This window comes from Amaranthus tricolor, chromosome 4, assembly GCF_026212465.1.
Source record: "Amaranthus tricolor cultivar Red isolate AtriRed21 chromosome 4, ASM2621246v1, whole genome shotgun sequence".
In the NCBI taxonomy this organism is placed as follows: domain Eukaryota; kingdom Viridiplantae; phylum Streptophyta; class Magnoliopsida; order Caryophyllales; family Amaranthaceae; genus Amaranthus; species Amaranthus tricolor.
The window spans coordinates 31,345,257-31,416,097 of record NC_080050.1 but is presented as its reverse complement, the minus strand read 5'-3'; the positions used below and the strand labels follow the sequence as shown (position 1 = coordinate 31,416,097).

General features: G+C 33.6%; 8 protein-coding genes across 16 annotated transcripts in view; 7 read left to right on the top strand and 1 right to left on the bottom strand.

Annotated features, from left to right (window-relative positions):
* LOC130810993 (probable inactive poly [ADP-ribose] polymerase SRO3) overlaps nt 1-8,463 on the top strand; it is a 12,575-nt gene extending 4,112 nt beyond the window's left edge. The window contains exons 5-9 of one of the 7 annotated variants that reach the window (XR_009041081.1): nt 5,248-5,296; nt 6,283-6,317; nt 7,687-7,779; nt 7,891-7,981; nt 8,085-8,463. Coding sequence is in view for 2 of the 7 variants with exons in the window: in XM_057677114.1 (XP_057533097.1) it covers nt 5,248-5,296; nt 6,132-6,135 (53 nt within the window). In the remaining 5 variants the exon portion in view is untranslated. Of the gene's footprint in view, nt 1-5,193; nt 5,226-5,247; nt 5,297-6,131; nt 6,151-6,282; nt 6,460-7,686; nt 7,780-7,890; nt 7,982-8,076 lie in introns of those variants that run through there. The other 6 variants (XR_009041082.1, XR_009041080.1, XR_009041084.1 and 3 more) reach the window with 6 other exon arrangements.
* Nucleotides 8,464-11,519: 3,056 nt separating this feature from the next.
* Nucleotides 11,520-16,334, top strand: LOC130810994 (S-adenosyl-L-methionine-dependent uroporphyrinogen III methyltransferase, chloroplastic). The gene is made up of 4 exons (XM_057677116.1): nt 11,520-12,437; nt 12,616-12,685; nt 14,815-15,092; nt 15,716-16,334. Exons 1-4 carry the CDS (start codon nt 11,787-11,789, stop codon nt 15,863-15,865), a joined length of 1,149 nt encoding a protein of 382 aa, XP_057533099.1. The 5' UTR covers nt 11,520-11,786; the 3' UTR covers nt 15,866-16,334.
* Nucleotides 16,335-21,401: 5,067 nt separating this feature from the next.
* On the top strand, nt 21,402-27,539 carry LOC130810515 (inositol-tetrakisphosphate 1-kinase 3-like). Its single transcript, XM_057676613.1, has 10 exons — nt 21,402-21,868; nt 24,421-24,502; nt 24,618-24,650; nt 25,131-25,251; nt 25,371-25,463; nt 25,867-25,986; nt 26,092-26,268; nt 26,355-26,410; nt 26,512-26,596; nt 27,015-27,539. The coding sequence occupies exons 1-10, from the start codon at nt 21,663-21,665 to the stop codon at nt 27,098-27,100; spliced, it is 1,059 nt and encodes a 352-aa protein (XP_057532596.1). The 5' UTR covers nt 21,402-21,662; the 3' UTR covers nt 27,101-27,539.
* Nucleotides 27,540-28,624: 1,085 nt separating this feature from the next.
* On the bottom strand, nt 28,625-29,334 carry LOC130810516 (50S ribosomal protein 6, chloroplastic). The gene has a single exon (XM_057676614.1). The coding sequence runs from the start codon at nt 29,175-29,177 to the stop codon at nt 28,857-28,859; it is 321 nt and encodes a 106-aa protein (XP_057532597.1). The 5' UTR covers nt 29,178-29,334; the 3' UTR covers nt 28,625-28,856.
* Nucleotides 29,335-37,694: 8,360 nt separating this feature from the next.
* On the top strand, nt 37,695-42,323 carry LOC130811104 (ergosterol biosynthetic protein 28). Its single transcript, XM_057677279.1, has 3 exons — nt 37,695-38,285; nt 40,005-40,211; nt 41,991-42,323. Exons 1-3 carry the CDS (start codon nt 38,171-38,173, stop codon nt 42,056-42,058), a joined length of 390 nt encoding a protein of 129 aa, XP_057533262.1. The 5' UTR covers nt 37,695-38,170; the 3' UTR covers nt 42,059-42,323.
* Nucleotides 42,324-46,225: 3,902 nt separating this feature from the next.
* Nucleotides 46,226-51,601, top strand: LOC130811154 (putative lipase ROG1). Its single transcript, XM_057677336.1, has 10 exons — nt 46,226-46,604; nt 48,553-48,620; nt 48,760-48,830; nt 49,342-49,611; nt 49,895-50,055; nt 50,167-50,222; nt 50,445-50,497; nt 50,585-50,705; nt 50,800-50,906; nt 51,114-51,601. Exons 1-10 carry the CDS (start codon nt 46,348-46,350, stop codon nt 51,183-51,185), a joined length of 1,236 nt encoding a protein of 411 aa, XP_057533319.1. The 5' UTR covers nt 46,226-46,347; the 3' UTR covers nt 51,186-51,601.
* A 5,028-nt stretch (nt 51,602-56,629) lies between these two features.
* On the top strand, nt 56,630-58,405 carry LOC130810471 (EPIDERMAL PATTERNING FACTOR-like protein 2). 2 transcript variants are annotated; one of them, XM_057676545.1, is made up of 3 exons: nt 56,650-56,953; nt 57,178-57,212; nt 57,639-58,372. In XM_057676545.1, the coding sequence occupies exons 1-3, from the start codon at nt 56,665-56,667 to the stop codon at nt 57,882-57,884; spliced, it is 570 nt and encodes a 189-aa protein (XP_057532528.1). In that variant the 5' UTR covers nt 56,650-56,664; the 3' UTR covers nt 57,885-58,372. The 2 variants fall into 2 exon arrangements, with proteins under 2 accessions (XP_057532529.1, XP_057532528.1); XM_057676546.1 differs by lacking the exon at nt 57,178-57,212 and having other exon boundaries at nt 56,630-56,953; nt 57,639-58,405.
* A 1,251-nt stretch (nt 58,406-59,656) lies between these two features.
* On the top strand, nt 59,657-66,959 carry LOC130810403 (endo-1,4-beta-xylanase 3-like). Of its 2 annotated transcripts, none has more exons than XM_057676445.1 (10): nt 59,657-60,092; nt 60,209-60,262; nt 61,423-61,775; nt 61,861-62,011; nt 62,734-63,098; nt 63,174-63,333; nt 63,414-63,763; nt 64,083-64,260; nt 64,643-65,179; nt 65,569-66,958. In XM_057676445.1, exons 1-10 carry the CDS (start codon nt 60,027-60,029, stop codon nt 66,673-66,675), a joined length of 3,321 nt encoding a protein of 1,106 aa, XP_057532428.1. In that variant the 5' UTR covers nt 59,657-60,026; the 3' UTR covers nt 66,676-66,958. The 2 variants fall into 2 exon arrangements, with proteins under 2 accessions (XP_057532428.1, XP_057532429.1); XM_057676446.1 differs by having other exon boundaries at nt 59,834-59,936; nt 65,569-66,959.
* Nucleotides 66,960-70,841: the final 3,882 nt, after the last annotated feature.

Sequence of the window (70,841 nt, the reverse complement as noted above, 5' to 3'; positions counted from 1 at the left end):
TTTTTTGTGGATTATTTCTGGAAAGTTCATTACTGATTTCATTATACTTTGATATAGTTGATTCTTTACAAACCTGGTATCAGAGCATCGTCGATCAAGGGACAGGTCGATGGCGCCATCAACGGTAACTCAGAGAATCGAACAACTGGAGCAGGGGATGACGGAAATGCATGCAATCGTGGCTGAGGAGATTGCAAATGCCCTAGCTACTTCTCGAGCTGAACAACAGCAACAGCTTTCTGAACATCTCCGGCGAGAACTGGCGGCTTTTTCACTACAGTTAGATGGGCGAGTAGCGCACAATCGCGATGACCAGGAGCGCTTCCAGCGAGAGGTGCGTGACACGTTGGGAGCCCTTCGTTCGCGTGTCGAAGGAGAGTCAGGGGAATTAGATGCTAGGGCACAAACAAGAGGTACGCCCATTCATAATCGTATTCTTGATGAAGGTGGAATGGGAGGGAACCAAGGCAACGGTGCTAACTGGCGGTTTAAGAGGCTGGACATGCCCGCCTTTAATGGAGAGAACCCAGATGGATGGATCCTCCGTGCTGAACGCTTCTTTAAGTTTTATCGGCTCTCAGAGGAGGACAGGCTGGAGACGGCGGTGGTGGCGCTGGAGGGTGACGCGCTATTTTGGTATCAATGGGAGCACAAGCGTCATCCTATGACCACTTGGGGCGAAATGAAGGGGTTAATCCTGAGGAAGTTCCGATCTACCTCCACCGGCACTCTCCATGAACAATGGTTGAGCAATCGTCAGGTAGGGGATGAACGAATATCGAAGAAGGTTCATTGAACTCTTGGCTCCTCTGGAAGGTGTTCCTGAAGAAATTGCAATGGGTCAGTTTATTAATGGCCTCAAGGAGGAGATACGGGCCGAAATCAGATTATTAGGCCCAATTACATTGGACCATGCAATGGATTTGGCGGCAAAAATAGAAGAGAAATTACGAATTGGGCCTTCCCGCAAACATTCAGCCCAATACCAAACTTCCCCTTTTTCAAAACACAACCCAAAAACCCTAAACACTTTTCCCTCATCTTCTTACTCCACTAGTCTACCCATTTCCACCCAGAACCAAATTACACCCCAAATTAAAACTTACACCTCCACAAATATACACCACAAACCTGGAGAAATAAGGAGATTGACGGAACGGGAGGTCCAACAGAAGAGAGAGAAGGGTTTATGCTTTAGATGCGACGATAAATGGATGGTTGGCCATAGATGTCGACGAAAAGAACTTAGTGTGTTGATTTCGCAGGATGATGAACACGGAGAGGAGTTAGAGTTAAATACAGAGATGCAAACCGAGGAGTTGGCGCATACAGAATTAGTGGAAGAAATACAACCCGAAATATCCTTTAACTCAGTGATGGGTTTCACGAGCCCTCGAACTTTGAAAATGCTGGGTCTTATTCTAGGCAAGGAAGTAGTAGTGATAATCGATCCGGGGGCTACGCACAATTTCATTTCAAGGGAAGTTGTTGAAACACTGGGGGTTCCACTTTCCCCAACAAAATCCTTTGGTGTGTCGTTGGGAACAGGGGAGTCAGTAAGGGGTACTGAACTGTGCAAAGGGGTGAGTCTGCAACTTCCAGGCATGACTATTATGGAGGATTTCCTCCCTCTTCCCTTGGGAAATTCTGATGTTATTTTAGGGATTCAATGGCTCGAGAAATTGGGAACCATAATGACTAATTGGAAAACCCAAACCTTAAAGTTTTAGCTGGGGAGTGAACATATAACACTTAAGGGGGATCCTTCACTGGGGAGAACAAAAATTTCATTGAAAGCCATGATACGAACCTTACAGAAAGAGGGTGGAGGGTACTTAGTGGAATTCAACCAGTTGTCAAGTGACCAACAGAAGAATGATGAGTTGGATATGGGGCAAATCCCCTCAGTACTACGTATGGTTCTGCAGGAGTTTAAACACGTATTCAACATGCCTTCGGGTTTACCTCCTAAGAGAACTCACGATCATGCCATAGTACTCAAAGAGGGTACCGATCCTATTAGCCGGAGACCTTATAGATATCCTCAAGGACAGAAAAATGAGATAGAGTCTTTAATTGCAGATATGTTGACAGCTGGTATAATTCAACCTTCCAGGAGCCCTTTTTCCAGTCCGGTCTTGTTGGTGAAGAAGAAGGATGGGTCGTGGCGTTATTGTGTGGATTATCGGGCACTCAACAAGGCGACTGTCCCAAATAAGTTTCCTATTCCGGTCATAGATGAATTATTGGATGAGTTGAGTGGGGCTGAGGTGTTTAGTAAACTAGACTAAAATCGGGATATCATCAGATACGAATGAGATGCGAAGATATTCACAAAACAGCTTTCCGTACACACGAGGGTCACTACGAATTCTTGGTGATGCCTTTTGGATTGACTAACGCTCCTGCCACATTCCAAGCAGTCATGAATGAGGTATTCCGACCTTGCTTGAGGAAGTTTGTTTTGGTCTTTTTCGATGACATCTTGATTTACAGCAAGTCTTGGGATGCCCATATACTGCATTTACAACAAGTATTAGAGTTACTTTCTAGTCATCAATTGTTCGCCAATTGGAAGAAATGTGAAATAGGGAAGAAGGAGGTGGCGTACCTGGGACATGTTATTTCACAAGCGGGAGTGGCGGTGGATCAATCAAAAGTATCGGCAGTGACCTCATGGCCTATTCCTGCAAACATTAGGGAACTCCGAGGATTCTTGGGTTTAACGGGCTATTATCGTAAATTTGTGAAGGGTTATGCATCCATAGCAGCACCCCTCACTGCCCAACTCAAGAAAGATCAATTCAAGTGGAGTGAGGAGGCCACCCAAGCCTTTATAGCGTTGAAGTGCGCTATGACCCAGGTGCCAGTATTGGCCATACCAGATTTTGATCAGTTGTTTGTCATTGAAGCAGACGCATCTGGATTTGGGCTAGGAGCGGTGCTTATGCAATTAGATCATCCCCTAGCCTTTTTCAGCAAAGTCTTAGGGCAACGAGCGCGGCAAAAATCAATATATGAGAAGGAGTTGATGGCAATCGTTCTGTCAGTAATGAAATGGCGCCAGTATCTTTTGGGAAAGAAGTTCATTATTCGCACAGATCAACAAAGTCTCAGGTTTCTCATGGCTCAGAAAGAAGTGGGAACGGAGTATCAAAGATGGATGAGTAAACTCTTGGGGTATGAATTTGAAATTCAGTATAAACCGGGGGCTCATAACAAGGTGGCTGATGCTTTGTCACGTAAGGAACAACCTGAGTTCGATTGCAACGCTCTCATCTCAGCTGGTGGGATCAAATGGGAAGAATTTCAACAGGAACTGCACACGAACCCATTTATTCAGGAATTGGTTCGTGCCATTCAACAAGGGGAAGCGGTGCCTAAAGGCTATAATATTGAGCATGGAAATCTTAAATACAAAGGGAGGTTGGTTATTCCTGGTAATTCGCAATTGGTCACTAAATTATTGGCGGAATATCATGACTCTGCCATTGGTGGTCATTCAGGGGATTTTAAAACTTATCAACGTTTGGCTAGAGAATGGTATTGGCCGGGAATGCAGCGTTGTGTCTCTAAGTATATATCCTCCTGCATTATTTGCCAGCAACAAACACTCAACCCTCAGCCCGGCAGGATTACTACAACCTCTACCCATCCCATCTCAGGTTTGGGAAGACCTATCGATGGATTTCATTGAGAAGCTGCCGAAATCACATGGTTACGATACGATATTAGTGGTAGTGGATCGCCTATCTAAATATGCTCATTTCATTCCTCTCAAGCATCCGTTTATGGCTCAAGGAGTAGCAGCAATGTTTATTCATGAGGTTGTCAGATTACATGGTTTTCCTTCCACTATTGTCTCTGATCGCGATAAAATCTTCATGAGTTACTTTTGGCAGGGGTTATTTCGCCTTCAAGGCACTCACTTGAAAAGAAGTACAGCGTACCACCCACAAACGGATGGTCAGAGCGAAGTGGTGAATAAGGGAGTTGAAACATATCTAAGGTGCTTCGTTGGAGATAAACCTAAGAGTCGGAGTAAATGGCTGGATTGGGCAGAATACTGGTATAACACTTCCCATCACAACTCAATATCTTGTACCCCTTTCAAAGCTCTATATGGGCGAGATCCTCCTGCATTGATCCGTTTTGAGAAGGGTAGTACTGCCAATTCATCTCTTGAAGAACAGCTGCAGGAACGGGATGCCATACTCGATGATTTGAAGGCTCATTTACTTCGGGCTCAGCAAATCATGAAAAAACAGGCTGATGCTAAAAGAAGGGATATAGAATTTGCAGTGGGGGATCGTGTGTTCCTGAAATTACAACCTTACCGCCAGAAATCGGTGGTTACCAGGCTACATGAAAAGCTGGTTGCTCGTTACTTTGGACCCTTTGAAGTATTGGAGAGAGTGGGGAAGGTGGCCTATAAGTTAGCCTTACCTCCAGAAGCCAAGATACACCCGGTTTTTCACATCTCACAGCTCAAGAAAGCCATTGGTTCTGCTCAGGTGAACCCTACTGTTCCTACTCAACTTACGGAGGATATGATCTTGGTGGCTGAATCAGAGGAGGTATTGGGGGGTTCGTAATGAATCTAATGGGGGAGTTGCAACTGCGGAGGTGTTGGTTAAATGGTCAGGTCTGCCAGATTTTGAGGCCACTTGGGAGGATTATGCTTCTCTGGATGCTCGCTTTCCTGATTTTCACCTTGAGGACAAGGTGGCTCTTTGTGGCGGAGGTGATGCAAGGACTCAACAGGGTCGGCCCAATAAACCACCGATCGTATTCACATACTCAAGGAAAAGGACAGCTAAGAATTAGTTAATTAATATTCTGAATATTTTATGATGTCATTATTTTTGTGAGTGATGTCATTAGTTTGTTATTTCTGTTGCTTAAATACTTGAGGCATGGATTATAATGGGTATCAGAAAGTTTGTTATTGAGTTTGTTTTTGGAGAGAGCCTCCTCTCGAAGTGGGGTATACTTTTGTTACTCTGATTTTCACAGCAATATACTCAATCAATTTTTTTGTGGATTATTTCTGGAAAGTTCATTACTGATTTCATTATACTCTGATATAGTTGATTCTTTACAGAATCTTGTTGACATATTTACATGGCACATGCATACTGTATGGAGTAAACTTTCGTAGATTTTTTATGGAATAAATTATCTTGGTTTCAGTCAAGGAAATGGCATAAACTAATACGTGGTTGGAATTATCTACTATTCTTTCAGCTTTTTATGAGCAACACTTCAACGTGTCAAATCCTGTGGCCTCTCTGTGGTAATGCTCTTGGACCTTCAATTAGTACCTTAAGTCTTTGGTCATTTGATGTGGGTCATATTGGTGTATTTAGACTTCACTGGAATATAGTTCATTGTGGTTTGTTTTGTTTATAGAAGCTCCTGAGGTTTTTTAATTCTGAAATATTGCAGTTTTTTTAGGTTGCTGAAGGCCGATCAATTTTAATTGCATAATCATTAAGTTTCCACTCAATAGTCTTGAACTTTTGGTTTACTATGGGTGGTGATCCCAGTGCATTTCTACTTAATTAACATTGCTTTTATTGGATTTTGTTTCTCCATTTGTTGTATTGACTTGTGAAGTGTGTGTTGTGTATTTTTGTGTTGGATATAGGAATAGTAGGTCTTCTGTGGAAGATATTAGCTATTTTCTTTATGGAGGATTGATTTTTTTTATTTTATTTTATTTTATTTTTTTTTTTGCGGATCTCTCTGTATAAGATCATGAGTTGTAGGCTGTAGGTCCTTGGAGGAAGGGATAAATTTTGCTGGCATTTGAGTTTTGTGATTTTTTCTGTTCTTGAATTCTCATTATTGTTGCCTTGCTGGGAGTAGGTTTGTTGGTTTTGATGAAACACATAGTATAGAGGCTTCTACATTTTATGTTGCAGTTAAAGCAGAATGTATGTACTATGTACCCAACAAAGTGAGTATATTTAACTTTATTCCCGCTTCCATGGATCTTCCTAGATTGGAATCTCTTTCTTTTACATCCATGACATAGAATCTCTTAGCTATGGCAGATTAGATTCCTTCACCGTCTTTGTTGTTTGTGTTCTATAAAAACTGAACTATTTTGATATATTATTGTATAGGTGATGAATTGATATTTATATCATAGTTATGCTGGCTGATTTCTCTATTGAGACTCGGGAAGTTATTCTAGTGATAACGGTTTTGAACTGATGATGATTATTCCGTGCTGAGCAATTCCTCTTAACAGATCTCTTTCCTTTTTTGATACAGGACTGGGTTAGTTGCATAGCATCAGCTTTGTAAAGGTAATTGCCTTGAAAGTTTGCTGGAGCTTCATTTAACAGAACTATTTCAGTTGTTGGTGCCAGGGTACTTCGATTTAAAAATGGTGGAGCTTGTGAAACTCTTCGCCAATCAAACATGTTTTGAATGACAGATGGACTCCTGGTGTGTTATTATTACATGTTGAATTACATGATGTATTGGTCATTCTTCCTTCCTTGGCAATTGGTACTTGGTCGCGTGTTGCTGATAAATTCATGGAAATTTGTTTTCATCTGTTCATCATAAAATATTGCCTTAATGATCTCATGTTTCTTGGGAACTAAGAAGAATCTGCTTAGGGTTTTTGGTGTTGGAGTTAATTGTTTTGCTTTATTAAGTGGCTTTGTGGTTGATGCTTGACCCTTTATAATCAACAACTTGTTTTGTTTTTAGTACTTTGACTGTAAATTTTGTTAGAAAATTTTGTTTCGTGTCAGTTCTTTGGGATTATTTTCATTCTCATTAAAAGGATTTGATTAGCATAGGAAGGTCTAGAAGGTTTATGTTTTCTGTTTAACATTATCATGAAAAGTTGGGGGATTGTGAATTATGATTGATTTGAGATCAGTGAAAAAATAGTTTTAAGGCGTGTGACTGAGAGCTTTGATGTAGAGGGACTGGGAAGGTATGCTCATCGTTAAAATTAAGATACCCCTTTTTTCTTCCCAATTTTGGCTATAAAAGAAAATTATTTGGTTCTACTGAATGGAGAGGAACTGCCATGCAAATGTCTAATATATTCGAGGGAAGTGTTGCTTAACTTGGAAGGAGATTAATTTGTTTCTCAAGTTTCTAATTTGAACTTTGAGAATCTTGAATAAGTTGGTTTCAAGTTGTATTATTTCTTTTTTCCCTTTTGGCTTTATAGATAAAATTATGCATGGTGGTGTAGGCTAATTATGCATGTAGCTGTTGTGTTTGCGCTGTGAGGTTGACCTGAGTGTTCCTTTCAGTATAATATGAAAGCAGTTTTACTTATATTTTCTGCATTTACTATAGCAATACATCTTTTCTATAAAAACTATTGTTCTGTGGGACTGGCCATTTACGAGGGTAGCAGCTTATTATTTTTTTGTTTTTTGCCTCACACTTATTCTTTGGTTAGGCTAGGCGGCCAGAATAGCATTGCAAGTGCAAGTTTTACACTATTTATAGATGGGTGTCAAATGTGGTTCATGGTTTTTTTGTGATAATTTTGTCCCTTTTAGATACAAAAACTTTCTTACTTGTGCAAGTATCTAGCTGATTTTTGATCTGTAACCTTTCTACTTGTTCAAGCGCAACAATGGCTATTATTTGTGGTGATTTTGGCATGATTTAGGCTCATTGTGATTAATGTTGTCTCTCTAGGCGTGTTCAGTGTAGCCAGCCTTAAGTATGGTCATGCAAGTGTTGATGATGGAACTTGGAAGCTGTGTGCTGGTGCTCGGATTCTGATTAATGGTTTGTTTTATTTTAAGCCAACTGATTAGGAGTTCTTAGTGCGAGTCGATGTGGACTCTTTGATTCTTGTTCCTTATTTTTTTGATGTAACCGTGGTTGTTTGATTGACAGATTGGGTACTCTAGTGGGCTTTGGTTTAAGGTTGATGCGTTCTGGATATTTTGCTACCTTGTTCATCTTGCTGTATCAGATCTGATTTCCGGTAACTTTAATCAGTTTCCTTTGCTGTATGTTGTGATTAGGGTTTTTTCCACTTTATAATCTACTTACAATTTTTTTTTTTTTGGAAATATGGAGACCTACAGATGTTTACTTTTTTTCAAGGCAGCAAAAAATATTGGCCAAGGCTACGGGAGACCAGAATTATTGAGTACATGTGAGATTGGGCTTGTCAGCACGTAGCAATCAATTAAGTGCTTTAATTTACTGTATCATCAAAATTGTATCAGTTTTGAGAAAACACACACACACACACAGATCTCCTGATGTGTTGTCTTTGTTTTTGGTAGTAGTGGTGGTTAAAAATGGCAAGAAAAGCTTCCATTTGCCTGAGCCAGAATCTTTGAACTGAAAACTTTGTTCTTCGGGGTGCATGTGTTTCTTTGCTGTTTATTTCCCACAACTGAGCTAGCCAATGTTTCATATAGATGCCTGAAGCAAACTCTTACTGCTGTTTCTTTTTCATGATTGTCTTTTGGGTTTTGACAGATAGCATTATTGTTTGTTTACTCTGATGTTGTCTAGCTGTCTGAGTTGAATTTCTGCTCATTTTGCTTTCTCATTCTGAAAATGCACAGTTAGTGAGGGAAGTTCACGAGTGATGACCTATTCGGTGCTAGGGTATGATATTTTTTGCTCAAATGACTGAAATGAAATGGAATCATCTTCAATTTAACATCCCTGTTTAACAGGCTCAATAGCAATTGTAGCATACTTGTGTTTTGTTTGAATTGGCTTTTGGGGAATCGATTATTTTTGCACACAGTTAAGGAATCCTGGTCAAATTCCATTACCCTAACGGTCCGTTTGGTTGATGGTAATGAAGTAATGGGAATGAAATGCTGTAATGGCAATAGTAATGAAGGAATGGATATGAGAATTGGTAATGAAGATTTTTTTGTTTGGTGTGCATGACTAAAGAATGGTAATGGAAGATAATATTCCATTGATTGCATTTGGTTGTTAGTAATAAAAAATGGTAATGACTCTTAGTTTCATTATTGTATATTTGTATCTAAAAGCATTATTGTATCTAAATTATTCTATCTAATGATTTTTTTTAATAATAATATTTTTTTGGATAATTACATAAATTACTTTTTTTTTCTTCATTATTTTTTTTCTTCAGCTCGAAACAACATTACTTTATTTTATTACCACAATAATACTTCATTACCATTACAGCCTAATACCAAAAAGGCTCTTTTTTCATTACCTTTTTTTTATTACCATCTATTACCATTGAAGGCATCCAAACAATACTTAATTTTATTACCATTACCGTCCTTTAATATCATGTACCAAACGGGCCGTAATTCCTCTAACTGGCTCCAACCTAGTGTTTTGGAGGTTGGATGTAACCTTACGCTTGTAAAAAAGAGGTTATTTAGGGAGCCTTTTTAAATTTTATGTGTCTAATATTTTCCATATTCGTCTTGCTTACCAAGTAAACTATTATCTTAACCAATTAATTGAAGGAGATTACTACTGTAGATCATATGCTCTTTGATTTTGTGATGGGGGGAGATATCCTAGGGATATTCTGTGATATATGGATTTAAAGGGTATGTTATTTGTTTTAATATTAGTTAGTTATAGAGCTTATTAGTATAAATAAGGTAGAGGGAACTGGGAAATGTATGAGGAAATTGTACTGGACTTATAGGATGAGTTTTATACTCATTCTTACTATTGTAATTTTGAATTACAACAATATACATCCTTTTACATACTCACTCAAATTCTTTACTGCATTGGTATTGTTTGTCTTCAACTAATATTCAAGAATGATGATGCATCCAGTCTATTACATATGCTCATGGAAGATTTGCCCGATATTGTACCACTCTCATTTGCTGTCACTATATCTGCATGTACCAGATGTCTTCTGATGTTATTCGCAAGATCTTTCTCTTTGTTTCTACATGCTAGACCTGTATATTATCTATTTTGCTTATTATTTTATGGAATTGTGTAAGAAGATTTAGAATGATTGTATTACCCTGAACTCGGTAATGACGTTTAATTTCTTGAATCGTTACTTTCGCTTACTATTTTTTCATATTATAAGGCGTTGATAACAGATTTAATAGTCAGGCCATGTTGCTGTGGCATGAAGGATATTTTTAATGCGTCGCATAATCTATGTTTTATCAACGATGATGTTTGTAATATTTAACTTCATCAGTGAAAAAGGCGAAGCAAACACTTGAAGTTTAGCTGTTAAACAACTCCTTTGGTTCTTGTGGATTTGCTGAGGTACTGATTTTCATGTTTATTGTCGTCATTTGATTTGAAGAAAATTGTGTTCTTTTCACGTTTTTCATATAACCTAATCCTATGCCTAATATCCTGTTGTGAAGCATATAGATTACAGACTTTACATGTTAATCGTTTGCATAGCCGAGCCTCCAAAGATGAAAATTCTGAAAATTGTTTGTTTTCCCGATTAATGGAGAAGGAGAAGGAGAAGGACGAGTGTACCAGATTTTCTAAAATCTAAATTTGAGATTGTTTGGCAATGGCTGGTGCCTACAATTGTGTTGTTTGATGTATTTTCAAAAGAACTAATACGGAACATTCCAAGGAGTAAAAGAAGGACATTGTATTGTTCGATTGGAGTTCTCGTCTTACTTTCATAAGTTTTGTAATCCCTCTTATTCTTCCTTTTAGGTTATTTCTCTTAAATCGATGAATTCTGTGTGAACATTGAAATGAACTGTAATGGTTGTTCCTACTTCCTAGTTAGTAGTTTAATTGGATACGAATTACGATCAAATTGTCATAATTAATTGCTAAGTATTTCAGAATGGAGTTAATATTAAACATAATAAAAAGAAATCATTGGAATTATATGTTATATTTAGCATTGTTAAATAAAAAAATATGACATTACGAAATTTTTAAGGCTTAAAATCTTGACTAATTATATCATTGCGATTAAAGCTTTAAGATTGTGCAACTCTAAGTTAGGCTTATCCTAAAATGTAAATAAATGGTTCTTTAATGCATAATATGGATTTAATTCGAATTTGTATATTCACAAATTATGTCCTAATTTAATATAGCCCGTTTAAAGTCAATTTGAATCCAAAATAATTAATTATTTTCTTATCGGACTTGCCTAGAACATGATAATCGATCAAAGTTAATTCAAACGTAATATAACCTAAATTAAAATCAACAAAAACTTATAAAGGTCTAGCTAATCAAACTTAATTCTAACCAAAAGTATGATAAACTTTGAAAGTTGGAATAAATAATTAATTTAATTTACATCTAATTTGAAATTGACATATGTTAAATGATCTAACAAAACTCAAACTCGATAAAAGTTAAACTCAATAAAGTCTTACCTAAAATTCAACTAGATATAATTGAATATACAACCCTATTCAATCCCAAAAAAATATAATTTATTATTACTATAATTTTTGTAAAAATACAATAAAATAAGTAAAATATTATATTATATAAAATAAAAATAAAGAAAAATGAGAAAGAATTGGTTTTGGACTTTACCACCTGAGCTTTATGAAGAAGGATGAACCTGCCTCTTTTATCGGCTAAAAGGTCACAGCCTCACTGGCTGCCTTCTTTGCTTGGCCTTCCATTTGTCCAAAAGTCTACTGCTTTGTCTGCCTGCAGTTTCGTTCCAGCTACATCAACCATTGAATCTTTGTCCTTTAATTCTTTCTTCTTAATTCATTACCCTTAATGTAAATTTTGTTGTTTGTTTACTTAGAACAGAGAAATCCTTCATTTTGTTGGAAAAACCTTCCATTTCAATGGCTTCTTTGCATAATCTTCAATCCCTATCATCTCAACATTCAACTTCCTTTATTACCCACCTACAAAAACCCAATCTTTTTCACAATTACAACAAATTTTCAATCAATTTCAAGTTTGTAGTATGTTCTAAATCATCACCCTTCACTGAAAAGCATTCAGTCGAAAGATACCAAAGGGAAAACTGGGTTTATCCTGTTACTTCCCATACACAATCCCCATCATCTGATGAAACCTTATCTCCATCATCCTCCTCTGAGAGTAAGCGAGAAAATGACATTGCTTTGCAGCTTCCAGAATTGAAGAAATTACTTGAAGTTTTGAAAGAAAAAAGGGAAAATCAATCAAAAGATTGTTGCTTTGAAACACTTGATGGAATTGGGAATGTGTTTTTGGTGGGTACTGGGCCTGGGGATCCTGATCTTTTGACTTTAAAAGCTTTGAAAATCATTCAATCTGCTGATCTTTTGTTGTATGACCGCCTTGTTTCCAATGATGTTTTGGATTTGGTGGGTCCCAATGCAAGGCTTCTGTATGTTGGTAAGACTGCTGGGTACCATAGTAGAACTCAGGAAGAAATACATGAGCTTTTGTTGAGTTTTGCTGAAGCTGGTGCTAATGTTGTTAGACTTAAAGGAGGAGATCCTCTTGTAAGTTTCTAATGCTAAAATTGCTTGATTTCCCTTTTTTTTATTACATTGTGTAGTTCATGTTTATAACATATTGCGGAGATACAACCATCTGCTTAAGCTTTTGGTTCTTTTGGTTGAGTTGGTTTCTCGAAGGTTCTTATGATTTTGGTTTTGACACTTGTGTGAATCTTGATAGATTTTCGGACGGGGTGGTGAAGAGATGGATTTCTTGCAGCAAAAAGGGATTCATGTCAAAGTTGTTCCAGGTATTATGTCTATGCTTGCCTAATGTGAATTTTTGGATGATGTAACTTCTAGTGGTGAAATACCTTTTACTTTTGAATGTGTTGTGAATTTGTGATCACTCTAGTTAAACTCAATGCATAGCATGTGTAAGTGAATGCAAAAAGAAAACACATAAACATTTTGGTTGTTTACCTTAACGGCCCGTTTGGTAATCAGTACTAACCAGTGGAAGTGGTATTAGAAAGTTAGTGTAATTTTAGTAAGAATTTCTCTTGAAAAATTTAATAGTCATGCTTATTCTCCTTCAATAATCTTACTCTCCAATCTCATTTTCCTCACAAAATTCATTCCAATGCATAGCATTTGAACATGTGGTATTAGGTGGTAATGGAAAATTGCAGAAAAAACTTTTTTGTGATCAAACTTTCATTACCGTGGGGATGCATATCACGAAAATTTACACTACAAATCATTTCCGTTACTACCAATTAGTACCATTAACCAAATGTGCGGTTAATGTTGAAAGGGATGTGGGAGATTGTTCATTTTGAATAGGTTGTGATTAAGTTTTTATCTGCAAGGGTTAGCATTTTGACATCTGAAAAACATTACTTATTATGTATGATTTTGTAATAGCTTTTACATGGTAATCAATTGTTACAAAGTTATTCAAAATAGACCCGATCTTAATTTAATCTGGTATTCCAAAATTGTTCATGCTTTGACCCGAGTTCAAATTGGCTATGTAGTTATGCAACAACCATTGTAAACACGAGATTTGAGGATGTTGTGATCACCTTGACCTGACATTTTCCTACTCGAACCCAAACGCACACCTCTACAACGTATACACAATGAACTATCCCCCACCATTCCTCAACACTACATACAATATTGGAACACAGAAACTTCTATAAATTAGCGACTCTATACTAAGGCTCCATTAGATATGGCAAATCTAAACTCACATGAACTTCTCTGATATCATTGGTTTCAATCTGAACTTATTTGAACTCATTAGACCATGGTTGAACTTATTGGACATTATATGAACATATTAGCTTTAAAATAAGCATATATGTAAAAGAATTTCACTTTATTGGTTCATTTGTGAACTTAACTTTCTTAATTTAGGTTATATAGAACAGACTTTCGATACATACCTTAGTACAACGCAAGTACCTGAGTCTAAGTATGATAGAATATGAAAATGCTTGTTAGTCTCTTGATATGTTTTCTGTAAGGTTTCTCCATTGATACCACCGGAAAAAGTCAGATGTCTGAAATAATCTATCAGTAATCTTTTGGCTTGACATGGAATCACCAATTTGAAGCATACTTTAATTGTTGAATAGCTTTTGTGTAAAATGAAGGCATGCACCATAGGCGTATGAGTCACAATAAGATATCGTCCTTTCTAGAGGATTTTGCGAAAAGCTTTTGTTCGCATCCACAAGAATCGGAATTTGGAACATCTTTATGCTTTGTAGTGTGAATGTATCTCATGTCATCAGTAGGAAACTCAATGTGTTTATCTTTTGATTCCCTCGACAATGAGAGATTATGATCTGTTCACTACCCTCATTCTACTATTAGCTAGTGGGATATGGTTAAAGAATTCATTTGTCTGGATGTTACGTAGCAGTTGATGATGTAATCAACTGCTACTCCTTCCTAAATTAGTTGGGGAATTAAGTTCGGATTATATCGTGTCAAAGTGTAAAATATTGATACATTAGTGTGGGTGCATCATAGTAGCATTGGATGGATTGTGGTAGGCTAATTTTTTAAGGTTTGAGAGCCTATAAAAGTGTCATGTGTGAGGAAATGTTGCCATGAGATGGGACGGAGTGAGTAAATTCATTTAGCCTTCTATTATCAGATGCTTTGATTTTTTGAGGATGAAGCAAATACAACCGCATTTTATTACCCCAATGCCATTAAGTGGCTTCCTAGACAGGTTGGATGTAGGCCCCGTTTGAACTGATAACAAAGAAGTTGTTTAGGATTTACACTTGATAGCAAACATCATCAACAATTTCACATAAATAAAAAGTGCACACGGTTTAATGAGCAATTTTAATATAGTTCGTTATCATCCAAAACCAAAGGACAATAAATTATAGTCTAACTTTTTCTTTCTTGTCAGGCATAACTGCTGCTTCAGGTATATCTGCAGAGCTTGGAATACCATTAACTCATCGAGGCATCGCTACCAGTGTTAGGTATCTCACAGGACACTCAAGGAATGGGGGAACAGATCCATTGTATGTCGCAGAAAATGCTGCGGATCCTGATTGTACCCTTGTCGTATATATGGGTTTGGCGACACTTCCTTCTCTTGCCCAGAAATTGATGCAACATGGCCTGCCGACCAATACTCCTGCTGTGGCTGTGGAAAGAGGGACAACTGCTCAACAGCGCACGGTAAAACTATCTGATCTTTGCTTGATTCAGTTTCATTAAACTTTTCTGCAGAGGGATTACACATTATGATAGAATGGAATTGGAGTAATAGACTGTTCGCTAAGCATGTCACTACTATGCAACTGAACTTTTTATCTTTTTGCATCAAAACATGAACTTTTCTAGGATGTCCTTAGATTCGATGTCGGTTCTAATTGTTAACATAGCCTACTGGTGAACGTGTGCTGTAAAAAATTGATGGGCATTTTATATGAACGCAAGCAATAGATGGAGATTACAACAGTTCTCGTCTATTGCTATGACTTTTGCATTTCCGTACGGAATATCACTTTTTTTTGGGTTACAGGGAAGGCTGAGGGGAAAGGGTAACGAGAATCAAACCCAGGTTCCTCCTAGGGAAAGCGATATGTGCTCTAACTAAGACAAGATTCGATTTTCTGCGTATCACATATGCTCTATTAATTTTTCGTGTCCCGAGATGTGATATGTCTTGTATCTTTTCTTTTTAAAAAATTAATCTTATCGTAAAATTGTAATATTACGAGAATTTAGGTTTGTGCAAATTCTTTGTAGGAGCTTGTGCATTTTAGATCTCGTTGTAACTGAAATTTTCGATTGAACAGGTATTTGCGAAGCTCGAGGATTTGGCTGATAAAATCAAATTTACCGGACTGGTATCCCCCACGCTGATCATCATTGGAAAGGTTGTTGCACTGTCGCCATTATGGGTGCATTCTTGTGAGGAATCGGTTGAGCTTGCCGAGACAAAGTAGAAACAATCAAACATTATTGTAGTGTTGAAATAGAGGATCAAGTACACTCCAGTTTTCGATTAGCCGGTGACGCCTTTGACGAAAAAATCAGATGCACCGTTAAGTGAATACTCGTCATTGATGCTGGTAGTTGCACGCTAGAAATGTTCAATAGACGGGTCAGGGACCGGCTGACAGCTAGTACCTCGACTTGAAGCTCGACGACTTTTGCTTGGCCTGATTCGAAAGCTAATCGATTGGCTGACATAGTACTTCTTGGTAGTTGATAGGCGTATGTGAATGCTCGAGAAAGTTATTGTGTTTTTATCGATTTTAATTTTATTTATTGAGAATATGGTGGGTTTGAAGAAAAAATCCATCAAAATCTAGCGACTGTAAGGTGACAATTCGGTGTTTGGTTTAATGAAAAATAATAAAATGTTTTTAATAAAAATGAAAATTTAATTGGCTTCTATCAATTTTTTTTTTTATCATTTTTAAAATTTGGAGTATGATAAATGGATGAAAATTTCTCCCTATTTATTATTATTTAATAAATTCCTTTTCCACTTTGGAGTGGTTCTCAAAAATTAATACTCCCTCCGAACTAATTTAGATGTCCCATTTGCTTGGGCACGGTTATTAAGGATGGTGTGGGGTCCATTAAAAAGGGTAAGTAGTAAAGGGTAATAAGTAGTGAAGGGTAGTTGGGTAAGTAAGGTATATGAGGGTATATTCGTAATTACTTGTGTGAACTAAGGATATTTAGGTCAAAAAAGATTGATAAAAATAGAAATTGGACAACTAAAAAGACTTTGTCAAATAAAGAAGTGGAACAACTAAGTTGGTTGAGAGGGAGTAACATTTAGTTTTTGATAAGTGGATAGCAACAACTTTATAATGAGTGATACATCATGATAAGCACAAGAAAGAAAAAGTAAGAACAAAAGGCAAAAGAAATTGGATTAAGATGATAATTAAACACTAATGCTTACTTATACATAAAACACTTTATAAATGTGTCACATTTCAACCATTTTTTATATTTAATGACACCTTAAACTAATTGCTTCCCTATATGTAAATTGTAATGTGTAATGACTAATGAGGCTTAACTCATGATTAACTATAAATTGCAACCCCTTTTTGCTTCTCATCACACAGCGTCACAATTCTTATAAATCTTCACTGCATTAATTACTTTTCTGTCTTAATTTGTGTAATCGTCCAAGTTTAATTACTCATCTCTTCTTTCTTTTCGTCTTATTTTGTCTTTTTGCCACATCCGTTTGTCTTATAGCCTAATATGTTCTGTAAAGAAGATTTTCGACCATAAGATGGAAGTTATAGAAATACGTATGCTAAGGTATATGTGTGGGCATATATTGATGGATCAAATTAGGAATCAAGAGTTTAGGGCAAACAAGGGATAGCCCCCTATATCTAGAAAATTGCGCGAAAATAGATTGATGTGGTTTGGTCATGTGCAGAGAAAGACTTTCGACGCCCCTGTGAGGAGGGTAGAAAACATTATAATAAAGGGTAAGAGGAATCGAGTAAGACCCGGGAGAACTTGGGGTGAACAAATAAAAGTTGACTTGCATGAGTTAAACCTCTCTACGGACCTGACTAGGAGTAGGAGCAGTTGGAGACGCCATATCCATGTCTTAGATTACTGATGTCCTCTTAGTTTACCTTTTAGTGTTCTTAACCTCTTGCTTTTATCGTTTCCTTTCTATTAGTTCTTTGTTTTCTTTTGTAGTGGTTCTACTTTTATTTTTTATATTATCTATCTCGTGTAATCACGTCTTTTTATTTTCTCGAGCCGGAAGACTCCTTTGGTCGCGCTCTCCTTTATGGGTACGAGTTACTGCCGTCTTTCCCTCCCTAGACCCTGACCTTAGTTTCTATGAGCGGGATATACTGGGTAGAATGATGATGATGTAATTTTTTTAATCTTTTGAGTTTGTATTATATAACTTAAAATTTTTATATATATTTAATTCAAATGGTACAAATTCAGAAAAACAAGTACTTTCACGTACTTATTGCTTCCTTTAAAATTGGTTATGCCCTCCATTGTTTTTCCCACTTTTGCCTTTGTGGTTTCAAGCAAAACAAATACAAATCTTTCATGTTGGTTGACTAAGAGAGGGCAAAGATTCCATTCCATAGTATTTGGCATCGGTAAGTGCTCTGTTGAGCGCCGTTGACTTATGAAGTAATCACAAAGTCAACGCATGAATCCTCAATAAAATACTCAATTAAAGACAAAGATGCTATCAAAGACTTAAGGTGCCTCCAATGAATTTATCCCAAAAACAAACTAACGGAAATATAAATACTCATGATAAATCTTGTAAATAAATATTCGAAAGATAATAATTTATCTAAATTATCCGTTAGTTAGTCTAATAATTAAGCGTTTTTCCTGTCATACATATAAAAAAGTTTGATTCTCACAATCAATAAAAATAATTTACTCTTATCTTCAATTTTAATACAAACCCTCGACTTCATCCCCCACGCACAAAAAAAACACTTCTTTAGTATATTGGTATTAATTTTTTAAAGTTCATCTTTAATTTATAAATATTCAATTAACTTATACTACAAATTATAAAAAATTTAAACGAAGTATAAAATTAGACATTAAGATGATTGTAATTAAATCTCACTTGACAATTTATTTTCTTATGCATTAATAACTATTTGAGGTCAAAGCTTTATTTATATAAAAAAATATAAAAAGTCAACAAAGTATAAATCTATTGAATATATATATATATAGATAGTGCAAAAATAAGTAAGATAGTATATGCCGATTTTATTTTAGTTGAATATATATATATATATATATATATATATATATATATATATATATATATATATATATATATATATATATATATATATATATATATATATATATATATATATATATATATCACTCTTATAAGTAAGGTTTTAAATTTGTTTCCCATCGCCTTTTTCATTTTCCTTCAGTTTACCCTCTAATAGAAACAGTTAGATGTTACTATGCAATTAAATATTTAAAGTCATAACACTTAAAACGCACAATAAATCCTAGCCAAGTCATTAAAGTTAACATTATTATTAAGCTAATGTACTCTCATGATATGATGCAACATATAAGAAATATCCAATGGAGAATAATTGATTATCATGATCTATTGTACGAAAATAGTAAATGATTCTCAAGAAAAGGATAAAGAGTTTTTTTTCCAAGAAAAAAAAAAAGTAAAGATACTTTAAATTGGCTAATGTTTTATTAATTCTAATTTATTATTTTAAGCTTTGAAAATAATATCATGAAACTAACCAAGTAAAGTCCTAACTATAAGCTATTACATCAAGTATTGTTAGCAATTTAAATAAAATAAAGATTATTCTTTTTTTAACAACGTTTTATTTATTTATGGTAATTATCCACGAGAAGTTTTCATATGTCACATAATTTATGGCTATTCTTGCCTTAAAAGATAAAAAGTAACACTCACTTCAATTGAGACAAAACTTAATTCTCTCATAAATTGATGTATCTTAATGAATACATTTTTTGTTTTTTTACTTACACTTAAACATCTTTTACGTAGTCTAATGTGTTTGTCGGATTGCTTATAATTAAAATTATACATAACTAAAAATTATAAAACTTTGATTAGCCCGTATTGTGTGAGACCGTCTCATGGATGGTGAGACAACCTCAAAAAAAAAGCTCATAAACTAAAAATGTCTGTTATTGGAGTATTTAATCCAAATATGAGGTATATCTTACGGTTAAACGGTCTCATACAAGAATTTATGAACTTTAATAGAATGAATTAAACAACATCTCACATAACTATATATCTTTTCTCATATATCTCACAATATGTAAAATGCTATAAAATAATAAAAAATACAAAACTTAATTTAGATGCAAGTAAAAATAAAAAGACAAAGTATTTACCTGTGTTCAATTATTATACTCAAATCATAATCTCATGACCCACCTTTTGTCGTCAACTTAATCAGCATTTTGTGAGCATCAAAAATCACGTTTCTAAAAAGAATCATATATAACAAATAAAGTATTTGTTTTAATTGGAGTAGAATTAATAAGTTTTATTGTTTTCAATTAAAATTCTTAATTTGTTTCTTATTCGTACATAATTTTCTCCTTTTTTCGATATACTCAATAATTAAAAAAATATCGTTTCCCCCTCACATATGATGGTCTTATATTTGATTTTACTTCCGTTTATCTTATAAAATTTGTCCACTTTTTTACAATTCATCCAACCAAAATTGCCCAATTGTATTTTTGGACATGAGACATATTTTTTTTAGTTCTCAACACATTTATTGTACTTTTTATCTTGTTTATATAATTTTTGCTCGCTAATCACAATATTTATTTTTATTTATTAGGGTACGGGTAATACACCACAAGGAAGGAAAAAAAAAAAAAAAAAAAAAAAGTCATTCAAGTGTCTTCACTTTGAAGGTCAACATAAAAGGATGGCCGGAGGCCACAAGCGCGTAAACGGTTAGAGCATGAAGTTAAAAGTATTTCCATTTCCATCCATTCAATATCAACTTATTAAATGCTTAATTTAAAAAAAATAATTTACTAAATGTTTTAATATTTGCATTAATGACCTTGAATAATTTATTTTTATCAAGAATCGAAATTTATCATAATTGAAGCACATATTACTTTTCTTTAAAAATAATTTATCATTATTCTCGTTGCTCTCCTCTTTAACGTTTCTCTTCTCTTAATATACAACTACATTAAAAAGAATTACCTTCATCAAAATTAACTTTTTCTTTATCTTTTATCCATTTTTTAATTCCATTTATCATTTAATCATTGAGGATCGATCATTAAAAAGTAAATTAGGTAGGATTATGCCTATAGTTAAATAATAAGGTCATAGTTTGCCCTCTTATTTCATCCATAAATTCATTTACTAATCACTATTGTATATATTAATCTATCTTATGCATATCTATCACCTTTTTTAATAATTATTTCATTTACTTTGGTAAATCAATAAAAAAAACTAATACTCTCTTTATTTATGAAATTTTTTATTAACTTCTAATTTCTTAATCTTAATAAACATGTAATAATAAATAATTACTTTAACAAATATTTTCATAACAACCTACATAAATAGCTAATTTATCGACCAATACTCTACGACAATGTAGTAGGCTAGTAGCCACTAACTACTAATATGTAGAGATCTACATTTGAGTTATCGAGTCAATTTTAAATCGATTTAAAATTAAATTTTACGTCCAAGTGATTTTTACATAATTATTAATATATATTAATAATGAGTCATTAAATTCGATTACAAAATTGAATAAATATTCTATCACCAAGTTTCTTTTGAACAATACCACTAGCATGTTATGTTAGGGTACGTGGGGAATTCAGAAGTCACAAGACTCACAACAATGGCCATTTAATTAAAATAAATGGTTGTTCTTACGGCTAATAAATCTTTTGTCTTTTTTTTTTAAAAAAAAAATTTGTTTTACTCAATAAATTTCTGGAACCCCCACCATCCCCTTTTACCTTCATCTATAAATAATCCCTTCATTTCTCTCACACTTCCTTCTTCATTGTCTCCCATCTCTGTTATCTCTCAATTCTCATCATCCAATTTTCTATATTCCCTGAAAAATCACGACGACCCACTTTTTAATTTTCAAATTTTCGTTAAAATCTCGTATATAATCATCATCTCATATAATACCTTGGATTAATTTTACATTTAAAGGGTTTAATTCAATTATAATGGTGGTAGAAGATATGAGGATCATGGAATTGTTGGAGGAAAACAGAGATTTAAAAATGGAGGAGGAAAAACAAGAAGATGAAGAGAAGAACAGAACGGCGTTGTTTAAAGTGTTTCCAGAACCTTCGAAACTCATTGTAGGATATGCTCTTACTTCCAAGAAGACAAAAAGCTTTTTACAACCCAAACTTCAGGGTCTCGCTAGGTATCTATAATTTCCGCTATTTTTTCCGTCATTAAAATTCAATTTATACGAATTATTCCCACCATTGTTATTAATTTCTTCATTTAATTTCTGGGTAATGTTCTTCTTCATTGATACTTGCAATATGCATGTCTTATGAAATCCAATATTGGTGGGTGATTGAGTTTTTTCCCCTCATTTGTTGTTCAACTGTTGATTACATTTACCAATTGAGAATGAGTGATCAGTATTATTCAAAACAGGGTTATTTTGAGTTGAAAAATACTGGAATTTAATCGGATATTTGCTGTGGTTTTTTCTGTATCCAGTTTTTTTGTGGGTTGTTCGTAGTTTTATTGTACCGCCTCAATCTAGATTTTACTATTTATCAAATAGAGTTGTACATTTACGGCTGATTTTGGTCAGTAATATTATATGGTGGTAATGAGAATAATTTATAGTGTAAAATTTTATTAAAAGTTTTATATCATTCTCAAAATTTTAATAAATTTTTTTTTTACAAATTTTCATTAGCACATAATATCAGTATCTCCTAATGATAATGCATTAGAATGAATTTTATGAAGAAAATGAGATGATTGACGTTGAACAAGTATGACCATCAAGATAATCAACATATTTTTAACCAAAATTATACTAGTTTTTTATTCCTATTATCATCCTTTATTACCGCCTACCAAACGGGCCATTAGGTGTTTGGGCGGGTTTCAGGTAGTCATGCTCGGTTTTAGTTAATTGGGTTAAATATGAACAGCTCTACAAAGATGCCAAATCCTTATTCCAAGAATATAGGGTTAGCTACATACCCAGATGGTGAAAATTATTGCTAAAAAAGATCATATTTTATGATTAAAAATCGATATTTTAGTTGTTACATGGATTAATTTTATGTGGGAAGTCATTTTTTAAGTTTTCTTCCTGCTACAGATCACAAATGAATATTCAGCCGACAAATTGCTAGTTTTGGTTTTTAAATTTATGATTTATGAAGTGGGCAATAAAATAATATTCATGGAATGCCCTGGATTGATTTTATTTTATTTGCTTTGAGTACTGAATTGAAGATTGTGAGAAGTATTCTGGATCCTCAAAGGATTCTGGAATCAATTTGTTCTCATCTTTTTTGCACAATCCTTGTGTTTTCTTGTTTATAATAATAAAATTGGATTACTTTCTTGATTGCTTTGAATTATGTTGGTCAGAAATAGAATTATTATGAATTTATTATGGACATAAGTTTGAGATTCTTCTGCTACAATATCATTTAAGAAAATTTATTTGTGTGGATTTTTGCTGGAATTTGAGTGAATGATAATGTTCTATTGAAGTGACATGCTCTTGTAAGATGATCAAAAAACAAATATATTGTTTTCTTTTGGATTGAAGGGATACATATTCGATTTGGCCAAAGATTCATAGTTATTTGTATCAAAATGACTCGTTAAATAATGTGCATTTCAGATGATATTTGCTAATCAGAAACATCGTCTTTGTTATACAAGGGCAAGATTGTGTAAATCTAACTCTAAACTTCCCATAGGTGGGAGCGATTTAATGGTCTTGGAATAAATAGTAATGAAATTTTATGATTGAAGGGATATATTTTGTTGTAGATAATTGATAAACAAATCACTTCTAAAGTAATTATTGAAGAGGTTTGGGGCCTCATTACCAACTATTTTGGAAGATATAACAATTTGTCTACATGGGTTCATGTACATAACACTTATTCATTGTCAATTTGTTATGGGGGTTTCAACTTTCAACCCTTTAGAATCCCTCCTTTATTCGTTCTTGTTCTTCGTACATGTCATTTCATTAGTCTACTCTCCCATGCCCTGATAATTTGGTTCTATTAATGTATGTAGGAATTCTTATGTATGCCTTTTCTTTTAGGAAGTATTTACAAGAATTATATCTATACTTATACACACCTGTAAATTTCTTTTGGGAAGTATTTAAATGATTAGTAGTTAATAATTGATTTAATTAGTATACCTTTACTTTCGTAAAATTGTCTACGTGTCTATGATGTGACCCTTCCAAGACTCTTCTTAAATATCAAGGAGGTAATCTAAGTAAATAACGGTAATTTGTAATATTGGCAAATCACCCTTGTGTGGAATAATTTAATATGGTGTGACTTTTAGGATTTTAATTTATTTTTTTTTTGTTTTGTTTACTTTATTGGTATTTATTTTGTCTTTTTGTTGTGATTTATAAATTTTGAATATCAAAGTAAGAGTGACATAAGTTTTGAATGGAGGGGCTGTGTTTACATTAATCTGTTCTTACATAGATTTAATATTTCCCCACTTGGATCACATGTTGCATGAGTTAGCTTCTGACCTTGTCAAAGTTTCCCATATTTTAATTTCAATCATCAAGCAATTTCCCAGTTTTCAGCTGAATTAATGCCAATTATACACCTAAACTACCATTAATGTTTATTATATTCTTCTAGTTTGTTTCTTGTTCGAATTGTGGCATGTGATCGCTGTTTCCCATGCCACGCCTAAAACGGTGAAGCTAATGTATGATTATGTTTACAGGCTGAAGGGTATAATATTTGTTGCTATTGATATTGACATGCCTTTATCAGAACAAGGTCCATTCGACATTGTATTGCACAAGGTAAACGAATTTCTCTCATGATTTGTTCTTTGTTTCTTGTGCACATGAATTTTATTGACGACATTTATAGCTGTTGTGATTTCCGTTGACGCATTGTAATGTAATTTTAATGCAGTTAACTGGAAAGGACTGGCAGCGGGTTCTTGAGGTTAGTGATGTTGTCTGATCCTATCATCACTTCAAATGTTTCATTTAGGTGGTCGATTCTATATTTTGGGGAAAAATTTGATGTTTCTGTGGTTCCTCGATCAATAAGACGTGTCCTCTTGCCTTATGACAAATGCATCATTTGTCTTTCGAAACTGTTAACTCATGCGATGTAATATACAGATTACAGAGCAACATTTTTGACTTAAAACATTGTGTATCAAGAAGTATGATTTGTACACTAATCTTACTTCGATTTGATGTTGTTTTTGCCGTTGTTTTTTCTGTTTATGATGGTTCTTTTTGGTATTGATAATCATGCTGTTCAACTTATAATTTTTGCGTTCAAATTTCTCTCCATAAAGTTTGTGTGCGTTTGATATTTCAGTTTCGAGATGGTTCTGTTATCATACGCCACTATTGGTTCTCTACCCTTTTGCTCGAGTTCTCTTCTTACCTTATATGTATAAAATATTTGCAGGATTACCGACAAACACATCCTGAAGTTACCGTGCTAGATCCACCAGATGCAATACAACATCTACACAATCGGCAATCAATGCTGCAGGTGGTTGCTGACTTGAACCTCTCTGGCACTTACGGTAAGTTACATGAATAAATCGTTTACTCTTGGTCTGCTCATTTTTCTTTTTGCTGATACTCTGGTAATCCCACTATTAACATGCCAGCTGCAATTGAAGTTTTGATGATAATTATGCAGGAAATGTTAATGTTCCCCAACAGTTGGTCATCAAAAAGGACTCGTCTTCCATTCCATTAAAAGTTGCCAAGGCAATGTTGAACCTTCCACTTGGTATGTTAGTCAATCTTGATCGATTTGCTACTCGATAATATTTATAATTTTATCTCTCTCTCGACAAAAAGACGACAATATATCAAATCCATTCCTTGTACTGTGAATGATAAATGAATTGGAAGCGTGACCAACATTATGGACTATTCATTTCTTCTTCCCTCACTAACTAATTCCATTCTACTCCTATTTCTTTACCTTAGTTCCCACTAAGTAGCTCATGTCTAAGTTTGGGAGGATCAGGTATATGCAAACTTACCCTCGTTATGATAAAGAGGTTGTTTTTGATCGAGTCTTGATTGCAAACAATATCTACGATTTTACGTAAAAAGCAATATAACTTGTTAGTGAATAAAAATTATCACTTGCTAATGAATAAAATTATTGGACATGCATTTTTCAGTAGCGAAGCCCCTAATTGCTGACGGGAGTGCAAAATCACACGAGTTATCACTTGCTTATGACCAGTATTCTCTTCAAAAACTGGAGCCCCCTCTCGTATTACAAGAGTTTGTAAATCATGGTAATTCTTATTGAATGGTCTTCACAACTCTTCATTTTTCTAATTCTGTTCATGATCAATATCTGAGTTCCAATACGACGGGTTGAATGTGCTTGATGCATTCAGGTGGCGTACTTTTCAAGGTTTTCATCGTAGGAGAAGCTATCAGAGTAGTGAGGCGATTCTCACTACCCAATGTTACTAAACGTCAACTGTCTAGAACCAGTGGTGTATACCGCTTTCCACGGGTATCTTGTGCTGTAGCATCTGCAGACGATGCAGATTTGGATCCGAATGTTGCTGGTAAACTCCCTAGTCCCAACTTAACTGCTTACTCACTATTCCCCTTTGCCCAAGTTTTTGTAATGGTTTGTTTTCTATTCGTGCAGAGCTACCTCCCCAACCCTTGCTGGAAAAACTTGCTAGAGAACTCAGACGTCGACTGGTAATTATTTCTCGTTTGATTTATGAAAAAATATTCATTTTGATTGTTTGCCTTAAGGTTCTGTAAGGACTTAATGTAGCATGATATTACATGTTTTTCAGGGTCTCCAGCTTTTCAATTTAGACATGATACGCGAATATGGGACACAGGATAACTTCTACGTTATCGATATAAACTACTTTCCTGGTGAGTTGACTCATCTTTACACTCTCAATTGCGAAAGTACATTCTCTACCTATTTTACTTGGACTCAAATACTGATGCCAAATACTGGTACGTGTCCAATTGTCGGATACGTCTAAATATTTAATTTTATGCCTAAAATGAAGTGTCTAAGTGTCATACCAATATCCGAGCATCAAGGATCAGATACGGGTGCGTGAAGCAAAATGGAGTCCGAGTAACATAGTTCCCTACTTACAAACGATAAAAGAAGTATTTTTGCTTCTGCATCTATCCGGAGCTAATAATTTAATATGCCCTACGAGGCTACGAGTAATATCTGAATTAAGATGAGAAGCAGGGATCGGAAGAGACTAGAAGAAATAAGTGAATGAGGACAATGCAAAGAAACTAAATCCTTTTCTATATATGGTTTGTGCAGGTTATGGCAAGATGCCAGAATATGAGCATATATTTACCGACTTCCTACTGAGCCTTTACAGAGGAAAAGGTACAAGAATCATTTAACAACTAGACAGTAAAGCTGTTGAAACTCGTACAACTATAGAAGCTTATCGAGTACCATAAGCACGTTTCAAAAGGCCTCCTGCGAAACGAGAAATCTGAAGATTAGCACATTGCGGTTTGCATTGCAAGCATTCGCTACAAGTGCTTGCATGCTTGGGGGGAACATATATAGCTGATCGACTAATATGCGAATGCGACCCTTCGATGTTGAAGGTGGTTAACCACTGACTGATGTTGCTGCTGACTGCAGCTGCTTGTAGTTAGACTGCAATGACTGCTAGTTGAACCCAAGTCTATATATGGTCAGTTGTATTAGTTACTAATTGTTCTTTTTACTAAACTAGCTAGTTTTCTGAGTTCTTTGACATGTACAGGAGATAAACTTGTATAAACTTTTGCTTCACCACCTGTGCTGGAATAAAATTAGGTGCAAATTTCCTTCTTTTTGTCCTTGAAATTACCAAATTAAGCGTATTAACACTTTGATTCCAAGAACAAGAGATTGTGTACAACCTACATGAAACATCCATTTCATTTCATTACTTCAATATTGTTTGAAAAGTCGGACGTGTCCTACCTATTTGTTAAAGAGTTTGTTTTCGATTGATCTTTGTTGTCCAATATTATATATAATATAATTTCATATAAATCATAAATACACATGAATTAATATTTTTTTTTAATTTATTATTCCATCCTTTTGAATTAGTAGTAAAGAAAAATGTGGTTTTTGTAAAGAAAAAGTGGAGAAGAGAAAGAGTAATTTGTATGAATGAAATTAAAAGACAGTAAAAATTAAAATATTTAGATAAGATTAAAGAAAGCGGTGGACTACTATCCAAACATAAAAAATGATGCAAATGATACAAAATAAGTGTGACAAACTAAAATAAGAATAGAGTTAATCATTATAATCAAAGATCAAAAAAAATAATGTATATCTACCATAGATTAAGATTATACTACATTCAGCTGTCAGTCAAGTATACTAATCTAAAACTAAGAAAATCAACTTTAATGATCATTTACACATTTTCTACTCCTCTAATGATATGTCTATTGTTACTTCATCCCTATAAAATTGTACTTATTTCAATTTCAATTTATAGCACTTGTTTTACAGACTTTCTTTTTATACAATTGTGTCACTCCCTTTATTTAATTTCATCAAAAAATTTTCTCTCCATTCTTTTCATCTAGTCATTCCTTCCCTCCAATTGCATTTTATCTTCATTTTTAACTATAATTAGTACAACTAAAAGAAAATAAAATTTATTAGGAACAATACTACAACAAAATCACAATGTCGCAATGCGTTAACCATGAATCCATGATAGTGGCAAAGGAGGGCAACAGACAAGGGATGAAGCTGAATTTAGAGTTTCTATTAATTCTATTCAATTAATCTAATCTAATGCTATTAATTCCTATCAATGCTAATTACCAATTCGAAAATGACGAAATGTTGATAAATTACTCAATTTGTGGAGTATATTACTAGCAAAATATAATGAAGAAATAATCTACTAATGAAAAGAGCATCAATATCACACCATTAAAACTTATACAAACTGCAACAAACACCAAAATACATAACAAAACACAATACAGCAATCACCAACATTCTAGAAAAAGTAGTGATGAAATCTCTGAAAATACAAAGACATCCATTTAGCAAAACAAAAACAAACATTACACAAAACATTTCATCAAACAATTAATACGCACACTCAAAAATCAACAATAAACACAAAAATTACTCAGTAGAAGGAGCACTAGAATCAGCAGTCGAAGAAGAATCAGCTTCATCAGAGCCGGCAGATACGAAAGTCCAATCCGGAGGAAGGGGAGGAAGTGGAGGATACACAGTAGGACGACGTCGTATATCCCATGGCTGCGTCTTCTTCGGTCTTGACTTCATATGGTGAGCTGTTGCTTTCTTCTGTGGCCTTGATGAACATTCTATCACTACACCGCCGCTTGATGGTTGCAATTTCACCGATTTTCCACCACCTCCATTGATTCCGACTGGTGGAGCCAAAGCAATTCTCGTCCCAAATATGGCGGACACAGACATTCTCGATGCTTATCTTTTTTCCGCAGATTTTTGTGAGTTTTTTAGGAGCTGTTTCTTCTATCTATCCGATTCCTATTGTATCCTGTGTGATTCTCGTTATGGGAGAATTGCCTTATCCGGATCCTTTCTATATTGGAATGGGCCGAGTAGTTCGAGTTTGGCAAATTGTATATGTATGTAAATTGTATATGCGCAAGTTTTTTTTTTGAAATTGTAAAATGTTAAGTGAATTGGGCATGGTGAGCTATCAGACAGTTTCTTAGGAGATTAGCGGTTAAATAAATTAAACAAATAAGATGGAGAATTCTGATCCAATAGATTCTTTAGTGTTAGTATCATAACATATCCATTGTTCTCGGTGTTTATGGACCAGCCAACTTAACACCGACACATTGCTTTAGACTTGACATTATAGTGTGGTGGTCATAAGATGGTCATTAGATGATACAATTTCGAGGTATGTGCGGGAAACGATTCTATATGGTATTCATTGAGTGAGTCAAACACCGTTAGATCGAGGTATGATTACTGCCCTAGTTGAGCAATAGAGACCAGAGACGCATACATTTTATTTATCGATAGGTAAAACGACCATTACATTACATGATGTTGCTATACTTACGATGACTATCTCCTTTGGTATTGTGGTATAAGTAGACGGTTCATCTTTCGAGGTTATCAACCAGAGCGGTCACTCCTTCTGAACTACATTTCGTAGGCATGCCATTACATGTTATGATGAGAGTCCATTTTTTCAATATCATTAATATTTAATGCTAACCTAATTTATATTTAAAATTGCTTTTGTAGACGTAACAAATGATGCTCATTCGTAACTAACTCCACTCATAGCAACATATATGTCATGTACAGTCGAATGAAGTGCTCAAGATATGCGACAATTATATAGTGGGCCTTGGTTATAAGCATGTACTTCAACCATTACCATATGACAATGCTTTATTTTCCTCCACACAAGCAGATGCTCCGGGGACATTAATTGAGCACCAATCGCCATATACAATTACTCTATGCCCGACGGCTTTTGAACCCACTCAAGTCAAGTCTTCATATGTGTCCTTTGTTCAACCCTATAACTTTAGGCTTCATGAGCGGTTAGACAGTGACTATAATTTATTCAAGTATATATTTTATTGATGAGGGGGAAACACCAACTACTGATTCTTAGATTGTAATTTGTATAATTTGACTATGTATATGACTTTGTAGTTGATGGAAAATTGTACATATATATATATATATATAACATGATATATATTGTTTTATGTTGAGTGTTTGAATGAGAAATGTGATGACAATTAGTAGATAAATACACTTGATATACAGATATGAATATAATATTATAACTTGTATAATTTGACTATGTATTAAAGTGATGTAGTGAGACAATTACAACCAATTTTGGATCTTTTGGTAATTTGCATACGAACAAGCTACAACTACATTATTTTGCTTTAAAATGTAGTTTTACAAATAATATTTGCTAATGAAATACTCTCATTTAAATTTTTTTTAATAAAGGGCCTATTTCTAAACTAATTAAAAGACTAAACAGCGCCTCGATTGCATCGACTTTGAACAAGCTACTGGGTTGCTTAAGATTAGCTTCTGTTCGGCTCGCCTTTTTTGATTTGGGCTCTTCGTCTTGCCGTTTTCTCTCAAACTCATAGTAAGCATTTTCATTTTCTTTGATAATTTTTGTGGATTATGCCAACAATTACCTAATTATAACTTGATTATCTTATTATTTGATACTTAGAATCATACCGTTTTTGAATAGATCTTCATTGAGATCCCATTTCTTGCTTTTCAACTTAATTATTGAGTTGGGTTTATGGGTTATGCCAATAATTACCTAATTATAACTTCAAGAGATTTTGGTTTAATCATGGATGTTTTTTTGATTCCAATCAACTCATCATTTGCAGAATGGAGAAAAGCAATGCATGATGATATCAATCCTCTACAAAAAAAAAAAAAAGATTGTTATGAGTATTTCATGTGGCGTTTAAAGTTGATTCCTAATTAACATATATCAGAAATCATCGTGATGAGAGTCACGGGTTTGAATCTCAATTACACTTTAAATTCAAGTGGAATATTTCGCAAGAGGTAAGAGGAAAGTCTGTGTTGCATCAATAATTCTAGGCTTCTAGCTCAAAGGGTTCTCGTATGAGGAGGCGTGTTAAAGTATATAAAATATTTATGTGTCTCAACCATAAGTTTAAGTTTTTGGTTAAGTTAGATTCCTTAACAGGGATCAAATGCACTTTATCACCATGGAAAAGGTTGTTGGGTGTAGATGGGTCTTCGCAATCAATACAAAGCTCATGATACAATTGAAGATATAAAGCTCGATTATATCCACAAGAATATATTCAACATAATTTCGAGACTTACTCTCCTGTTACAAAAGTTGATTCGGTCAAGGTTTTATTCTCATTAACAGCTAATAAAAATTGATCATTATATCAATTTGATGTCAAAAATGGATTTCTTCATGGTGAACTGCAAGAGGAAGTTTATATGGGCGTTCCTCCAGGGTTTTGATCTCTCTACAAGAGAGGATGCAATCAAAGAAAGTTTTATATGGATTAGAACAATCACCAAGAGCATAGTTTGAAAACTTCATGTATGCTATGAAGAAATTTGGATACAAAAAAAAAAATATTTCAAGAATTTAAAATGAAAGATCCTACAAGATTAATATAATTTATAAAGATTGAAGGATTAAGATAAAAAAAATATATTCATTTTTCAAAAGAAATATATCCTTGGTTTCCTAGCAGAAACAAGAATGGTAGATTGCAAAATTGCAATACTCCAATAGTAGTAAATCATGGATTGCAAATAATCAATGGAGCAAAGCAAGTAGATTGTGAAGATATTAAATTATTCATCATCATCATTCCCAGTGTATCTCGTTTATAGAAAAACTATGGTCAAAATTTGGGAAGGGAAAAAAGACGGCAACTCATAAGCATAAATTGAGTGCAGTCAAAAAGTCTCTTGACTCTAAGAAAAAATTTTCAATGAGAGTGAAGTTTGCAACAACCTTGAAGCCTATAACTTACAACACACATTTACTCATAACAAAAATTAATAAAAAATAAAATACAAATTAAAAGGAGATAGTAAGCAAAAAAATGAGTAAAAGAGGAATATAAAAAGGCAAGAAACTATACCAAGGTATGATCAAAATATCTACATTGACTCCATACAAACAGAAAATGATGGAAGCGTTGTATATTTGGGCTCTTCGTTCGTCTTGCCGTTTTCTCTCAAACTCTCGGTAAGAATTTTCATTTTCTTGGATCATTTTTGTCTGATCTTATTATTTGATAGTTAGAATCATACCCTTTTTGAATTGATCTTCATTGAGATCCCATTCTATTCCTTTTCAACTTGATTATTGACTTGGGTTTATGGTTTTATGCCAACAATCACCTATTTATAACTTCAAGAGATTTTCGTTTAATCATGGATGTTTGTTGATTCCAATCAACTCAGTTGCAGAATTGAGAAAAGCAATGCATGATGAAATCAATCATCTAAAAAAAATACTCCCTCTTATTTATTTTACTTGTCCCACTTACTTTTTTACACTTGTCGAGGTAACATTTTGACTCTTAATACCTCTAATTATGCTTAATTAAAAGTTATAAAAAGCTGATATTAATAATCAATAAATTGAGATGGATAAAAGAAAACCTTACTTGACTATATTATACTCCCTCCTATTCATAGAGAATGGGACATTTGGGTTATGTACCAAAATCAAAAAAGGGGTGGACGACAACTTAAAAACAGGTGTAAAACTTTCTTCTTCAAGCTCACCGTGAAGAAACGCCGTTTTCACATCCAATTGATGCAACTTTAAATCCTCCATTGCCACCAAAGCAAGTAGTGCCCTTATAGGAGAGTGTTTCACTACCGGTGAAAATACCTCATGAAAATCGACACCTTCAATTTGAGAGTATCCTTTGCTACTACCCTTGCTTTGTAAATGGGAGGAACACCACTAGAAGAACCTTCCTTCCTCTTGAATATCCACTTGCACCCAACAATTTTCTTTTTCTTTGGTGCTTCAACGATATCCCAAGTTTTATTCTTTGCAAGAGATTCCATCTTCTTGCTTTATGGCTATCAACCATTAGCTTGAGTCATTTGAGGCCATAGCCTCCTTGTACGTACTGGGTCATTTAACCCTTCGACTTCACTAGCAATGTTGAGAGCATATGCAACATAATCACATTCTTCAATGTACCTCCTTGGAGCCACGATCTTCCTTCTTTGCCTAGTTGTGGACAAAGGAGGAGACCTTTGTTGAACATCATCATCCATTTTATCTTCATCAATAAAGGGAGGTTGAACCTCCACTTGTGCATCAATAGGATCATTTACAATATTATCAATGGGCTTTTCTACACTAGAGACTAACATGCTATTTTCATCAAATACAACTTCTCTAGAAGTAATTATGCTTTATGACTCATTACACCACACCCTATACCCCTTTACATCCACTTCATATCCCACAAAAATGCATTTTCTAGCCCTAGGTTCTAGCTTTCCATCATTTACATGAATATAAGCCGGACAACTAAAGACTCTAAGACTAGAATAATTTACCGGAGTGTTGTACCACACTTTTTGTGGTGATTTGAATTTCAAGGTGGTATGAGGTGAGCGGTTGATCAAATAACATGTGGTAGCCACCGCTTCGGTCCAAAATTGCTTCCCCAATTTGGCTTGGTTTAGCATAAATCGAGCGCTCTCCAACAATGTTTTATTCATCCTCTCCGCAACACCATTTTGTTGAGGACGCCTTACACAAGTTCTATGTCTCACAATACCTTCACTAGCACAATATTGAAGAAATTTATTGTCAATAAATTCAAGACCATTATCGGTTCTCAAGGTCTTAATGCTCCTACCGGTCTTTTTCTCTATCATTTTCTTCCATTCTAAGAAAAAATCAAAAACTTCATTCAACACCATACTTTTCTTGATAAATCATCACTGAAAGTCAACAAATAATTACAACCATTAAGGGATGGCTTTCTTGAAGGTTTCCACAAATCGAAACGAATATAGTCTAAAATTCCCTTATGGCGGGTTTGAAATTACCCCTCTTGTGTTTCCCATAATCACATTGTTCGCAAAACCCAAGGTTCCCGAACTTTTTACCATCAAATAAACCTTGTTTAGAAAGTTCAAACATACCTCTTTCTCCCATGTGACCAAGTCTCAAGTGCCAAAGCTTTGTTTCATGATCTGACATTATGTTTGTGGAAATATTTGCCGAGTCTAGGATAGTTGAACCTTCAAACCTTCAAGAGCATACAAATTCCCATTCAACTTTCCCTTCATCACCACAAGTGATCCTCTAGCAACTTTCATAACTCCACCTTCACAAGTGATTCTACACCCGATTTTATCAAGAGTACCCAAAGCTATGAGATACTTTTTCAAACCCGGAACATACCTTACATCGGTCAAGGTTCTCACCATCCCATCAAACATTTTCATTTTTACGCTCCAACACCAACCACCTTGCACGTTGTGTTGTTCCCTATGGTTACATTTTTCTCATCAACACTTTCAAAAGTTTGGAAGAAAGTTTTGTTGGGAGTCATGTGGAATCTGCACCCCGAGTCAAGAATCCATTCATCATTATCTTTGTACGCATGTGTGGCAACTAATACACCACCATCATCACTATCATTCACGTAACTAGCATCGGCATTATTAGTTGCGTCCCTAGCCCCATCATCATTTGCATTTTTCTTTTTTCATTTCCAACAATCCTTCTTGATGTGGCCTTTAAGCTTACAATAGTTGCAAGTCTTGTTTTTGTTAGGCCCCCGTGACTTCGACCTCCCTTTACCCTTGTTTCCACCTCCATTAGTGGAACCGTTCTCTTGCGACCTCCCTCTCACAAACAATCCATCACCCGAGTCACCTTGTGATTTTTGTGACAATTGTGTATCAATGAGATCCCTTTGTGTCAAGGCATTTTTCACATCATCACTACTTAAGTTTTCTCTACCATAGAGTAGAGTTTCTCTAAAATTCTTGTAAGATGGAGGGAAAGAACATAAGAGGTAAATAGCCAAGTCTTCATCATCAAGCTTGACTTCTATGTTTTGCAAATCCATAACAATGGAATAAAACTCATCTAAGTAAGTACCTTCCTCCAAGCGTAGATCGTAGAGTCTCTTTTTAAAAGTAGCCTATTGGTAACACTCTAGGCCATGTAGAGTGATTCAAATTTCTCTCATATCCCCTTGGTTGTAGTTTCTTTAACAACCTCTTTTAGCACTTCATTGGAAAGACATAATTGGATTGCCGATAGTGCCTTTGAATCAATCTCTTCTCATTTCGCCGTGGTCATTTCTTCCGGCATCTTGTCTACACTATCAACGGCCTTTTGCACACCATTTTGGATCAAAATGGCTCTCATTTTAACTTGTAATAAGTCAAAGTTCACACTTCTATCAAACTTCTCTATGTCAAGCTTCATTGTGGACATGTTTCACCAATAATAACTTCTCAATTATCGTAACAACAACTTGGCTCTGATACCAATTGAAATAATTTGCCAAGATCGATACGATGTTAAGAATTTTGATGAACGATCATAATTTCAATGAACTAACAAACGTTTGATAAAATAAAATTTGCAAAAATTGACACAATGATTTAAGGAGGTTCACCCAATGATGGCTACATCCTCCGTAGTGTATAGTTGCTTGTTTATATTATTTTAATGGAGTAAAACACTCTTATAAATGAAGTCTTACAATTGAGTAAGAGATAAAATAAAGGCTATGTGTTTGGTTTAGGGGTTGTGTTTGATGTGTTTGATATACCTTGGATGAATACAAGAGCTCTCTATTTATAGTACTAAGTACATTCAATGAGAATACAGCCTTAATTCTAAGTAATAACTACTTTGAAACAGCTCTAAGAAGTTAAAGGGACAAAAGACAACAGCTAATGAATCGTTAGAAGAATCGCTCGACCGGAACAGAGGCTCGCTCGGTCGAGCGGGCTACTAGATGTATTTTGTTTTTTCGCTCAATCCACCCAAGAGCTCACTCGGTCGAGCAAGCTGGTCGAGTGACCTTCAATATTCCTTTTTTGTCAGTTTCTGCTCGACTAACATAGCAAAGCATCATCAAGAAACCTTTTGCACTTCTTCATTAAACACCATCAACACCAATAACTCCTATGATTACTTCACCAAATAAATCACACTTAAACACTACAAACATTAAGTTATCAACTTAAACACCTATTAACACACTCATAGGATTCCATCCCAAGAGACACACATAAATGCACACATCAATTTGTGCACTCAAGTCACACCATTCATAACAATCTCCACCTTGACTTGAGTTCACCCAAGTCAAAGCATTCATCAATCCACTTCATCTTATAAGAATATAAACAAGCTTAAAATAACACACACCTCAAATGCCCCAAAGGGCATTACTTCAAGCAAGGAGCTAGACCAACCAAGTCAACACACAAATCAAACTTGGTTGTAGGCAATGGCTTTGTCATCATGCCGGCCGGGTTTAATTTAGTATCAATTTTCTTCAAAAGCACCCTTTTGTGCACAACTTTATCCCGAATGAAATTATACTTGATATCAATATGTTTGAACCTTCAATGAAATGTATTTTGATTTCTAGCCAAGTGAATTGCACTTTGACTATCAGAATGCACACTTACAGAAGACACCTCATTGCACATCTCACCAACAACACTTTTGAGCCACTTTGCTTCTTTGAATGACTCGGCAACGGCTATGTACTCCGCTTTAGTTGTTGAAAGAGCAACCACATTTTGTAACGATGATTGCCAACTTACCGTCGAACCACCCAATGTATACACGAATTCACTTGTGGACTTTCTATTATCAAGATCACCTCCATAGTCCGAGTCACAAAACCTGGTTAGCTCGCTTGAATCCTTCCCATACATGAGACGAACATTAGAAGTAAATTTCAAATACCTCAATAACCACTAAAGTGCCTCCCAATGTCCCTTCCCCGTATTAGACATATATCTACTTACCAAACTCACCGCATGAGCTATATTGGGTCTAGAACATACCATGGCATACATCACAATACCAACGGCACTAGTGTACGGGATTCTTACCATTTGATCTTCTTCCGCCTTTGTTGTGGGCACAACCTCTTGGACAATTTGAAATGAGAGCCAAGAGGAGTAGACACACCTTTAGCATCATCCATGGAGAACGTTGCACAACTTTCTCAATGTACTTCCTTTGGCTAAGGTATAAGACACCCTTAGCCCGGTCTCTCAAAATCTCCATTCCAAGAATCTTCTTGGCTTCACTAAGATCCTTCATATCAAATTCACTTGAAAGCAATACTTTCAAGTTCTCCACCTCAAACAAAGAACTACATGCTACTAGCGTATCATCAACATATAAGAGCAAATACAACAAAGAACCATTTTTAAGTTTCTTAAGATAAACACAACTATCATAAGAACTTCTAACAAAATTATGTGAAATCATGAAAGAATCAAACCTCTTGTACCATTGTCTTGGCGATTGGTTCAACCCAGTGATCTTTTCAATCTACACACATGACCTTTTTTACCGGCGACCTCAAAATCTTCCGGTTACCGGCGACCACATCCTATACCTCTTTACACTCACTTCATATTCCACAAAAATGCATTTTCTAGTCCTAGGCTCTAGCTTTCCATCATTTACCTTGAATATAAGCCGAAAAACCAAAGATTCTAAGACTAGAATAATTTACCAGAGTATTATACCACGCTTTTTATGATGATTTGAATTTCAAAACGGTGTGAGATGAGCAGTTAAAGGTTAGATTAAGCTTTCACAGATTCAACCATCAACAGTGCAAATCAGGGCGTCTTAGCTAATCGCGGCATTGACTCCGAACAAACAGAAAGTGATGAAAGCATTGGGGTGGTGGTTGATATTGCTAGGTTCTTTAAGATTAGCTTCTGTTTGGTTTGGCTTCTTTGATATTTGGGCTCTTCGTCTTGCCGTTTTCTCTCAAACTCACAGTAAGCATTTTGATTTTCTTGGGTCTTTTTTGTTTAATCTTATTATTTGATAGTTAGATCATACCCTTTTCGAATTGATCTGTATTGAGATCCCATTTTCTTCCTTTTCAACTTATTCATTGATTAGGGTTTATGGGAGAATGAATTAGGTGTCCTAAATTAATTAGAACACAAATTAATGCACCTAGGATCAATGATTAGATTTCCAATTGCTTTGAGGAAAAACAAGATTTGAAAACCTAGTTAAAGAAATGGACAATGTGCATGAATTAAGCATCAAATTACCAAACATATAATGAGTTTCACCCACTGTGGGCTATATCCTATCTAGCCTAGGTGCAGTCGTGCAGTTGACTCGGCTTTCCCTTCTATGCCCATACCCAAAGCTTTTCTCCACCTTCTCAAATGCCACTTCATTGCTTCCCAAACAATGCTACACTTATACCCATATGTCCATACTTCGGTCTAAGACTCAAGGCATATATTATAACAATCTCCACCTTGACTCGAGTCCCACAAGCTACAACCTATATCAACCATATGTCCATCCATACAATATCAAACAACAAAACATCTTCAAGAACCAGCATGATTTGTAACTAGCTTATACATTAACGTTGTGTAAATTGCATACACTATTCTTATTTGAGAAAATCCCATTCTTCTTCTATGCAAATCACATGCATCACCTCATAATATCCAAATCTCATGAACATTAATAAATGTGTAAATACCATACACAAACCTTTTGAGAAACTCAAGTTCCTCTTCTTTTATGCAAATGACATGCATCTCCTTAAAGAGTAACTCACATACTCCACCTTTCACCCAAACACACAAGTAACTCTCATACTAATGTCCAAACAAGTCCTCCAAGGACATCATCAATCACAAGGTGAAAGAACCCAACCAGGACAACACATAGCTTGAACTTGTTGATTAGCAAAGTCTTGATCATCATATGTATACTAAATTGTCTTCCTATATCGCTTACCTGATGATATGACCAATAATTTCCTATTCTTTATTCAACTACAACACAGATATAGTAAAGTAGTACTTGCATATGATGGTAGTATGCCTCATATATTTATGGGTTGTATCAATCGACGCATCAGGCTCTTTCAAGTTAGTGATCACCAAATCTACACTGGGTGTTTAGCTTTCGCTGTTTCCCAGTTCATAAGCAATGACGATGTTTCGAGAATAAGAAAAAAAAGGGGCTGATAGCATGAATATGAAAACAATCTGACATACTTCTTTTTGATAATGGTGACTCGAATCGAGTCTTTATCATGGGAAAGGTGAATCATGGATTCGCGGATTGTGAGCAATCGATGATATATTACTGTTTTGGAGACTAGGATAGTCACGGCTCACTACCTGGTGTACGACCCGCGAGTTTCTTGACAAAAGCTACTGTTTTGGGGAAACGGAATGTAGTGGCTCGCAAGTATGCTGCTGGAAGTTTCTGGTCTGGGAGTTCTGTCAAGTCGCGGCACGCGACTTTAGGGGCGGCTCGCGAGTTGAGCATTTATTTAAAGCTCATATTAAGTTTAAAGGGCCCTTATCCAACATGGCCCATATTTACTTAAGCTCGACCCTGCCCTTATCCGGCCTTAAACACCCCTAGGAAGAATGTAGAAACATCTCTTACTCTATAATTATTTTTCAGAGTATAATTCTAATCTAAATATCCCTTACACTTTTCCTTTGCAGTGACTGAAGTTCATGGGAGGACATTTGGAGTTTGGACTCTTCTGACTTGTACGCTTTGTTTCCTTTGTGCTTTCAATCTTGATAATAAGCCGCTCTACCTGGGAACGTTTCTGTCGTTCATCTACGCTCTTGGGCACTTTCTGACCGAATACCTGATTTATCACACTATGACGCTAGCAAATTTGTCAACTGTTGGCTTCTTTGCTGGTAAATTCAATTGTCTATTTTCCTTTTTTCGTATATCTGCATTCAATTTAACAGTATAATGTCCTGAACACCATCTTTTCCGTATTGTCGAAAATGAGAAAGTTCTCTTTTAGGCATCCTTGCATCCTAGTAACAATTAATAGCTCGAGTAAGAGACAATATGAGTCTGATTTTCTAGATTATTTTGTTCTCTGCTTTGACAAAAAATACTATAGATTTAGAGGCTCTACAATTTTTTTTGGCCCTTGTGTCATCCGTGTATTATTTGCAATCAAGGATCAAACAGAAACAGCCTGTTTCCTATTAAGAGTAAGGTTGCATATATCCACCGTCATACACTGCCTAGGTGGGAGTCCCTTTGTGGCTTTGGGGTAATCAAATGTTGTTGTCATTGAGTTGTGTTGTGGGGCTGGATGCACAGGTGCTGAGACTGTTGATTACTAGTGATTTTTCTGAGTCCAAGACTTAGTTCTTGCCAATAGCTTGTCAATTTAGAGACCTTTAGTTAAGCATGTGAGATGTGACTGATTCTTTGAGGAACGTGGAATTCTGTATTACTTCTAAGGGTACTGTCCTTTAGGAATCTCATAAATCAACTTAACTTTTTTTGAGCACTTTGTTAATTTCACTCAAATGCACACGGGTAATCTCTGAATTTGCCTCTTAACTTGACACGTACGAGAATTACAAGACAGTGTGATGGATTCTTTATTTGCTGTTAAAAACATTAATAGACAATTAAGAAAACATTGAATGAGTTTAAAATTTCTGTCTCACGCCTAAGATGAAGGTTAGCATATGGATTCCACTCATTAATGCACCTGGACAATTATTGCAAAGGCAAAGAGAAAAGATGTACTTTTCCTAAACCTATTTTACCCGGAGGAGGAAAGTGTAATGGAATGGATTTGAGGCCGTTACAAGGTTATGAGACTTTGTCCCATGTTGGTTGTTCGGGCTACTAGTAGGGTTCATAGAGTAAATGGACTCTGTCACCTACTAGATTAGTTTTTTTTTGGGTGAGTTATCTCGTTTGTTTTATAACAATGGTGTCACAGCCGACTCGGAGTGGTGGTCTGGGTTAAGCCAGCCGTGACCAACGAGGAAGTTGTAACTTATTGGGGTTCAAATGTATGGAATAAATTTAGGCCATTACAAGGTTATGAGATTTTGTTCCACATCGGTTATACGGGCAACTGATGTGGGGTTTATAGAGTAAATGCTCACTCACCTAATATGCTAGTCTTTTGGTTGAGTTCTTTCGTTTGTTCTATAACAGAAAGCTGTTTATGAGGATGGAATAGGGTACAATTTTCCCTCAAGCCATAATCAAAACTACAGAAAATTCTTTTGCAGAAATTAATTGAATGGCGTTGTAGCTTCATTTGATTTAATTATTAGTTGGCTATTTCACACGGAGGAGGAAAGCTGTTTATGAGGATGGAATAGGCTAAGATGTTTTAGATGTACGCAACCTTACCTTTGTGCGCATGATTGAGTCTTTAAATGTTAAACACCATAGGTAGCTTCACTTACATAATAACTACAATCTAATTTGTAGTTGGCTATTCGCAAAAAAAGAATCTGATTAATCTTGATTCTCTTTGATGGTGGCATAAAAAAGTGATGATTAGATATCTCATTTTCAGTGATTTTATCCTTTCTGCGGAAGAGTAATTTCTTAACTATTTATTTCGATGGAGTAAAGATTTATAGTCGTTTGGTTTCAGATAATAGTGGACTTACTATAGTATAATGACTCATTGAGCTTTATTACAGTTACGTCCATCGTATGGATGGCATTGCAGTGGAATGCTCACCAAAACTCATCCTTGAAGCAGATGTAATCTGGCTTGACATTCTCATTTTGTGGCTTGTTGTGTCACATCGCCTTGTGCGGTTTTTTCATGTTCGAATTGAATCGTCATCAAGAGTGACCGAACATTGTATGTAGATTTTGACATGTTACTTGAATGGTCTTAATTTCTTACTTTAATATTGAGATTTCAAGCCTTGTTCATTTTTTGAGTATTGAGAATTTGTAACACATTTTCTTTATAATTACTCCTACTAATACTTTAATCATGATCCTTGTAATAGGATCATTTTGTACCTTATTTTTATTATATGTATTCTTGTTTTGCTTCTGGTTGCATGTATTTATACTTCTACCGTTTCACATCAGTTGCTATATTTTTGTTTGAAACAAGATTAGTAGGTATAATAATTCCCATTATACCCTTTTGTTTAGAAAGTAAAAAATAGCGGATATGACATGCTATGTATTTTTTTTTGCCAAATAAGGAAACATGACAAGTAATATAAAACAAATGAAAATGAAAATGTATCAACTAATGTGAAACAGAAGAAGGATTAAATTTAATAGCTCATCTCATAGAAGTACATATTATGAGAATATTGACTTTTTATTTGAGATTGTGTTATTGAGAGACATTTTCTCAGAAGAATAAGTTATAAGCTTGTGTTACTTAAAGAGTTCATTGAGTATGAAATCCGTTTTGAAAGCATAAGATAAGGTAATAATCTTATTTTAGGGTACCATACAAGTAGCCCTATTTTTGTTTCTGATTAGTTCCATATAGTTTGCCTCAAACAAATATGAAGTAATCCGTCTCATACATGTAGCCCTCTTTTTCTTTTTAATCCCTTTTTTAAAATTTGTCTTATTTTTTTTTTTTATTATGATTTATATTTTTTAATTATGTTCACATAATTAATTTATCTTTCATTATAAATCTTCTATTTTTTTGTAAAATATATTTTTATTTTACCTTTTTTTAAATCATTTGTACTTTGAATTATTTTGATAAAATGAAATAATACTCCCTCCGTTCCTTATAAAAGTGCTCATTTGTCATTTTTGGTGTTTTATTTGTTGTTTCTATAAGGAATTTTTCTATTTATATCATAAATTTTGGACAAAAATAACCTTAGTCATTCTCATTTTAATATTTAAATAATACTTACGGACTTACGGTTTTACACATATCTTTCACTAACTTCATTTTAACATTTTTCTATTTTTTATCGTCCTCACATGTTTCCCACTAACTTTATAAATTTTTTATTAGTTTTGGTCTCCATATTTTTCCACTAACTTTCGTTTAATATTTTTATTGTTTATGATTCTTATTTTTCCTCTATTAAATTTATTATTTAATAAAATATATCTCTACTATTTAAAAAATTTAATTTTTCTTAATTCCATAAATATTTCTTATAAAAACTTTATTAAGAAACGGATGAAAAGTAGTATTGAAAAAATGAAGCAAGAAGTTTGACAAATAGTACGTCCAGAAAATGCAGCATTCATTGAAGACCATTTGGTAATCTTTTTCTCCCTTTCTAGAATCCCGGCACTCGTACACCACGTAGATCTCCAACCTCCATCATTTTTTCTCTCACATACTTTACTCTTACTTTCCCACTATTTCCAATTATCTCCTTTAAATTACTCCATATGTTGGGCGGTTTTAAATCCATTTAAAATTGTTGTCTTCTAGCTCTAGAAAAAAGGAGTTTTATAATATACTTGAAAATTTAAAATGAATAAGCAAAAAATTATAAAAAATTCAAATTATAGTAAAATTTTAACGGCCCGTTTGGTACATGGTATTAGAGGGCGGTAATGGTAATAAAATTAAGTAATGAAAATTTTGGTTGTTTGGATGCCTTCAATGGTAATGGATGGTAATAAAATAAGGTAATGAATTACCAAAATGGGCCATTTTCATTACCATCAAACAACATGGTATTAGGCGGTAATGGTAATGAAGTATTACTGTGGTAATAAAATAAGGTAATGTTGTTTTGAGCTGAAGAAAAAAAATAATGAAGAAAAAAAAGGTAATATATGTAATTATCCAAAAAAATATTATTATTAAAAAAAGAATTATAAGATAGAATAATTTAGACACAATAATGCTTTTAGATACAAATATACAATAATGAAACTAAGAGTCATTACCATTTTTTTTTACAAACAACCAAATGCAATCAATGGAATATTATCTTTCATTACCATTCTTTAGTCATGCACACCAAACAAAAGAATCTTCATTACCAATTCTCATATCCATTCCTTCATTACTATTGCCATTACAACATTTCATTCCCATTACTTCATTACCATCAACCAAACGGGCCGTAAAAGTACTTTCTAAGATAAGTAGTTTTTTCCCAAACATGAAGTTTAAAATGTTCACACTTAGTAACAGCGAATAAAGACAAAGAGTTTCAAAAAGACAAAAAGTCTATTCGCTGTTACTACAGCGAACAAAGCTAAAACCTGGTTAAACAGGATCAAAGCTATATTCTCTGTTAGTAATAGCGAACAAAGCTTTGATATTGTTTGACCAGGTCCACTTTGTTCACTTTTACTAACAGCGAACAGGTCCTTGACTTTTTTTTTACTTTTGTTAGTTGTTTTTGTTCAAAATAGTCGTTGTAGCTTTGAAATATAGCCGTTGAGTGAAGATCTATAAATACATCACCCTTGTTAATTCTATTTTATCCATCCTATTGCTTTTCAAGTTAAGTTGAGGTATGTTCTTGTAAATTATGTTTATTTTAATATGTTCATTTATAATATTTATATTAAGTTATTAATTAATTTCAAATTAATGTTTTTATTTAAATTTAGTTATACATGTCAAAGCATCATTCAATGGAAGAGTACTGTTATTGTGATCATGAAGTTGAATACGGTCACGATTGGAGCGATTTTGATCCTAGTCGTCAATATGTTGCCTGTCCACTATTCGAAGATGAAAGTTTGGAATGCACCTATACTTTAGGTGAGTTGATCCAAATGGCACCAAATGGCAAAAATGACAGAGAATGAGGAGCTTAGAACCGAGATACATAACTTGAGAAGGAAAGCAATTGATAAGGCGCGTAGGAATGAAGAAACCGAGAGGATATTGAAAAAGTTTAACAAGCGTTCTTAAGTTGTAATGATTATATTTCATGAATGAACGATGTATTTGTAATCATTTTTAATGAAAACTATGTTGAATTATCGGCATCGTCTATTTGCAATGAAGTCATCAACACAAGTCATAAAAAGTCCGAGCATAGATGATTATTCGCCAAAAGTCCGAGCATGGATGAAACTATGTACTAATGAGGCTTAACAACTTCTATTCATATTCAAAATATGATAAAAACGATAAACATATATACATACATTACAAATATGTACACATGTCAAAATATCGAAATCTTACAAATGTTTAATATACACAAATGTTCAATGTATTACAAAATATATACTAATACTAATCCTCATCCTCCTCCTGCTCCCTCTCCAACTGTGATGGCCTCTTACGCCTCTTACGATAGTAGGAGGCGTTCGTGTGTAACTCGGGAAGTGGAGGTGAGTGGTATTGCGATGGTCTAGCCTGCGAGGACCCCGAACCATGTTAGGGGTAAGACAAGTCCACCTCCTCCAAATGAACGTCCTGAGGAGGAGACGAGGCTAATTGGGTGTAACCTTAAAGATATCAATTTTCAAAATTGATACCTTTAAGGTCAAAATTGATAAATGCCCAGAAAATTAAAATGTTGTTACACGGGCTAATTGGGTCAGCCCAAATTGACGGTCTCATAATAAAACCGTCTCATCTAAGTTTTTGTGTATTAACAAACTCCTTTTATTTCATTATCTCAAAAAAAATCATTTTAAGACTGTGTAAAAAGTAACAACTTTAAAATTGTAAGTGTTTAAGATTATAATCGATCACTACAAGAAAATATATCTATATTGAATCAATCCAGTGAAACATAATTCGCCAGTTAGTTTGCCTTTTGGATTTGCAATTAACTCAAAATGGCTCAAAGTGGCCTAAAACCGTCCATAATTCGCTTTATTCGATTTACGATTCGCAAGGCGATTAGCAAGTCATGTGACATTAAATCAGTTTAATAAAAATAATCTCACTATAAATGCTTGTGATTTGATAATTTGTAATTTACTTAAACGAAAACTAAATATAAAATTCTTGGAAAATTCAAAAGTGGGTCCACTTCCTTCATTTCTTCTAGTTTTACCCACTTTAAAAGTCAGCTTCTTTGCATTCCTCATTTGTTCAACATCTCTGAAAAAATATTAACAATGGCGGCTGTTGATGTTGAAAAGGCAATGAAAATCGAGGAAGATTCCAGTGTTATGAAGAACAGGGGAAACACTAAGAAGAAGCAAAGAAAATCGTTGATTTTGCCTAGATTTGGATGCTTTAGATTGGATGATGAATCTCCAACCGTTGATAGGAAGTATGATGATGGAAGTATTGATATGGTGTCTGCTGGTGCACTGGAAGATCGTACAGATCCTACTCATTTGATCGTCATGGTTAACGGGATCATTGGAAGGTTGGTCTTAATTTAATTTAATTTAATTTAATGAAGTTTAATTTAATTTAATTTATTATAATTCATATTGTTAAATTTACCGCCGACATTTTAAAATTGAGATGCAAGTGCAACAATAATGTAGTGTGCTTTTCTTATCGTTATTATTTGTTAATGAAACAGGATTAGTAAAAGTTAATTGCACAACTAATTAGGATTACCTGAAAATAATCCCATTGCCTTTTTTTAATGGATTACATTTGATTAGCTTTATAATTTTATTAGAAATTAAGTTTAAATATTTATTTTGTTATTGCTTTGAGTCTGCACCAAATCATTCAATTTTGTGATATTTGTCCCAAATTTTATGGGACTGATGTGATGAGTATTATTTTTGCGTGTTGGGATGTTTATTTTTGACCTTCATTAGTTCAATTGTTTGGGAGGGAAAATGTTTCATCGGGTCAAAATATTACTACTATATTGTAGCAAATTGGTTAATTTTGAGATAATTGATTGGTTTGTTGGAGAATGACCAAAAAAATTGAATTGGGTGGATAATATTTCCTCATATTCTCCACGAGTGTTCTATTTACTTTTTGAGCACTGTTCATCACTTACTTTTAATTTGTATTTTATTATTAATTTATAAGTTAAAATATAGTCAAGTGGGATCTTATTTGATTCCTTTTAATGTAAGGATTATTAATATTAAATTTCTATAATTTTTAATTATGAACAATTAAAGATATTAAATATTGAATAATAAATTGAATAAAGTACATAAAGTAAATGAGATACTTGTGGTACCACAATAGGAACGAGTACAATCTATCAAAAGAGGAAAAAACATGTACAAGAATTGAAAAGCAGTGGAGACTACGTTGGAAAAATAAGTTTAATTCTATTACTAATTAATTTTATCCAAGTTCAATAACAAAATCATCAAACTACTTCCAAATATGAAAAATCTAGCATGTTGATTGGAACAAAAATTTTAGAATTAATAATGTGACATGGAATGTACCTTTTTGAAATAATTATGGATAATGTGGAATTTTAGTCAATGAGATTTTTAAGGTAACTTGGCTAATTGATCGTACACTTACTATTATTAGAAGGTGGTATCTTGTAACACCTAGATTTTCTCCCGTCCTTTACAGTTTTAATTTCGTTAAGGGGTCGGACGAAACCAAAAATCGTGAAGGAAGGGAGGAAATTCGGGTGTTAGACATCTAGTTTTAGGACAATTTATTTTTTCGACACAAATTTTAGAACTAGGTCAAACTTTCTATTGTATGATCCTTGCCATTATTTTAGTACTTTTCTAAATATAGGAGGTTATTGATTAAGAGTACCAAGACATATTTTCTGAGTGGCAATGCAACATTGCAACAAAAATTTCATGCCAATGTCCATCCTTATGCAACTCTTTCTTTAGTAACTTAGTATACATTCTCGTTTATTGCCATTATAGAAGTGTTGTCGGATAGTTTTAGACGAACCCATATGTTGCATTAAGGCTTCAGTATTATTGTAATTTGTTGTATTCGTTCTTATAGGAATATTACGGAAATATAACGCCCTAAAAGGTGTGAATTTCGTCATGTGACTAACCTTGATACGTTGTAAGTTGTAACATATCAAGGTTAGTCACACGATGACATTCAAGGTAATGCCTCTAAGAATGCATTTATTTCCATAATTTTCCTTCAAGAATGAAAAAACAATAATACCGAAGCCTTTAACATTCTATAAACTTAACAACCACACATGTTAACGTTTACATGAATATGTTTCATTACATAAGTTGAATGCTGTTAGGTGAAAGCATTAACTTATTGTACATCTGCCCCTACATGAACTCCTATATACAACCTCCATTTATTATGGCCAATCAATCATGCCATAGTTTTTATGTAGTTTTCCTTTTGATCTCGATTTAATTTCTCTTATAAAATGTATGCAGTGCACAGGATTGGAGATATGCTGCCAAGCATTTTCTCAAGGCATATCCCCAAGAAGTTGTAGTTCACTGTAAGCTTTCAATACTGAGCTTCTCTTTACATTGATCAATACTCTATTTGTCTCACATTCAATACTCTATTTGTCTCACATTTATCATGTATTGATAATAGTTGTAGTCTCGTTTTCGTTTCTTTCTTGCAATGTACAGGCAGTGAAAGGAATACTTCAACCTTGACATTCGATGGAATCGATATCATGGGAGAGCGGCTTGCAGATGAGGTTAGTGATGCTTGTTGTACAACTCAAACATTTTCAATAGCAAAGCCTTTTATTGGTTACATTTTGACTTTTGATAGCAAACATTATTTGCAAATTTATCATAAATAAGAAGTGTACATGATTGAATGAGTTATTTCACTATAATCTATTATAATCGATTAATCAGGTACTAAAGGAGTATAGAATCTGTAAGAGTATATAACAGATCCTAGGGCCTCAATCATTTGCTTAAGTTTTGGGTTGAGTTGGTTCCTTGACATGGTATCAGAAGCCAACGTAACAAGAGGTCAGCATCCACACTTCTAGCCCAATGGGCTCTTGTGTCAGGGGGTGTATTTTAGTATATAACATATCATGGGGTCTCAACATCAGCTTAACTTTTAAGCTTTTGATTGAGTTGGTTCCTTGATAGAATTTTTATCCCTTGCAAGAACGAACAACAAGTAATCAATCTATTTGGACGGACTCGTATTTCATACTGATACAAGACTTCTAATACATCTAACCACAGGTGATATCAGTCATCCAGCGTTACCCAAATCTGTGCAAGATTTCATTCATAGGCCATTCTTTAGGCGGTTTGATCGCAAGATATGCAATCGCCCTACTCTATGGAGGAAATTATTTGAATCGAATATCCAAACTAGATGGAGAAATCGGAAGCAACGGAAGTACAAAAGTATCACCGGAAGAAAATTTTATCAGTAAGATTGCTGGTCTGCAGCCGGTGAACTTTATAACAGTTGCAACTCCACATCTTGGTTCTAGGGGGCACAATCAGGTAATCACACTGCAGTTTTCTTTCTTAATGACACAATTTTCTGCACTCGGGTCATGGTCTAGACAAGCCCGAGTCTTGATTCTAGGCCATTCTTTTGTTACTATTAATCCGGGGAGAATCTAGACTATTAGTATACAGTAGATCGAACACTAATCTCGACATTTGTATTGAACCAACTTGTTGGTCATTTTTCTGCACTCGAGTCATGGTCTAGACAGGCCCGAGTCTTGAACCTCCCCAATGGATGGTTCATATAGCTCACATGATTTCGCCTTACTTTCAGGTTCCAATGTTTTGTGGGTTCCACACACTAGAATTGGTAGCGCGACAATTATCATGGTTTCTTGGAAGAACGGGAAGGCATCTGTTTTTGACTGATGAAGATAAAGGAAAACCCCCTCTTCTTCTTAGGATGGTGACAGATTGTGAAGGTCTTCCATTTTTGTAAGGCTTCTATTTCTGCCGATCCTTCGGTTCTTTAAGAATGCAGTGTATAAATCTGCCATTTCTGGCTTTGATTGTTTTTATTGATCAAAGATGTTAATGTTCTTTCAGGTCTGCGTTACAATCCTTCAATCGTTGTGTCGCCTATGCAAATGTGCGCTTTGATCGTATCCTTATTTCCATCCGTTCTTTTTCTGTTTATAATGTTACTGATTATAGGGCAAACGTAAACCTAAGTACTAGGATACTAGTATATAGTTAGCCGAACACCCATCTTCATATGTAGTTTTACGTGTGTGCTGAATCAACTAAACTGCTATCATGAAATGTCATATGTTAACACTAGACAAATGATTTAATCCTTTTGAAGTCCTTAACGGTGTTTAAAGAGCTCGTAGGATGGTCGACATCTTCACTCCGACTTGAAAATGAACTTCCAAAGGTGATAATTTTACAGCATAATTTTTTTCAATCGAAAAATGTATCATAATCTATTGCTAATGTTACGAACAAGTTGTTATGTTTGCAGAGACGAAATTTTCTTAAAAATGACAAATATCGACATATAGTAAACGAGGAGATGGGAGTGGTCTCGGGTCCTGAACGAGCTTTGACTTTGGAGTATGGATGGAAAAACATGAGAACTCGAGGTTCGTTGTTAATCTTGCAACTACTCGTATATTGGAATTCGAAGTACTTACTTTGTCTCAATGAGTTTGCTACATTTTAAAATTTGTGTAACAGAATTGATGAACGAAATGATAAAAGGGCTTACAAGAGTTAGATGGGAAAGAGTTGATGTTAAATTTGGTGGTGGTAGATATAGATTGCTTGCTCATAATTCAATTCAGGTAAGTTTCACTTATGTTGTATATAGTTCTTCAAATTTGTACTATTTTCATCTATTTGAGTTTGCACCATATGACTCATGAAATCGTCAAATATTTAAAGCATATGGTAAAATTTCAAAGGAGCACAGAAAATAATTAATATGCAAGATTAATTGTTAATTATGTTACTATTGATTGTTTCTCATATTATAATTTTTATATTGCCAGGTGCAAACTTACTGTGTACATTCAGCAGGAGCTGATGTTATACAACACTTGATTGACAATTTTGTCTTGTAAAACTTTGTATAGTAGGGTAGCTAAACAAATAATTAGAGGAAAAAAAAAAGTGAAAAATGAAAATTGTACATATTTAATAGATGAGATTTTCAAATTTTGACATGTAAAATTTTGTTTACTATTGCTAATTATGGGTGTCATTGTTGTAGTACTGTAATTGAATTATATTAATACAATTTAGTGCATATAGCATCCCGCAGAGCCAGGGTTCCGAGAAAGGTTTCACGATAACTGTGTAATGAAATGGAGATTTACATGTATACTAATTCTACTTAATTTTTAATTTATGTGTTATATGCTACGCAATTTAATATTCACATGTATTTAATCAAATAATTTGGATTATGAATGAGATTGGTATGGATACACTTTTCAAACTTTAATTCTGCTTTATCAACCGACCGCGACCTGACCAACTGGCTCCCATTTTATAAAAGTCGGTCAATTTTTATTTTATCTTTTTTTTTTTAATTTTAACCTACTAGTATTATAGCATTTTTTTACTATAATTTGGGAGTTGAAAAATGCTATTAACACATTATAATAAGAATAAAATAATAACAAATTTATCAACTCAAAAAAAATAGGAGTAATAATAACAAATTTATATAAACTTATAAGTTTGGTTATAGGTTTTGTAGTGGAATTGGTGGTAAAAATAAAAGTATGAAGTTTAAAAAAAAAGAATGAAAACTAGGAATCACGGAGAAAGCGTGGAGAAGTGACAAGAATTAATGGTGTCATGTCAATGCAAAAGAAAAGAGATAAAATAAAAATAAAAATAAAATAAAAAAAAAAAGGAGAATCTAAGTTGGCAGTACTCAGTTGTCTGAAAGCACTTTAAGTGTAGGATCAATCAGATGCTAAAAGATCATACTCCTTTAATTTGTGTGGATAGTCCATTAATTAGGAAATTTATGGGTAAATTGATATTGCATCAATAAGATTAAAAAAAATTAAAGGTAAAAGTATAATTTCAGCATCCCACGTAAGGTAGGGTTTGGGTGGTTTTTTTTTTTCGTCTAAGAAGCAAACAAACTACATTCGGTACACTCAAAGAGCGAGTAAAGAGGGATGCGTACACTCAAGAAGATTAAAAATCAAAAAAATTTAAAAAGATGTGGATATTAATATTAATTATTGATTAAAGCGGAAAAATATTTCGGGGATGTTTGACAATTGGCTGTTGGTTGTTGGGCCTTTTAATTGCCTTATTTGACCAGCTGAAAATATTAGCTGTTTTTGTTGACTTTTAAGTTAGCTGAAAAAGCTAGCTTTTTGTGGAGATGTTTGGAAATTTGAATATTAGTTGTTTATTAGAGAAAAAGTAGGCTAGCAAGCCAATAGCCAACAAAAAAACTAGCTAGAGTAGCTTTTTTATTTTGGCTTAAAGTCAATTTTTCGGCTGCTTTAAAAGCCATTTACCAAACACTTTATCTGGCTATTTGACCAACCAACAAGCCAAAAGCTAAATATCAAACCTAAAAACCAAACACCTTGTTCAACTAAAAAAAAAAGTGGAAAAATATTGCCGCTAAGCCTTTTTAATCTAATACTTTGAAGTTCTAGTAATCTAGTACTTTGTTTGTTTGTTATATTTGTTTTATGTAATTTAATGTGTTCTTTCAATTATTTATATATTGAAATATGTATTTTTATTTATTTAAAAAAAAACTATACACTTCTAAAATTATAAAAATTTAGTTTTATAAAATTATGCAATTAGACGATTCAAATAAGATTTCACCTAACTATATTTTTTCTTACACATCAGCCGCTATATATATAAAATAAGTTTGAATTTTAAATAGTGCTAATAACTCTAATGTAACAAGTATTTCGGAACGGATGAATTACTAGATTAAAATTAGAAAATCTAGGGACAAATTTGGAAGGAGAAAAGTAGTATTTCTAGCTTGTAGCACTCTTAAGTAGACTTGTTAAATTTGATCATTCCCAAAATTGACCTAAAATCTAATTGGATATTAGTGGGTCGTAATTCAAAAATTTGACCCATAATCTAATCAGAAAAATTGGGTTAACTCCGATCAATATTCGTATCTGACCGTTTTGACCCATTTTCGATTTCAAGTCATCATTTTTAATTACTCGTCATCTTTTTCAGTTTGATGGCAATATTTTTAGTCGAATCCGCTATACATTAAGTCATTTTAAAATTGAGTCAATAATTTTTTAGCCTTAAAACAGGTGTATTAATCTGTTTATAAGAAAACTTTTCTTTAAAATTAAAAAATTATTACATACATTTGTTGAAAAATATTATGATAAAACATATTTTTTTAAAAGTTTTTAACCTGTTAGATAAATCTAAATTCAATCCAAACCCGTCAACACCGACTCAAAAATGACCAACAAAAATAAAATGATCGATAATAAATCCAATTAAAAGTAACTCGATGTGTAATACCTCTCGATCAACCGTTTTGACAGATCTACTCTTAAAATACTCAATGAAGGATAAAAGTGGCTAGCGTAAATAGTGTGCTAAAATATCACAATCCACTTTCTTACTAACGACGAGAAGAAATAGTACAATCTCAGAATCCATTACTCTTACTCCTATTGGCTAGTGGGCTAGTGGCTATTACTACCATGGAAATTGGAATGCCATGAATTTAACAAAGCTACCGTGTTCATTTGGATAATCTATCCCTATCTCTCTTTCAATCTCCATTTCAATCTTCGCTTTCTAACTAATTTCACAGGGCTGCTGTTTTACTGTTTTAGTATTCTATATTTAAATATTCATCTGTTTTTTTAATTTGTTATTAGAGTATATAACATATTTTGGAGTCTCAACTATTATTTTTAAGTTTTTAGTTGAATTGGTTACTTAATATGGTATCAAAGCCAACGTGGCAAGAGGTCATGAGTTCAAATTTCAACCACCCTAAATTTAAGTGGTATTTTGCACTAGGTATGAGGAGAATAGAGTATATAATATATCATGGGACTTTCACCATCAGTTTCAGCTTTAGGTTGAGTTGGTTCCTTAACGGTTAATTTTTGTAAAAATGATAGCAGTGACAAAACATTTGAATTAAGTCAAGACTAGTAGCAGTTACACGAATTAAGAATGGACGGTTGTTTTGTTTAGTTTCCTAAACCCTAATCAAACTTTGTAATGGATTCTAATGAGAGGTATTAATGTTTTCCTAAATGCTAATTAATCATTATAATGGATTATGTGGAGAGGTATTAATCTACAGAGCCACAAAATGAGAGTTTTGGCGAGCAGGACGAAACTTCATGCCCTCATCTGTCATCTTTATTTTTAATCTTCCTACATAGTGAATTTGTTTTTATCTGATGGACGTAATTATCATATTGATTGAATTAGTAAATTTTATTTGTGTTTGTTTTTTATTTGATTTTTTGTTCATTACTAATAGTTGTTTTTGGATAAACGCTTTCTCTCTTTGCATAATTTTCCTTTTGTCCTCTTGAAAATGTCACAATTTTTTTATTTTTTTTTTCCACAATTCATTTTATAAATTTACTATTATTACTATTTTCTAAATTCTTATTCTTATATTGATTCTTAGAGAATAGAGGGTGTAAATTTAATTATTGTTTGTTGTGACAAATGACTTATGTCATGAAAGTAAAGGTGCTCATTTGGATCTTCAGATTAATTTCAAATTAAGTATTATGTATCGGTTTAAATTCTGATCTTATGTCCATGTTGAATTTCACGTATAAATAAATATATTTTTAAAGTTAGATGAAATTAAATTCAATGGGATAAACTAAATGTACTAGCAAAAGAAGAGAATGAAGAAATGAAAAGACAGCAATGGTCAGGCACTCTGGCATCACAATCTACTCTGTCCTAGGAGAGCATTTTTAATGGAGAGTTTTTTTTCACTACCATTTGATATTTTTTTTTTCCTCTCTTAACAATGAATAAAGCAAGTTCATTTGATGATATATTCACAAAAATAATGTTCACAACCTTCTTTTAATGAACAAAGGAGTAGTCAATAGTATTCATGAAAGTGCCCCATGACATTAAATGATTTGGCCAACAAAATAGTCAAAATAACCTTTTTTTACTGATAAATTACAATTTCAATATCCTAAATTATTTTTTGTTAAGAAAATATAAAAATTATATCAAAACATAGGAAATTTTATTCTCTATTTTTAGAGATCCATTTAACTATATTTTACAACAAAAAAAATCATAATTTTTTGATATTTTTTTACACCACTTGCAAAAAATTGGGTAAAGAAAATGATAAGATTTTCTTTCTTTGTTTCTTATTAAGAAAAATTTATAAACCTGTTTGTTTGAATGATGTGGAGACGTGGAGTAAAGAGAAATGAAAAAAGATGAGATTGATATTATTTTTAAGGTTTATTGATAAGAATGTTCTGAAAGACCCATCCTTCATACAAATGCCTTCCATGTTGTGTGGCAGGAGTCAGGACTTGGGCCTAAGTACGAGGAGTTCTAGGTAAATAATAATGATTTGTGAAGTTAAGAAATCATTCTTATGTGGTAGAATTTGATTGGATAGAAAGTTTGTGATTTCAATTTTCCTTTTTTTTGCTTTGTTTATTTTAATATTATTTTTTGTCTTTTTGTAGTGATTTACAAATCACAATTATTAATGAGAAATTATTGGCCTATATACTTCATATTGCTCATCTACTCTAACCTTCCTCATTTTCCTATTTTTAAAGACTAATATGAAATTTATATAAAAATATAGCAAAATAAGTAGAATAAAAGCGTAGATTATAGATATATCGTATAGCATACAAAATACGCTATTACATCATTTACTTTTACATAAAGGTTTTTTTATAAGATATGTAGATTTAAATGCTGACACTTTCAAATTCTAACGTTAAATACTTACTTAATAGTGGGAATAATACAAACTTAAATAGTTGACTGAGACCAAGAATTAGACTTTAAACTTTAAAATTTAGGGTTAAAAGTAATGACTAAATATTATTTTTTTTTAAGTTAACTATATTTTCAATTGTTGTCCATCAAACTTAATTTTCTACATATTTTTTTCTGAACACAATTCTCACCATTTTTTTCAATTTACAACAACATATACTTCTATTTAGTTTTCAAAAGCATCTAGATAATTTATTATTTTTTATCACATCGTTTCAACAATTAATCGAATAAATATTATAAATAGCAAATTCAAATGGACGCAAGACTATAGTGGTTAGAGTGTATTCTTATTAGGCATTAGTTTAATAGATATACTTCCTACATTTTAGATATGGGTACTATTTATCGTTCAAGCTTATTTTTCATATTGTGGTTAATGTGTAAGCATAAATATTGTCAAGTGGAATCTTGTTTGAATCGTCTAATCGCATACTTTCATAATATTAGCTTTTTATAATTTTTAGATGTGTATAGTTTTATATATAAATGAACAAAATAACACATTAGATTGCATAAAATGTCAAATGTAACGAGTATATGGAACGGAGGAAGTATATACTGTGTCCTGTTCTTAAGGGTTCCCAGTTCCCCCAAATTCAACTTATTGTCCTTCAGACGCTTCGTGGTTCTTCCCCCTGGCATTTATTTCAGTCACACCTCATTACATTCCCACCATTTCCCAATCACTCAAACATCCAATTTTTCCATTTTTCTCAAATGGGTATTCTTCAAAATCCTGTCTTTCCCATCAATAACAGACTTTTACTCATGTCTTTGCTCTTATGTTTGGCTTCTACCTTCACCCAACTTTCATTCTTTACTCAAGGTAATCATAGTATACACTCTATTTATTCTATGTAATTCTCCTTATTCCTCTAGCCCTCTCTCTGAAGGGGATACGGATATGAATTGTGCGTTACCTTTTTCTTGTATGAACCCTGTTTTCGAACGAGATATTGGCTTGATGATGGGTGTATTAATGCATTTAAATCTTGTCATTAGTTCTATTTCTCATATGAAATTTCAAATTCTTTATGTTTTATGTATCAGGATTGCCAATTCTCCCACAAACTGATGCTACAAAGGTAAAAATATCAACCTTTTTCCATCAATTTGACCAAAAAAATTGTGGGCATTGTTGTAATAAGCTAAGATATGTCCATGCTTAATGAAGCCAAAAGAATGGTTGGTTTGTGATAAATTTGTTATTGGATATGTAAATAAAACCCAAATTAGAAAATAGTTAATTACATGCAAATCTTACGAGGTTCTATCCTAAAATTAACGGTACTAATAAAAATAATCCATTAAACTTATATGTCAATATGAAATCACATTTGGTTATTTTCTAACAATTTGCAATTGTAAATTATGTTTATGATCTAAGGTCAATTGAAAATATTTTTTTACTTTTCTAATTTTGACTAGGTCAGATCTTGCCTAAGTGGCATCCGAGTAATGAAATGTTGTATTGTGGTAAGGTAAGCTAATAATGGTTTTGAAATATTCAGGAACAAGAAGAAAAATTGATAGAAAGAGCATTAATAGGGTCAAGACCACCAAGATGTGAAGGAAGGTGCAACAATTGTGGGCATTGTGAAGCAATTCAAGTACCAATTGTGCCTCAACAAGGTTTCCCAAGAAGCCATTTTATGCATTCAAGACCTACAATTGCTTATTCAAGAGGAGATAGCTTGTCTAATTATAAGCCCATGAGTTGGAAATGCAAATGTGGTCACTCTATTTTTAATCCTTGATTCAATTCTCTCAATTTTCTCTTAATTCCTTTGTATAGAATTTGAATTATTAATGATTAATTAATAGAGTTTCTACGATCATAAGTCGGGCAAAATTACACTATAAATTTTTAGATCATATTTATTTTATATTTTTTTTGAATTTAGGCCTAAAAAATAATTTATCTAAAATATATTCCACATGTTTATAACTATCTATGTTGTAAACTAAAGTGTCATTACTATTTTTAGTAATGGCCATTAGTTGTGTGTGTTTTAGCACTAATTTGAAGATTAGTTGGACATAGTTCTTGGTAGAAGGGATGTCAGATAGACGGGCAGGTGTGAAAAATTGAATGAAAACTCGCAAAGTATGTGAAGTACATGTCCTATTAAATTTACCATATAGTATAAATATTTGGTGAGAAAATAAAAAAAATAAAAGTAAATTTTTGTTTGTGAAGATTAAAAAATAAGTTATACTTTTATATATGAAAATTAAAAAAAGAATATGAGTTATAAACTATAATTAAACATACTTTTTTCATCCCGCTTAATTTCCATCAACTATTGTCTTGGTCGTTTTACTTATTTTGCATCATTTTAATTTTTGAATAATAAGTTAATGATCTATTACTTTCTTTTAATCTTATTTATATATTTTAACTTTTTTTTAAAATTTTATCCATACAATTTGTTATCTCTTTTTTTATTATTAATATTTTTTTTTCTTAAAAAAAATTTCAATTCCTCTTTACTTTAACTCTAATTGGATAAAAAAAGTAAAATTAATAGATTTGATAAGACCGACTAAAATATGATGGAAGCAAGAGCTGAATGATGGGCGAACTGGGAAACGTGTAGCAGAATGAAGTTGTGTTGTATATGACGACAGACACAGACTTGATTAAATTTGTTACGTTAATGGATTATATAAAGAGGCAGTAATCTGGTAGAATTAGATGTAGTGTAGGCTGCTGGGACTGGACACTGTCAATTAATATGTCAGCAAAACATAACATGCTAATTCAAGCTCAGATTCAGCATAGGTCATAACTTATGAATAGTATAAGTTTCATTTACACTGTTAAACGGATTCGGTCGGGTTTAACTCAATGGGTAAAACCCGTAAAGGTTTTTTAAATGGACTATCAAATTGTGATTATACTTGTGACTGGCTACTTTCATCTACAATATTGTCAATATTACAAAACTGTCTTTAATAGATTCGTCCAATGTTAATAGTTTAAAGTTTCACATTTTGTATACAAAATAAGACTCTTTAGATGCTAATGAACCAGTAAAACTATCATCGATCATCGATTCTATTATTTTGTTTTTTCACTTAATTCTGATTTTATGTGATCCCAAAATGAGAATTATAATATTAAATAATCCAAAAAATCTTAAATTACTTATTTTGAGCAAAATTACAATCACTTCACTTGTGATTGAAGAAAAGAATATCATATCTAGTAACTACAACTAAAATAAATTAGTACTTTACTACCCTAATTCGTAATACTAATTTTTAAATGAGACGATCTTGACCGTTTCTATTAGGCTAATCAAATATATATTTTTTGTCTTAAAATGAACACGTATAAGTCATAACGTTAAAGTGATACTTATAATTTTAATATAATAATTATTTATAGTCTTCAAATAATTACTAATAACTTTAAAATAATTAATTATAATCTTAAAGTAAATAATTAAAGAAATAAACTATGAACACATCTTATGATGAAACGGTCTCATACTAAGACGAGCTCAATTCCTAATTAGAAAAAGCTAAGTACAATTATACTTAAGTTGAAGTGGGAAACACAACTTCCATTTCAATTCAAGCATAAAACCTTTCTAAGCAAAACTAAGGATTACTCCTACTATAGACTATACACTATTTCTCCTTCCCACCATTAAATACAAAAATAAATCTAAATAAGATATTAGATCTCCACCATTGTTGAGGGATTTCCGACAGTCAGCGAACAAATAAAGAAACCCACAATAAATAAGAGAGAAAAAGGGTTTGATTTGATTGAAAGATTGGAAATGGGAATGGGAATGGTTGGTCCATCCGTTTTTGTAAACTTTACTTGCAAATTAGTTATGATCGTCTCTTAATTTACAATTTTCCTGTTTTTAATCTTTCTATAAATGAGAAAGTTCAAATCTTTGTGCTACCCACGTCGATTTCAGAACTTTAAATTCAAACCTCAACTGGTTTGTATTCATACTTTTTTCTTTTTGTCAATTTTTATCAAGAAATTTACTACTATATATTTCGACAATGATGAATTTTGATTTTTTATGGGTTTATGATTTTGGGTGTTTGATAGGGATCAAAAGGGAATATGGAAAACCCACAGAGTAGCAAAATTGGATTTGATCAGGTATTTTTATCTGCATTTGTGTCTAATTTTCTGGGGTTTTTGTTTTTTATTTAATTACCCCAATGCCAAAAATTTGCTCCCACGGGTTTAAAACTCGAAAATATGCAACCTTACCTTGTTAGTGAGAAGATAAATGTTAGTTTCGGATTGAACTTTGATTGCACACATCATCTACAACTTTGCCGTAAATGCACACTTGTTCATTGTAATATGGGTCGGATACGTGAACCAAAATAAATAATAGGTAGTTGCTAACAAAGACATCATTTTTTTTTATTTTTTTTTTGATTTTATGCAACTTTTACAATTTGAAATTTTGTAGAGGTTTCAATCTTTTGCTTGTAATGCCTTTTTTTCAGTGTTAACTTTTGTTGGCTTTTGATTAGGCTTAGAAAGTGCTGTTTGCATTTAAAATTCGGAGTCATTTGGACATCATTGTATATTACTTTCCACATTTTAGGTGTGGGTATTGCTAGACTTCTCAATACAATAAACTTGGTGATTGTATATATGTTTGCAACTCTTTTCAATCATCATGGCTTTTCCTTCATAGAAACATTTTAATGGCATTAGTGACCAAATATAACTAGCATGAGCATACCTAAATTTTGGTAATGACATTGAAGTAATGAACTGTTTTTCGAATTTAGAAGAAAAATAGTGGCGGAATCATGCCATAACTTTTGAGTTACTTATACGATCTCCTCGGTTCTCACATTTCCTTTTGGAAATTACTATGATTTAGAAGCAACTAGATAATGTAGCTATGGTGCACATAAGGCTTTATATTTTCTCTCTTTTTGGTGCAATGATGTTAAGTCATTTGCAAAAGGCATGTATATTTATATCCTAATAAGAAGATCAAGTCTTTTATGAAACCGTCTCAAGATAAGACGATCTCCTATAGTTAGTTCATTTCTATATTTGATTACTTTAAGGTTATGAATGAGCACTTAAAATTGTGGGTGATGACTATAAGGTTATATAAATATCACTTTAAGACAGTAAGTGTACATTGGGCCAACCCAAATGTGATGGTCTAACCATGAGACAGTTTTATTTGAGAATTTGTGACTAAGATATTCCCTTTCCAAATGTTCGTATTGAGAATTATGACTTGTCTCTCGAGACTTAGAGACTTTCACACATTATCATTGCAGAAAGGGCAAGGAAATAGTGGTAGTACAAGCAGTAATATTGTCGAAAATATTGTATTTAGCCATGACTTTGCCGAGGGCATGCACTCATGGCACCCCAATAGCTGTAAGGCATCGCTAGTATCGCCTCAGTTTGGAGAAATTGAAGGGATGGGAGACACTTATGCTAGAGTAACAAATCGGAAAGAATGTTGGCAAGGATTGGAGCAAGATATAACTAATCGAGTTGTTCTCGGGACAACTTATAGTGTTACTGCTTGTGTGGGTGTGTCTGGAGATCATAAACCTTTGAACGTTCAAGCCACACTGAAATTAGAATCGAAAAGTTCCGACACCAATTATTTGTGTATTGGAAGGTGGGTTGCTTATCTTATATGTATTCTGAATTTGTTCTGTTTAATTACTAGAAACACGCTGATTTTCTTCTGGCGACTGGCACAGGATTTCGGTTTCAGAGAGAAAATGGGAGACTTTAACAGGCACTTTTACACTTTCCGAAATTCCTGATCGTGTTGTGTTCTATCTTGAGGGACCTCATCCTGGTGTAGACTTACTCATCAAGTCTGTAATCATTTCTAGGTCCAGCCCCATGGTACGTGAAGTCATCTTGTTTACTTTTTATTATATGGAATATCACCTAGATTATTCATCGACATGGAAAGTTATTGATTATATGATTCAGCTTCCCTTAATAAGATTTTATTTCGACCAATAACAAAGATAGTGAATGAAATTGAAACTTCGAATCTTATTATAATTACATGTGCTAGGTTTGTATGAGTTACTATGGTTTAGTTGTCCAAAATTAATAGTGAAAAATAATCCTCACAATAATATTTTTTAGTCAGTCTCTTCTATTTGCGTTTAATAATTGTGTTACTTGGACTTGGGTGCTGATGTCGGATATTGGTACGTGTCCAAGTGTCGGATACGTCTAAATATTCAATTTTACGCCTAAAATGAAGTGTCTTAGTGTTATACCAATGTCCAAGCATCAAGGATCAAATACGGGTACGTGAAGCAAAATGAAGAGTCCGAGTAATTAACCTAGGTTTAGTATTATATATCTATGATTCATGAAGCTCACTGGAACGTTCGAAGTCTTTGAGACGTCTGAAGTTGCTAATCATCACTACTTTGACGTTTGTGTTTATTTGATGTTTTCTATAATTTGCTCATGTTATATGGAGGTAAACTTTACCATTATATGGTGGAGAATGGAGATAGACATTACTAAAACAATAATTGATATATGATGGTTCAAAACTAAAGTTGCGTCTGATTGGGATTATTTATGTAAATTGGTGATTTAAGGCGAATGGAAACACGGATGATACAAGAACCGACTTCCATGAAAACATTATATGGAATCACGACTTCTTACAAGGTCCGAATATGTGGCACCCCAACAAATGTGACGTCTCAATCGTTTCAGCTGAGTCCGTAAGTGCTAAAGGAGTGTCAGAAAAATTAAGTGGTGGTTATGCCAAAGTTACGGACAGGAAGCAGCATTGGCAAGGCTTGGAACAAGATATAACAAGCCTTGTCTGTTTGGGTTTTACGTATAAACTTTCCGCACAAGTCGCAGTGTTGGGAACTCCCAAAGCTTGTGAACTTCAAGCCACATTGAAATCGGAGTATGATGGTTCAGATAACACCGAGTATTTGTCCATTGGAAGGTAATTGGTTATTCCTTATCAAGTTTTATTCTATATAATCTCGGAGAAATTGATATATGAACTGTTAATGCTCAGGATTTCGGTCTCAAATGAACATTGGGAGACCTTAGAAGGAACTTTTACGCTCGCAACAATTCCTAATCATGCTGTGCTCTATTTTGAAGGGCCTAATCCGGGGATTGATCTGCTTATAAAATCAGTCAAAATTTCCCGCTTAAACGAAAAAATGTGTCGGGTAACTTTATATTTTAACTATGAAGCACTTTTATGATGCTTGGTGAGTATTTTTTTTTATTTGCTTTGATTGTTCAACAGACGACAAGCAGATGTGCGGATGGTGGTGACGAGAATATAATTTTAAACCCGACATTTGAAGATGGTGTTAATAATTGGTCAGGAAGGGGATGCAAAATTGTGTTACATGACTCTATGGCAGACGGGAAAATTACACCAAAATCTGGTAAGTTTTTCGCAGCAGCAACAGAGCGAACTCAATTTTGGAACGGAATTCAGCAAGATATCACTCCTAGAGTTCAGCGAAAGTTGGCTTACGAGGTTACTGCTATTGTCCGGATATATGGTAATAACGTTACTAACTCTGATGTTCGAGCTACATTGTGGGTTCAAACACCCGATAAGCGTGAGCAGTACATAGGCATCTCAACGTAAAGTTTCTTTCGCTTTGTTTTACTATCTTTGTCGTGTTTATATTACTGTCACATTCTTTTAAGCCCTCATAATCTTTCATTTTTGCCGATCACAAATTATTGTGAGAGACCATCTCTAATTGCGTCAGCCCATTATTATCGTTTTGGTTTAATTAAGCTTTAATGGACTGTATCTGAGAGACGTCTCTCAGAGATACGGTCTCTCAGGAAACTGGCTGTTTGTCGATACCTAATTTGCCTTTTGAATTCGGATTCGCTCAAATGGCCCGAAAAGAGCCCAAAATCAACCATAATAAGTTTCTGTTCTATCCTGAAGTGTGCAGGCAACAGACAAAGATTGGGCACAGCTTCAAGGAAAGTTTCTTATTAATGGGTCCCCGTCAAGTGTTGTTGTTTATTTGGAAGGACCTCCTGCTGGTACCGACATCCTCCTTAATAGTTTGGTCGTAAAACATGCACCAAAAACTCCTCCATCCATTCCACCTGCTGTTCAGGTCAGCATTGAACATTTTCACTTAGAACTGTTTGTACAAACGTTTTTTATTTGTATTACCGATGAACATAAACAAAACTTGGTAAAGGTATACTGAACTACCGATATAATGCCCAACTTTCATCAAGCTAATGCCATTTAGTGGCTCCCAGTTAAGCAACGTTTTGGGGAAGGGAGCCGGATGTGTGAACTTGACCCCTGTTAGTGATAACAGAGTGGTGGTTTCGGGTTGACCCTTGGTAGCAATTATCATTTGCAACTTCGCATAATTAAAAAGTAAATATGACTTGAAAGTCGAAACTGAAGAACAATAAATTTTTGGCCCATCGAAATAAGGGATAATATGATGCCCAAGTATTTACATTTATGATTTACTTTTACAGAATGCTGCTTTTGGAGTCAACATAATCCAAAACAGTGAACTAAGTGATGGCACCAACGGCTGGTTTCCTCTCGGAAATTGTACATTAAGTGTGGGGAGTGGTTCCCCGCATATCCTTCCTCCGATGGCAAGGGAATCTCTAGGACCTCACGAGCCCCTGAGTGGTCGTTACATCCTTGTCACAAATCGCACGCAGAACTGGATGGGTCCTGCTCAGATGATCACGGACAAGCTGGAGCTCTTTCTTACATATCAGGTTTCTGCTTGGGTCAAAGTCGGATCGACTGCTTCTGGGCCGCAGAATGTTAATGTTGCGCTGAGCGTGGACGGTCAGTGGGTCAATGGGGGCCAAATTGAGATCAGTGATGACAGATGGCATGAAATCGGTGGGTCATTTAGGATTGAGAAGCAACCATCGAAGGTCATGGTTTATATTCAAGGCCCCGGCTCTGGAGTTGATTTTATGCTAGGAAGTCTTCAGATTTTTGCTGTTGATCGACAAGCTCGGTTCAAACAATTACGAAGACAGACTGATAAGGTATTTCTCACTGATCCAAACTTAAAACCAAAATGTAAAACCTTAACATAACCTCAATGTCTTAGAACAAAATGTTGCCTTTAGTGTGTAGGGGAGGTAAGATGTGTACACCTAGTGTTCATTCTGGTTATCGGGTTGATTTCGGAATAAATTTTTGGGATTGGTTTAAAATCTGGCTTTGTGTCCATGTCGATTTTTACGATATTGTTAATCTATTTTTTATGTCAAGTCAAATCGGATTTGGTTATTGGTTCGGGTAAAGATCGAGTCTTCGGGTCTGTTTTGAACACCTCTATGCACACCTAATACACTACAACTTTGGCTGATGCTTTCGATTTGGCTGCAGTGTTGGATATTTTTCAGCTCACTCTGATCTTTTCTATTTGCAGATACGTAAACGTGATGTGGTATTGAAATTTACGGGGGATAGTACATTTGGGACCTTCGTTAAAGTCAGACAGACAAAGAACAGCTTCCCGTTTGGTTCCTGCATAAGTCGATCAAACATCGATAATGAAGACTTTGTGGCCTTCTTTCTGGAAAACTTCAACTGGGCAGTGTTCGGGAATGAACTCAAGTGGTACTGGACCGAAGCACAACAAGGAAATTTGAACTACCAGGATGCTGATGAGATGTTGGATTTATGCCAAAAGAACAACATAGAAGCTAGAGGGCATTGCATCTTCTGGGAAGTCGAGGGAACTGTTCAACAGTGGATTAAAAACCTCAACAAAAATGACCTTTCGGCTGCAGTCCAAAACCGCCTCACTAGCCTCCTTACTCGTTACAAAGGCAAATTCAGGCATTATGATGTCAATAACGAAATGTTGCATGGCTCGTTTTACCAGGATCATCTAGGTAAAGATATTCGAGCAGACATGTTTAAGACCGCAAACAAATTAGACCCATCTGCCCTTTTGTTCGTCAATGATTACCATGTTGAGGACGGAGATGATCCAAGATCAAGCCCCGAAAGGTATATCGATCTTGTAATGAACTTGCAAGAGCAAGGTGCACCTGTAGGTGGGGTCGGAATCCAAGGTCATATTGATAATCCAGTGGGGTCAATCGTTTGTTCTGCCCTCGATAAGTTGGGCATTCTCGGTCTTCCCTTGTGGTTCACAGAGCTCGACGTCTCTTCGATTAACGAGTTTGTAAGAGCCGATGATTTAGAAGTCATGCTTAGGGAAGCCTTTGCTCATCCGGCAGTTGAAGGAGTTATGTTATGGGGTTTTTGGGAGTTGTTTATGAGCAGGGAAAACTCGCACCTTGTTAATGCTGAAGGCGATAAAAATGAAGCGGGTAAGAGGTATCTTCAGCTGAAACGGGAATGGTTGACTCGTGCTCATGGTCATGTTGACGATGAAGGGAAGTTCGGGTTCAGGGGTTTCCATGGAAGTTATGAAATCGAGGTTCTTAGTCATGGTAAGAAAGTAACTAAAACATTTGTGGTTGACAAGGGTGATTCTCCTTTGGTGTTGTCTATAGATTTGTGATGCTGATGAATGTCTATAATGGTTTTCTGTTAAGTTGTATTGTTGGTTTGTTTAACATATTCGACCGTTTATGGCCCCAAAAAAGTAAGGGCGTTAATATTAAATTACGTAGCATATGTTAAGTTGTGTTGTTGGTAGTGCTGTTATTTCTGAATATATTTATCACTTCTGTAATTATATATTTTTTACTATAAGGATCAAACTCAAGAAATGATAAATTTGTAAGTTTCAAAATCAATAAAATAATGGAATTATGGCGTGTACACGAAAATCTAGATCTGTGCCTGTCAAGATTATAATTAAAGTCATTTGTTCAGAAATTCCGTTAATATTGAATTGTGTAACATATGGCAGTGAATATGACGGTCAAGTTGGTTCTGTATCCATGTATATATGAATATGAGTTGTATTTTGAGTTTGTGGGAGTGTAACCATAAAAATTGTGCCGTGTTGGGTTGTCTACGTGTTATGCCTCATGTCAAACTGTATCGTATTAAGTCGTGTTGTGAATAATGTTGTGTTGTGTGATGAGATTTAACCATAAAAATTGTATTGTATTGAGTCGATCATGTGCCATGCCTCATGCCAAATCGTTGTGTCAAGTCGTGTGTCAGGCGGGTCATACATGGGTGGCCCGACCAATTTAATTATTATAATCGACCGCATTCTACATTTAGTTCCAACCTTCAAGTATGATGTAGTATACTCCTATTTGCCTATATTAATCTAATTCATATGACAAATTATCATCACAAGTCTATTATCTAGAAGATCCATGATGTCATAAAAGTTATACAATACATTTGGAAGGTACAATTACAATTTACAAATAAGCATCCGCCTTAAAATCAATCAGAAATAGTAGGTCATAAATTTAAAATTTTTAATCTTTAACTCGAAAATGACATGATTTAAAAAGGTGGATTATATATTAAAAAATAGTTTTCAAAATTGTGCAAAACTAAACAGAGTATAATTTTTATGTTTTAAATAAGTTAATAGTCTCCTCTTTTATGCACATGAAGAGTGAGATGATTCAACCCTTCCTCGAAGGTGGATTTCATTTTCATACTGATACAGCTTGTAAAAAGGAATTAGTTTGATCAATGAAATCCATTTTGTTATTAAAAAAAAGTTAATAATCTAACTGCATTTGTAAATTGTAATTGATGGTTTACAAATATATTTTATGTTCTTGTGAGCAATTTTCCGGTACACTTCTCACGAAGTATCTCATTTTTTTGAATGAAAGTTCACAAGGATATTGATGATCAAGTTGTTATATTAATTGCATTTGCAGAAGATGATGACCATCCCAATTTACTGTCAGTTGGTATTTTTGTAAATTATGTGATCCTTTTGAATCAACGAAAAATTTGTGTATTTCAAGAAAAAAGTTTATATTTGATATTGAATAAATTATATGGATAAAAATATAAAAATAAAAATGTTTAATTTAAAATTAAAGAAAATGATAATCATTAGGGAAAAACTATAAAAAAGTACCTAATAACAAATATTTTTTCTAAAAACAACCTAATAAAGAAAGTTTTGTTAAAAAATACCTAATAAAATTTTTTCTTTTTCCAAAGAGTACCAATTAACGTTTTCCTTCGGTTGACTGTCAAATATAACGGTTGACTGGTCAAAATCGAAAATTTTTTCTTCCTCATTTTCAAATTCTTTTCTAATTCAATTTCCTCATTGTCCTTTTCCTCAAAATCGAAGTTAAATTGGAAAAGAAATTGAAGATGAGGAAAAAGAATTTTCGATTTTGACCAGTCAACCGTTATATTTAATGGTCAACTGAAGGAAAACGTCACTTGGTAATTTTTGGAAAAGAAAAAATTTTATTGGGTATTTTTTGGCAAAACTTTTTTTATTAGGTATTTTTTAGAATTTTTTTTATTAAGTACTTTTTGACAATTTTTCCTAATAATTATTCAAAAATAAAAATAATTCAAAACAAGTGAAAATGAAAATTTATATATACTCATATCAATTAGACATTATATGTTATCAATATAATTCGTACTTTAACAACATGTTTGATATTGATATTAATTAATGAGAATGAAAATGAAAATTTTTATAATATAGCTAGGTATATAACAATAAGGTTTATGTGATGCTCTTGCCATACTTTATTTTTTCGATAAAGATAAAAACTAAACTTATTTTAGCAAATCTAGCTTGTATGAGACTGTTATTTTGAGATGGATTCATATAAGGATTCCAAATTCAAAATATCAGTGAATGTTTCAAAATTAGTTTCTGTTGGAATATTTAGTCCAATTCAGATTTATTGAGATGTCTCATCATAAAACTGTCGTAAATGTGAATTTGTAAAATGATTATGGCTATTACCACTATTTAATAGGTGTACGAACAATTAAACAGACAATAAAAGTGATCATATTAATTTTTTTCCTACCTTATTTTGCTACTTGTTAGATTTTATCTTGCTATCAGTTTTTATTTGCAGGTTTTTCTTGAGTCGAGAGTCTTATTGGTCGCAATCCTCTTACCTCCTTCGATAACAAGATGGTTACCGACTTACCGTCTTTCAACCCTCTCCAAAACCTAGTCATATGCATGATATATTGAGTATGATGATGATGATTACACAAGACATAAAAATTATTATCTTCAGTTTGTTAGTTACATTTTGATCAAAATTGTGAGAGTATTTTGATCAAAATATAACCAACATACTGAACCAGAAATTATCATTTTTCTATCAAAAGGAATATTTTTATTTGATTCTTATTTGTAAGGATTCGTTTCCCATTATACCTTTATATAAAAATACTTTTTAGATTTTGTCATTATTACTTTATTAGTTATTGACTTAATTATTATCATGCACAATACACATGGATATATATATTTTTCATTATCGTTGAACACGCGTAATAATTAAATAGTAATACCAATAATTAAAAGAAATAGATCTAAGAATAAAAATCCAAAAATAAATAATATTACTCCTTTGTTTCATATTAGTTACGTTTGAAATATTTTCATACGCGGAGAGAAAAATTTTGAACACGATTTTTCATTAATGTAATAAGAATTTAAGATATACTCATGTGAAATCTTGTTAGATTCATCTCGATATATAAAAATTTAATACTTCATATTTTTTTATCAAAAAATAATCTTAACCGAGAAAAATAACACTTATTTGAACTGATACAATTTTACAAGACCTGCTCAATAATTACTTGAATTTGAAACCTATGAGAAAAGTCAAATGTAATAAAAATTGTAAAATAAAGGAAATAATAATATTATGAAATAGTCTATTATAGGAGTATTAAATAGGGCAAGTTTCATATATTTGGATCTATCAAATTCCAAACTCTTAGTCTACCATTTATTCACTTCAATTCCTTTCTCCTCTCCTTTAACCCTCATAAACCAAACGCATCTTAAGGAATTTATTATTTCTCGCATTAATCTTTTTAATTAATTTCTCCTTCACTTTCTTTTTTTTTTTTTTTCTCAAAATTTGTAATTTTTCAAGTTGTTCAACAGAGAAAAATTAAAATGATGATCAAGACTAGCTTCCGCCTCCTTAATTTTATCCAACGCATTTCTCCTACATCACAGGTTCTTTTTTTCTCTTACTTTTATAAAATAAATAATATTAATGCCTTTTCCATTCTAAAGTTATATATATACCAGGCACCTTCGCACGCACACGTACTTTATTTTGCAGAGTTATAATATTAAATAAAAATAAATAGTGATAAAAAAGATGAATACAATTTAAGATAATAAATGATATAAATAAATGATTAAGATGAAATAATGTTAAGTTTACTAATAAAAATAAAAAAGAAAGTTAAAAAATAAAGAGTGTGAAATTAGTGCAAAATGGATATTTGGTCATTAGTGATAAATCTTTACTTTCTATTTGACGTGATGAAAAATATATTCTTTCAATGGAAATATAAGTGTGAATTAATTTTCTATTTTTTGGTTTGATCAAAATTTTTTAGAAAAATATATATGTTGGTGATGAATGAATATTGAAAAAATTGTTTTCTTACAATTATAAAAGAAAATACTTGTAAAAGGATAAAATATACTTTAATATAAGGAAATCATTTTTTAAATCTCTTATGAAACGAAAAGACAAATTTGAAGAAAAACAATTT

Bases quoted from the DNA above. Each gene is read 5' to 3' on its own strand.
- LOC130810994 (XM_057677116.1), top strand. From the start codon at position 11,787: ATGGCTTCTTTGCATAATCTTCAATCCCTATCATCTCAACATTCAACT. The intron at 12,686-14,814 runs GTATTATGTCTA...CTTTCTTGTCAG, and splicing joins TCATGTCAAAGTTGTTCCAG to GCATAACTGCTGCTTCAGGT. The intron at 15,093-15,715 runs GTAAAACTATCT...TCGATTGAACAG, and splicing joins CAACTGCTCAACAGCGCACG to GTATTTGCGAAGCTCGAGGA.
- LOC130810515 (XM_057676613.1), top strand. From the start codon at position 21,663: ATGGTGGTAGAAGATATGAGGATCATGGAATTGTTGGAGGAAAACAGA. The intron at 25,252-25,370 runs GTAAGTTACATG...ATAATTATGCAG, and splicing joins GAACCTCTCTGGCACTTACG to GAAATGTTAATGTTCCCCAA. The intron at 26,411-26,511 runs GTAATTATTTCT...CATGTTTTTCAG, and splicing joins GAGAACTCAGACGTCGACTG to GGTCTCCAGCTTTTCAATTT.
- LOC130810516 (XM_057676614.1), bottom strand. From the start codon at position 29,177: ATGTCTGTGTCCGCCATATTTGGGACGAGAATTGCTTTGGCTCCACCA.
- LOC130811104 (XM_057677279.1), top strand. From the start codon at position 38,171: ATGAAAGCATTGGGGTGGTGGTTGATATTGCTAGGTTCTTTAAGATTA. The intron at 38,286-40,004 runs GTAAGCATTTTG...TTTCCTTTGCAG, and splicing joins CGTTTTCTCTCAAACTCACA to TGACTGAAGTTCATGGGAGG. The intron at 40,212-41,990 runs GTAAATTCAATT...GCTTTATTACAG, and splicing joins AACTGTTGGCTTCTTTGCTG to TTACGTCCATCGTATGGATG.
- LOC130811154 (XM_057677336.1), top strand. From the start codon at position 46,348: ATGGCGGCTGTTGATGTTGAAAAGGCAATGAAAATCGAGGAAGATTCC. The intron at 50,056-50,166 runs GTAAGGCTTCTA...ATGTTCTTTCAG, and splicing joins TGTGAAGGTCTTCCATTTTT to GTCTGCGTTACAATCCTTCA. The intron at 50,223-50,444 runs GTATCCTTATTT...CGGTGTTTAAAG, and splicing joins TGCAAATGTGCGCTTTGATC to AGCTCGTAGGATGGTCGACA.
- LOC130810471 (XM_057676545.1), top strand. From the start codon at position 56,665: ATGGAACGGAGGAAGTATATACTGTGTCCTGTTCTTAAGGGTTCCCAG. The intron at 56,954-57,177 runs GTAATCATAGTA...TTTATGTATCAG, and splicing joins ACTTTCATTCTTTACTCAAG to GATTGCCAATTCTCCCACAA. The intron at 57,213-57,638 runs GTAAAAATATCA...TGAAATATTCAG, and splicing joins CACAAACTGATGCTACAAAG to GAACAAGAAGAAAAATTGAT.
- LOC130810403 (XM_057676445.1), top strand. From the start codon at position 60,027: ATGAGAAAGTTCAAATCTTTGTGCTACCCACGTCGATTTCAGAACTTT. The intron at 61,776-61,860 runs GTGGGTTGCTTA...CGACTGGCACAG, and splicing joins AATTATTTGTGTATTGGAAG to GATTTCGGTTTCAGAGAGAA. The intron at 63,334-63,413 runs GTAACTTTATAT...ATTGTTCAACAG, and splicing joins TAAACGAAAAAATGTGTCGG to ACGACAAGCAGATGTGCGGA.